This window comes from Xenopus laevis, chromosome 5L, assembly GCF_017654675.1.
Source record: "Xenopus laevis strain J_2021 chromosome 5L, Xenopus_laevis_v10.1, whole genome shotgun sequence".
NCBI classification, from domain to species: Eukaryota; Metazoa; Chordata; class Amphibia; order Anura; family Pipidae; genus Xenopus; species Xenopus laevis.
Window position 1 is genome coordinate 110,807,535 of NC_054379.1, and position 60,948 is coordinate 110,868,482.

At 37.2% G+C, this 60,948-nt stretch overlaps 1 protein-coding gene across 5 annotated transcripts; it reads left to right on the forward strand.

The window, feature by feature from the left end:
* The first annotated feature begins 10,575 nt into the window (after window positions 1-10,575).
* tp63.L (tumor protein p63 L homeolog) lies at window positions 10,576-53,758 on the forward strand. 5 transcript variants are annotated; one of them, XM_018261617.2, is made up of 14 exons: window positions 10,576-10,776; window positions 18,594-18,848; window positions 36,698-36,884; window positions 37,431-37,546; window positions 38,506-38,615; window positions 38,717-38,841; window positions 39,207-39,289; window positions 39,628-39,752; window positions 40,371-40,544; window positions 48,130-48,287; window positions 48,443-48,587; window positions 49,569-49,644; window positions 50,490-50,583; window positions 51,171-51,308. In XM_018261617.2, the coding sequence occupies exons 1-13, from the start codon at window positions 10,735-10,737 to the stop codon at window positions 50,565-50,567; spliced, it is 1,674 nt and encodes a 557-aa protein (XP_018117106.1). In that variant the 5' UTR covers window positions 10,576-10,734; the 3' UTR covers window positions 50,568-50,583; window positions 51,171-51,308.
* Window positions 53,759-60,948: the final 7,190 nt, after the last annotated feature.

Genomic DNA, 60,948 nt, shown 5'->3' on the forward strand with positions numbered 1-60,948 from the left:
CCTCTGTGCTTCAGTGGCTGCAACCAAAAAAATTTATATTTTCAGCATTTATATGGCATAATTTTTCTGGCAACTGTGCTTCAGTGGCTGCGTCCAAAAAAACTGGGCAAACAATGTCTACAAGGTCAACGTATGGCGAAAAATGACTATTTTCAGCATTTATATGGCATATTTTTTCTGGCAACTGTGCTTCAGTGGCTGCGTCCAAAAAAACTGGGCAAACAATGCCTACAAGGTCAACGTATGGCAGTTGTTTAAAGAGAACAGTAGATTACTAGCCAGCAAAGCTACCTAAGCTAAAATGTCCCTCAAATCCCTGCAGACTTCTGTCCCTCCAATACAGAGCAGTATCAAGCAGATTACTAGCCAGCAAACTTACTATCATCTGTCCCTGAAATCACTAACAGCTCTCCCCCTACACTATCTCTTCCAAGCACACACAGGCAGATTTTTCAGATACATTTTTGCCCTTGATCCCCCTCTGGCATGCCACTGTCCAGGTCGTTGCACCCTTTAAACAACTTTAAAATCATTTTTCTGGCCAGAAATGTCTTTTCTAGATGTTAAAGTTCGCCTTCCCATTGAAGTCTATGGGGTTCGCGAACCGTTCGCGAACCGCTCGCGTTTTTGCGCAAGTTCGCGAATATGTTCGCGAACTTTTTTTCCGACGTTCGCTACATCCCTACATACCTGTACAAACAATAACTGAGTTGGTTAATTAAATGGTATTTATTAAATTGCAATCCAGGGTCTGTAAATTACATATTCACACTGATATGCGTTATACTATTTTGCTTTTGGTTAAAACAGCTATTTGCCATGCAGTTATTTTCTCATCTCATTGATCTTGTACTAAAATAATGTCCCCAAACAAGAAAGAAGAAAGCACATTAAGGACCAGACTAACCTTTACAGTCATTGTCAAAACTTTTTTAGTTCAATCTGAAGATTCAATATTTGGTCAAGGTCCCTCTTAGTTCATGATATTAGTAAATGGAAAGGAAAATAATGATGTATAATTCATTTATTCATAGCATTAAAAAATGTCTGGGGCAGCAAATACCCATCAAATACTTATACTTCTATATGCATTTCTCTGCTCGTACTGCCTGACATTGAAATAAATGGTAACTGTCTGTCACCAGCGATGACTTTCATTCTCATTGGTTGCTACTGAATTCAATGGCAGGCGTCATGAGCAATCACTATCCTATTATAAACTCTTCCAACAGAAATAAGCTGGTGATGCAAACTCCACTCGTGCCATAAGTCTAAGTGGTCAAAAATGCTTTCAGAAAGTTATATTTTTAAACGTGACATTTTCTCCTCTCTCAGATGTACCATCATATAGACTAGAGACCTTATCAATGCATTGTGGATGTTCAGCTGCCTTCTTGTTTGTGGTCTCCGATCTCTAGGGTGGGGCTTTCCTTTTTAAAGAAAGTTTAAACGTCAGATAAGAAAACTGACCAGTGTTGGGTTTTCACTCTCCTGCCTCTTTCCTCCTCCTTTCTTTGTTATCTGTAACATGCACATCATTAACTCTCTAATTAGGCCTGAAGGCAGCTTGCAAGGATACAAAGCTCAGCTCTAACTGCTGAAAGAGACTGCATGTGCAGCTGTTTATAGAAGGTCAGAGGCTACACCTATTGTGACATTGGGTGGGTTCTGGCACACTTCTCTTTGGGTGGGGCAGAGGTTGACAAATATAGAGCACAGCTCTATGTCCCAAGGCTACATTAAAAAGCACTGATTCACTTCTGTTTGCAGCATTTAAACTGGAATCTTCAAAATTGCATATATTCCCTCATTTCAAATTCTGTTTACAATTAATTTTTATTTAAAAAAAAAATCTAATTATTAGGACTTTAGGGTGATCTAGCAGGACTGTACATGCAAAGATATTTGTGTAGTGTGGTCAAAATTAGTCAAATAACCCAACCAGACTTGGGCATATATTGCCAGTATCACCATATTATCAAAGGAATAGGAAAGCCATATTTGCATACGACAGTGTTTTTTGTTTAAAACAGGACTTTTATTTAAAATTAAATTATCTGGATGCCAAAGTGTCACTGCCATACCTTTATCAAGACATAAGTGATTGTGGGTGGGTTTTCACAAAGTAGCCTTGAGACTGATTGAACGATCTTCTTGCAGTTTTTGGGCTGCGGGGCCTAAAGAGCTGAGGAAAAGATTAACAGTATTTAACCAAACTTACTTCCATGCTACTCCAGCAACATTTTGGCAGAAAAATCCAGGGCTTAGAACCCGCAGTATTCAGGACAGCTGAATAGATGAAAAATAAAAACAATTTTGCAGTATACTGAATTTATTAGAAATACTGTATGACAGAGCAATCATTTGAAGAAATTACCCTTTTATTGTATTAAATCAAGACCTCTTCAGCCTGTCAGAAAACAGTTCCGTAGTGCAGCACTGGCTCTTTCTGAAAGCACATGACCAGGTAAAATGACCTCAGATAGCTGCCTACACAACTAAAAAAATACACTTGCCTTTATTGCCTGCTGTGGTATAGGGTAGTGATGGGCCAATTAATTGGTAGGCATGGATTCACAGGGAATCTCTGCGCTTCGGTGAAAATTTGCACGTATAAAAATTGGTGCACGCAGAAAAATTGTAGTATAGTGCACTATTGAGGCTGCATTGGCTACTGCTCACCACCACTCCTTAACTTGCCTGTCTGAATGATGATCAAGTTAGAGCCCTGCCATCATGTCACCCCTCCAACTCTTCATGATTTCAGCACTGATAAAAGGAATGCTGTATTTATGGGGGTGGGTCATTGCACTGTGTCTGGTGCAACTGTGTTAGATTCAATAAAATTAACACAACTGTACATGCATTTTGGCCTAATTTTGGCCTAGAATCAGGGCCGGGCCAAGTTAGACAAGCACCCTAGGCAAATCATCCTTGACAGGGCGGGGGTTGTTAACTAAACCTCAATTTATTTCTGGTGGGCTTTTGGGGTAAAAACTCGATTTTTTCTTGGAAAAAACCCCTTAATTTTCCAAGATTTATTATACCCCCGATCAGGTCCGGACTGAGAATTAAAATAGGCCCTGGCATTTCAGGTACACAGAGGCCCAAACAGCCCCCACCAGCCCAATAAATACTGACTTTCTATGGCACCTTATAGCCGCCCCTCTGGCATTTGCCAGAACCCACAGATTGCCAGTCCGGGCCTGCCCTTGATCCTGCAAAAAGCCAAATCTGAAAATCTGCTATCTCAGAACTGTTGAGGTCCTTTATAAGTCAAGGGGAGATGCACCTATCCCAATTTGAAGGTATTGTGGTTTGCACTGGGTTTAGCCCAATAATCCGATTAATTTGAGGTTTTCGGGCAAAAACCTGTAAAAATCATACGACTTGAGTTTTTGCATGATTTTATAGGGTTTTTCGATCAATTCAAGGCTTTTTTTTAAATAAATGAGGTCAAATGGGCATGGAAGTTTGGTCGTGTTTTTTATGAGATAAATTTGTGGTTTAGTAATTAACCCCCTGTGTGTCCATGCCCCCTCCGATGTGCAAGCGTGCATTCATACTCTTACTGATAAGCAGGAGGTAGGGGCTCTGAGAGCTAAGAAAATCGCTGCCGGCATATGAGATCTTCCAGGTTCTGAACCCAACCATTGCGCCCTAGGCAAGTGCCTTTTCTACCTATCCCTAGTTCCGGCCCTAAATAAAACCTTAATTTATAACTCAAATACAGCCCTATAGTAAAACATTCCTAAGTAAACTAGAAGATTCCCCCAGAAATGAGAGTACAAACTGTTTAAAAAAAATGGCTGGCATTTAACACTAATGAAATGCAAAAATTGTCTTTGATTGAAAATGTTAAAAGCACAGTTGAATTGATGAAAAAAATATATAAAAAGTCTTCACATGAAAACAATAGTTTTTGCATAGATAACAGTGTTGCAGTATACTGAATTCATACCATATGACAGAGCAATAATTTGATGCAATACCCCATGGGGCTGATTGATGAACTGAAGATGATACCAGGTGACTAATGATAAAAGAGCTTTATAGTTAGATAATAATCAGCTGAGGCAGTATGTAGCTGTAAGTGTTACATTCTGCACAACATTCTTTCACACTTGACCCTGTATGATTTGTCACCATCACAAAAATCCACCTGGTTTGTTGAGAACGTGTTGGCAGTGTTTCTGTATAGGCCCTTCCTAACTGCCTCTCTGACAGATATTTGGAAGAAAATACTTATGAGGCAGGTTTGAAACCCCCGTTGAATTAAAACTGTAATGGTGCATTGATGTGATGCTCTCACAGTGAGCCTACATAGCCCTCTCTTATGATCCAAATGTAAAGAGAAACAGCTCACTGAAATTATTAATAATATTAAATATTTATTGATATAACTTGTGTATGTTCCAGTTAGGCACCCAACAGTGTGGTGTGGCTCCTAAGTGGAACACACATAAGATATTTATTGAGTTTTGTCAAATAGTGTGATTGCTTGCCTTTTTCTGTGTCACTGATGAAGACCCCCACCTTTTTAGGGGGGGTTAAAACATGTTGGGTATTTATGTAAATAAACATTTTATATTTTTTCAGAATTTGAGTGCCCTGCTTCTCTTTACTTATGGACTGCTTGGGAATCTCACAGATGACCTCTGCAGATAGCCCATTATTATTACTAGTAAATGTATCAAGGTGTGCACCACTAACTATTATACTCTCTTACGGTCCAGTCCTTGGCCCTAGAGCCAAATGATCAGATCAGCCAGATTTGGCCCATCACGTAGGTGGTCAAACCAGGCAATGGTTTTGATGTAGGTCAGTGTTGGTCATATTAATTGGAGCTATGCAATATTTAGCATCAAAGCTGCCAAAAAGAGGTTCTTCATGCCTTCAATGTGAGCACTAATTTCAGCACTTTTCTCTGGGAAATCATCCCTTCAGACTAGAAGAAAAGAACTTTAATTGAAGCAACATAGGTGGTTGTTTACAGTGAGGTCAGTGAGGTTGTGCAATGCACTGCCGGGTGATGTTGTGATGGCTGATTCAGTTAATGCCTTTAAGAATGGCTTGGATGTTTTTTTGGACAGACATAATATCAAAGGCTATTGTGATACTAAACTCTACAGTTAGTATCAATATTGGTATATATAATTTATGTGGAAGTAGGGTTGGATGCTGGGTTTTCATTTGGTTGGATGTCCTTTTTTCAACCAAATTTAATTATGTAACTATGTTAGTATCTGAAGAAGCATTTTGTACCATTATATTGAACTCCAGACACTAAGGTGCAATATGGTGATGATGGTGCAATATGGTGATGACAAACAGTAGCCTATGCTTTGAATCTTGTTTATCAAAATATTTGTTTATTAAAACTTACAGAAAGAGAAGAAGTTAAGATGATCAGCTGAACCTTAACCAAAGAAGTATAGTATTTCCCTTCCATAGTGTAGGAGGGAAGCTCAGTGACATGCTCTAGCCCATTTGCCTCTGCTTTGGGGTTCAGAACTGCCCAATTGAGATCTGATTAGCAACTACCTATGACTTGCTGAAGTTTATTGATCTTCTTGCTTTACCTCAGCCCTAATGTGATGGAGGACCCACATGGGCACCTCCACAGAGAGACACCATACCTCGAGCCACCTACTGATCCATACTAGAATTACCTCTGTCTTGCATAGGGTTAATTCAATATGGTAGGTTACTACTATTTTGATTATGTTATACATGTAAAAATGGCACAAAGTTTGCTCTAATTAGATGATTGCAAACAATGTTTCATTGATTAGGCATATTACCCTTTATTGTTGTTCCTCAGAGCATTACTTTTAATTGGCCCATGCTGCTGGGGGTTTTAGGTATAGTGGTTGGTTCATTGAAGTCATGGGTCCCTGCTGTACCCCCATGATCTCTCAAAGTAGTTTGAGGTGATCATATTTACACCTTACAAACTGTATGATCCAAAAATAAATTAAGCTTCCATTGCACAAAATTCCATCACAGAAAATGTAATGTTCGTGTGCATTGGAGAAGGTTGGAGCTGAACTTTGCACATCAGCAGTCGTAAAGGCCCAATGTATCAGCCCCCTTCACAGATGTTGGTACCATATGTATTTGTGGCATTTTTAGCCTATGGGAACAATTTTTTTTTCGTGGCACTATCAGATATTATGGGACTTTTAAGTGCAGTAAGCTAAATGCATTGAGAGATGGTCCTGGTGCAGTTGTACTTGCAGTTCAATATGATTCACATGCAATTGCTCTGAAAATTCCAGTTTGTACAACCATACTGTGGGAACCCTGGAACTACCTCCTGGTTTGGAGGTGGAAGTAGCTTCAGAAATACTGCCACTGTAAGGAATTTGTGTATTCTCTCCATGTTTGCCTGGATTCCTTCTGGGTGTCTGGGTTTCTTCCCACATTTCAAAAACATACAGGCAGGCTAATAGACTCCTCCTATTTGCAATAGGGACCTTAGGGCAGTAAAGTACTGGGGCAGTAAATTATATATAATCTATTTTGTGCTATATAAAAAAAGAATGTATAGTGTATAGGTATTGGGAACTATTATACAGAACGCTTGGGTTTTCTGTTTCTGGATAAGGGGGTATTACTGTTATAAATAGAACCTTGCCTTTCTAAGCATAAAAAAAGTTCAGGCATTTTTTTTACTATTTTTTTACTATTGACATGGATTTGTAATTTTATTATCACAGTATAGTCTTATTATTACAAAGGAAAAACAATCTAGTCAAAAAATAAAATAAAAATTGTTTGTTGAAATAACCACATTTTAGGGTCTTCTGGATAAAGGTTTATGAACAATACATCCTATACCTTTAATGGATGCATTATTTCCTTTTGTTGCAGATAAAACATGAGGGGTTTTGTTGGGGAATTACCAATAATAAAAGATTTTGCTATGAGCTAATGGGTATGCAAATATATTTCAGATCTTGTGTTTCATGATCCAAAAGTGAATGTTTGGTTATAAGCCTAGCCTCCTCACTGACCAGGGAGATAGCAAGCTGTACACAAATGTGGCACTAGATGTGGGAAATGGTCCCAGTCATTGTGCCTCGGGCAGGAAAATACACATTGAAGGCTCCTGTAAGTAACTCTCATGGATATTTGTGTTTGTGTTTGTTCTCACATTATGAGCATCACACACCCTTTCAGATACGCTGTTCCCCTATTATTTATATGTTATCTGTTTTTTGGGCCTCAGGCAAAAAGGTGGATCTTTAAGGTCAGTCCCTTCCACTGAGGAATGAATAGTTAGCGTCCTGGCTATCTGAGTGACATAGATCAGACACAGCACCACAGAGAAATGCACCTCCATAGAGGTGTCTAGTGACCATTTATTCTGTGTATAGATATATATATATATATATATATATATATATATATATATATATATATATATATATATATATATATATATATATATATATATATATATATATATATATATACTGCCATCTCAAAATGTGCAGATCTCTATTATAGATAGAACCCTTCAGTTTATAACATCAACATTAAGAAAGAATGGTGTGCTAACACTTTAGTTTCAGTATCTTATGTCTATTTTATGTCATCGGCTCTTCATCTGAGATCATCAGTCTGTAATGCATAGGTGCAAACCTTTAGCACTGCCTGCACAGAACAATTAGGCTTGGCAGATCAATGAACTGTGGTGCATACATGTAAGCTATAAGTACAGGTATGGGACCTGTTATCCAGAATGCTCGGGACCTAGGGCTTTCCGGATAACCGATCTTTCTGTAATTTGACTTTATAACTTGTCTCCTAGAAAATCATGTAAACATTAAATAAACCCATAGGCTGGTTTTGCTTCTAATAAGAATTAATTATATCTTCGTTTGGATCAAATACAAGCTACTGTTTTATTATTAAAGAGAAAAAATTTAAAATTTGGATAAAATGGAGCCTATGGGAGATGGCCTTTTGGTTATTGGGAACTTTCTGGATAACGGGTTTCCGGATAATGGATTCTTTACCTGTATATGAATTGCTCTATACATATGTATACATTGCATACTGTGCAGTATTGCATTTATACATGGAACTGTCATGTTGCATTGGAGACTGACTGGTTGCTTCTCTCATTAGCAAAACGTCATATTTTTTAGTTTCTCTTTAAAGCTGTGATCTCAGTCTCAAAGTGATCAGCACATTTTTTAGCTTGAGCAGCTGAGTTTCGGTTGCCCCAGGCTTTAGCCTGGGAGACTATTATAGTGAGTACCCAAGACAGCCCCCTCAGTGAATGCCCAGTCAGGATTTGCATTCTCGCACTCCTTAGTTCCACAAGTTGTTTGTTGTAAATAAAGATCCCTATGTGTCCTGATGCTAGAGCTTTTGAAGTCAGCTCAGCTGTGATATCCCTGTGTTTGTTGTCTTGTGAAATGCATAAATCACCTAAAGGGAACACATATTTACCACTTTCTCCTGCGTATCTCTGTTTTCCCTGTATTTGTTCATCACTGTTGACAACTTGAACGTTTTCCAGCTTTCCACATTTTATAAGTACAGTATGTAATTTCGCACCTGAGCTCATCATAAAAATGTGTACCGAAAAGTGTGTAATCAGCATATTTTCTGCTTTGCAAGATTTTTTTTCCTCCAGATTTGTCCAAAGCACATCTCTTTATATAAGGAGATAAAGATAAAATACTGATGCAGAAATGATACACAATGCAAGGCTTGAATGCAGACTTTTACTACAATACAACTCTAATGAATATACATAAACTGCTGTATTACTTATTGCTACACAAGTTGGCACACATACATGCATTTGAGCATTGATAACAGTCTGGATATAATAGGGACTTTTATGCATCTGTCATTGCACTCCCATCTTAGATCCAAGTCATCTAGCTATGTCTGTATATTTCAGAGCGGTTTAAGCCTTCCTCACAAAAGCTTTTCACATACTGACAAAACAGTCCAATAAAAGTGGGTGATTTTTTTTTTTTATAAAGTTTTCTTTGCTCTGACTAGTCTCCCCTTCCCTAAATGAAATGAAAAGCTAGAACATCGGCCTACATGGGGCAAGAAGGCCAGCATGAATTACTTGTTGCAGTAATACTCATTGTTCTGAACACATACATAATGCATCAAAAATGTTGGATAAGGAAAATCAGTTGTGCAAGCAAGTTGTATGATTCCACAGGGATACGCACTACACTTACACATACACTGGAGTTTGGTAAGAGGAAGTTGTAGTTCTGGGTAACCACATAGTTCCAGGTAACTGCATAGCCCCTGATTGATTTGGGGTAGGGGAGAACTCATTTTGCTGTAATGCTTCTACAGTTCTGAGCAGATATAAAGTGTGCAATGGATTATGCATATTTGGAAAGCTCTTGCCTAGAAAGCTGTAAATTAAGGGAGTCCATTTTAAGCAAACAATTAAAAAAAAGTTCAACCTTAATTCCCTTTGCTCTGTAATAATTAAACTGTACCTTGAACTTAATTTTTACCGAAATAGCTTAAATCCATATTGGCGGCTTCAAAAACTCAGTTTAGAAGCACATTTATCAATGGGTGAAAAATCCCATAGGAATAAATTGAACATGGGTGAGTTTTCATTTACCAAACTCTAAACTCACATAATTGATAAATCTGCCCCTTGACGTTTAAAGGATTTTAAGGAGATGTAAGGTACGGAGATTGAAATTACAGAAAGATCTTTTATCCATAAACCCCAGGTCCCAAGCATTTTGGATAATAGATCCCATACCTGTATTTATATTTACCTGATGCTTCATAATTTCTGTCCTGTTAAGCTTTCATATGATTTAACAGACTTTTCTAGGTTTTCAATAATTTACTTTGGAAATTTTGGGAAGATTTAGTCCAGCAAGACATAAGGACAGGTATCTGCTTGCTTTTCCTTAATTCAATTCAAATACCAGTGGGTAGCAAAATAAAATGGCTACTAGGGTAATTATTATAATATTAAAGACCAGCACCATAAATGCGTGGCTTATTCTGGATATAGTGACAGATAATATACATAAAAAGGTCCAACATCCTTCCAATTTTGCACATGTCCCTATTTGCAGTTTGCATTATTATGTAGTGATAAGGTTGTCTACATTAAATTAAAATTACAGCCGCTTTGCATTAAATCCTTTGTCAATATCCTTTATTAATATTGCATATGTACCACTCAGTAGACTAGCATTCTAATGCACGGTGCATATATTATTCCCAGTTAAGGTGTACAATATCATTTAAGCCATGGATGTGTTACAGTCACTTCAGTAATTGCAAAAAAACTGAAAGCCATAATGTGAGTCCCATGCCTCTTTGCCTCTTTGTAATTCAAGTTGCACACCAATGTGCTATATACAGAAGCCCCTCTGCCTTTTTCTATGTCTGTCTTTTGTAAAAAGTGGTAAGGAATTTTAACTACCTAATGAGGTGGGTGAGGCTACTGAGATCAGGGGCCAGGTGGAACCTTTGACAGAATGGGTAGGTAAAAAGGAAATCACTCCGCCCCTTCATGCCTAAATCCAGGTGTGTATATAAACTGAGTTATTCCATGAATGATGTGATAGACAGGAAAACTGAGAAACTTCATGATTAGTGTTGTCTCTTTATTACAAGCCGTGTCTCATTGGGGTCTTACAGGGGGGTGCACAGAAAATCCTGGAGCCAGAAAAGAGGACAGCATCTCTGATTAACCTCACTGCAAAGATGTTGTATCTGGAAAACAATGCTCAGGCTCAGTATAGTGAGGTAAGCGTTAATTCTCTTTCCAAAAGTTTTGAGAGTCAAACTGAACTATTGGTAGCAAGAAATTGGGGTCACCTTCCTAAAAACAGCGGAAGTAAAATACTTAAATATCCAAGAAGCAAATACTGTATAACCATTTAAACCATTTACTTTGTAACGCGCATATAAGATGTATGATCATATTAATAGTATCTGTATTTGTTTCCAGGTGCATGAATTTGGCAATTCTTCTTGATGTATGATGTTCAGTGTCTCCTTTTATATGTCATGTAGCAGCAGATGTGTTTGAGTAAAAACTCTTCTAGGAAACATCACTGCATCTTTAGTTGTAGATTAGCATAGCCTATTGCAAGTACATGCCTGCAGCTGGTACATTTATATAAAGTGATGAACATTACATAGCTTTTCAATAAAATTAGTTTTTGTGGATATTATTTAAATAGCTATCTTGTGTCTAAAAAATCCTGCAGACTCTTTATTGTCATTCGTCGGAACAGCCAAGTTTTTCACCATCACACATAAGAATGTGAAGCTTTCAGTGGTCAGAAAGCTTTTAAGGAGATGTTGTTACCTGAGAAGGTTTGTCACCTGAGGAGTTTATTTTCTTAGCTGTGTAAAGCAAACAATTGCCTTTCTGAGCAAAAAAACATTTGATAAGAACATTATCAGACAAATCTGTTCCTTGACTTACTGTATGTTTTATTCCTTTGGAACATATCCAAACATTTATATAAAGTTATTACTGTTGACTTTATTAGTTCAGTAAGAAGATGGGAAAAAGATTAGATGTAGAGGTCAGTTTTTTTTTGTACTGTGAGCCAAACTCTAGATTCTATTTACACAGCTACTGGTTGTCCCTATGGTCTGCAAATAGCACTAGAAATGGGTTCTATCACTTACAATACGATGGCAGCACTTCAATAATTCCATGTAATCAATATGGCAACCATTGCCTGCTCAATATAGGTTACATTTCTGTGCATTTACTGTAAATATGCTGCCTGTGCCTTTCATCAGATCACCAGAAGGCCAGGCTTCAGTTCCCATACATTAACCAAATCATGCTAAATGTTATGGCATCTGTTTATCATGGTGTAAAATGTAAACTTCATATTATTTCACCACATTTATTCGCTGGACAATTGACCTGTTCCTTAATAAAAGGTGTATAGGAATGTATAAAAAGTTTTTGAAGAAATGGCAGTGAAATGGCAAAAAATGTATTTATGGAAATGATTCTAAACTAAAAACAATTTAAAAAAGGAGAACATGGAAAATATTGTGAACAAATTTGACAAAATGTTGCTGAAACAGGCAATTTACAGTTCCGTGGATTGGCAAAATATATCTAGTAACAGACTTTGTGACATTTGTACAATGCCAATGTGCTGTAAAGTCTTGTTTTTGGGAGGGAAAAAAAGAAACAGGCAAAGTTGGAGAAAAAAGTAGAGGAGAAAATGATGAAAATTGTGTTTTTGTACTTTTATAAATAGGCCCCTATATGTATATATTTTATTAGATATAGAATCTATTTCCTACATGAATAAATTGGATTGCTTTACATATGTTGAATCATATGTTAAATCATTTGAAAGTTACAATACAGGCGTAAAAAAATCTTCCATGTTTTTCTGAAAGTATGGTCCAAAGTTGCTACACAGTAACTTCAGACAAGCTGCCATGGCCCCACTGTTGGTGTCATTAAAGTCTATGAATATTTTATATACTCTGGTATGGCAGCACCTACTGATGGTCTTTCTGTAGAATAACCTATTCCTATTTTCTGAACACTTATAATAGGTATATAAATACACTGTAGAAATGGAAGGCCTTTGCCTTCCTGCAAAACAGTATTAAACTCTGTAGCCAAATTCATCATACATATTGTACTGTACACAAAGTGACCCATGACAGGGGTTCACAATAAACATTAACAGACAGTCCTTCTCTTTGTATTGTAAATAGAATCTGGGGATGTGGGACTTTTTATTTCAACCTTATTCATGCAGTATTTTTGGAGTATTGGAGAAAGACTCTTGCTTGTACCAGGGACAGGTACCATAAATGGAGCAGTAAAGCTTAAAACCACAGAATGAAGCTGCAGAAAAATATTAGCCTCGCACAATAAGAACCTCTCCTGTTTTATAAATGATATTTTTCCATGATTTCAATAAGAAGTGCCAACACTAAATGAATTGAGAGTTGGACCTTACTCACTTATACTATTGTATTCCTTATTGTGCCTCGTGGGACTCATCCAAGGTTAACAATAGACCATTCATGCATAAAACTGCAGTGCTGTTTATCACAAGTTGCCGGCTTAATCACTCTGGAGTGTCGCAAGGAACGTGCTCCTTGTTTGCAAACTTGCTCTTGATTGCTGAACAAACAGGTTATGGTTAGTCAAAAGGTGGCAACTATCAACCAAAGTAAAAACATACACCCAGAACTGTGCTCCCATATCTCACTTGACAAGTAGGGCACTTCCCATTGTTGTACAGTTGTTATAATACCGTGTAGGGGTGCTGCAAGTGAGGTCAGGGGTGTCACAAGTCTTCCAATGCCAACTGCGGTGCTATAGCTTGCATTAGGCCTGTTTTAGTTTAAAGCCACAGGCAAAGAATGGAATGGATGTGTAGCAAATGTGTGGTCCTCGCTGTATAATTTCCCTGGCTAATAATACCTACAGGGTGGAGGCTGGGAGTTATACAACACAAATGGGGGTTCATTATTAGTTTAACATCTGTCCATAGGTGGTAGATTTTTGAAGGCTTAATACTGCAAGGCATGGCAACAGAAGGGCTAATGGCATACCTTCAGCAAACACCCCTAGTATTACTAATCATTCCAAATCCTATGCAACCTACTACTCGCACTGTTGTATTATTCTTTTTATATAATAGTATGATCCTGGGGAACTCTTAGCACTGTTTGCCATAGCACTCCAACTATTATTAAAATATTTTTATTTAACAGATTTTGGGCACAGAACATGATTTGTGTCCAAAATCTAAATAAAGACATTTTAATAGATATTTGTCAATGACCAAAAACCTAAATTCAGATCTACAGTCTTTACTTTGTCAAATCTATATTACTACTTTGTTGCCTGAGGTGCTATGTCATCTGATGACTAGCCTGCAGCTATGAGGAGCTGTTCCAGACTACTCCTCTGTGCAGTCAAATAGTATGCCTTACACATATGCAATAGAAAAGTACATAGTGATTTCCCCTCATGACTGATAATTTTTGAGGCAAAATCGCATAGTCACAAATGTTTCCCTGTTTGGGCAAAGAGGGGCTGGGTATTGAAACAGTTGAAGAACAAACACTGGATAATCTAATCTTATTATTAATACTATAGCACACTTTTTGGTATCTTAATGGCAGGCTCAATGGCCAAAAGAATGGATAGGGAATGGCTAAATGCTGTTGTTCCAAAGTGGCAGATTGTTGTAAGTGGCAGATAGTAGTAAAGTTGGAGCTACGGCTCCATTCATTTTCTTATCTGCACCAACCCGCAAGGTGCATCATTAATTGAAATTATTATTTTGGAAAATTCAAAGGGGAACTATCGCGAAAATGAAACGTTTATATATGCTTCCTCACAGTGAAGTAAGAAACATTCTAAATACAATCAATTGAATATTCTACATTGTTTCTGAAATAATAAAGTTTATATTCACGGTTCCTCTTTCAGCATCTGTTTCAATTCCTTCTGTCTTCATGCAGCAGTTGAGTGTCAGAGGAATGATCCAATGTATCTTATAGGGGGGCTCCCTTTCCTAGCAGATATATCTAGCTCACTTTAATAACTGATTCCAGTACAAACAAAATCTAAAAAATAATTGCCTTTTGCAAAAAATCTGCATGTAGAGGGACAGGATTTCAGGGGATTTTAACAGAGTGATATATTCCAGGTGCGAGTGCACTCTGATTTAGTGTTTTATATTTTGTTTTCCAATGTAGTGTCTACTGGTAAGACTTGTTTAAAAAAGTAGCAGTACCTTTGTGTATAATATAAGATGCCTCTATAGTGGCAAAGCAATGCTTTAATTGTCACATCCTGCCATTTGTTTCCCCCCAGCACATTGTCAGGTTGCTGTTTATCCACTAAGCTTTGGCTTTAATGTCTTCTAGAGCAGATCCTGGGGGAGATTATGTATGTGGGAGGGTGTCTCAGGGTGAATTCATCTGCAGCTTTCAAAGAGTTTCCTTTTAATTCTTTGGCCAGTTATGGGAAATGCTTGTAAAGCCAAATTGCAGGTGGGACATGCCTGGAAAGCTTTCATCTCATTTCTCCTTTTTATTTTGTATCTTGTTTGCTTTTCATGATGCTTCATTGCAGTGCTGTAAAAGTCCTAAATATAAGTACATTCATAATGCTGTGGAGCATTTCAGCGGAAGCAAGGAAACAATGTTTTCCATTTTTAGCTGTCTGAATGTAATGCTGTAAACACCATTTTTCTAAATGGCAAATGGCACCTTAAATTATACCTGGGGACCATCAACAATGAATATAAAATGTCTGTGGGTGTGATGAGTGATCGACAACACAGCTTTAAAAAAAAAAAAAAAATGTCACCAGTGTTAAAGGTGACTTGTTGCTTCATTGTTGTTTAAGTTAAAACTTTCAGTTGTGCCCTACAGGGACATTTCTGTGCTATGGAATGTGTATGAAAGTCTGGTCTTTGCCCTTTAAATTCCACCCTTCGGGGCAGAGATCTGCACCACAACCACATTCACAACAGATAACAACTGGCTCTGCCTGTAAATTGATCTGATCAGCTTTCTGCTGGGAATGTTTTGGCAGCATACATGTCTGCTTTAAGTAATGGGGTATATTTTAGTTGGCCTATCTTTCATTTTATAACCATTTACAATGATGATTTCATTCGGTACTATTATCGATTTATTTATGGTAACTAAATCTTTTAAAAATGAAAAAGCTTAGATGAACATCATTCTTTTTGGTATCGTTTACATACTAAGAGGCAAATAATTAAAGTTAAAAAAACATAAGTTATAAATAAACCTTCCTGGTTATTGGCTTTTTTAACTCACATTATATCTCCTTTAATAAGTGGGTGCAGCTGTGCACCTGTACACTATTTAAGCATTTTTCAGTAGATGATGGGTTACTGAGATCCAGACAGACAGACAGTCTGTTTGTTCTGTTATAAGATCTTTTGCTCTTGAATTTGCTCACCTTTTTCAGACTTCCTCCCCCCAATACTCTGTCTGTCTTGTTGACATTTCTTTTGTTCAGCAAGCAACGTGAGAGCGTCTGATGCTGGCCTTCTCTCACTGGGCATCAGTTTTGTCTGGTATAGAGGCGTTCCAGCCAACCTGTTACAAACACTATGAAATCTAATAGCCAGGAATTTCTTCTAGGAATCTTCTAAATTTTTGAGCTTTTGAATTTTCCTTCTTCACAGTACAGAGCACTGGGATGATTGTTAATTTTGCCACCATTTATGTGATCTATGGAATTTCAGCAACGCAGATATTGTTTTTGTATCAGTATCCAGGGCTGGCATCAGGGTACTATTCATATTGATAAGAATAGTCAAAGACTTGCTTACCTGACCACAGTTAATAAAGAAAATTAAAGCTTGTCCTGCCATAAAAATTGTGTTATTGCCGTGCTTATAAAGTAAAATGGCACTTGACTCATGGCACTTGTAAACCATAGCCACTAATAGGCAATTAGCTGTTAATGATCAAGTGGCAGTTAATATAATGTAATGAATGAAAGTAGGTTGCTAAACTGACAAAATATTGGACCCATTATATTAGGCCCTAATATAATTATATTAGGCCCAAATATTGGCCCTAATATAATAAAAAAAATAGACTTCAATAGAGTTTTCACAGTGAATTGCATCTCAAATTGAATCTCTTAAATAGAAATAAATCTTTTGAATTGCATAAATCTTTTTCTCACTGAATTGAATTTGACCCTGTTTCACTTTTTATGTATGAGGGTGCAGTACCATCATACAGTAGCTAAAGGGGGGTTCATAGAAACGATTACACAAGTCGAAGAATAAACAGTTATTGCAGGGTATAAGATTCTATGCCCTCAAATGCCTCTCTGTGCTTTGGGAAGTTTATTGCATGCCCCACTAGGGACATGAAGAACATATGAATCATGCCTCATCTGAATGCGGATTCACTTTTATTGTCAGGCAATTCAAGCTTTTAATCTACAGTAAAGCTTAACTTAAATATTTTGTACATGTTGTACTCTGTGGAATAATAATACCTTTTAAATCAAGTAGACAACTAATCTCTTCCCCGGTGACAAAGGGAGCTTTGGCAGAGAAAGGCTGCAGAGAAGCTAGAAGATCATGTCATGTTTGAGATTCAATTTTAGATGCAATTCAATTCAGAAAAAATGATCTCACTGTTTATCATGTGAAAACTCTATTGAAGTCTATGGGAAAAAATGGAACTGCTTCTCCTTAAATTGAATCTCGACCATGAGTTTTCACTTGATAAATCGAGGGAGAACTTTTTCTCACTGAATTGAATCTGGACTATTGTGTTTTTAATTTTCAAAATCACATCTAGGAGCACAGAATTCTCACATCATGCAATATTAAATTATATATTTGCACTGGTGTTAGTTGTGAAATAAACATGATTTTCCTTTTTGAGTGCAGTCGTGAACAGGAAAAATCAAAGTCTAGCACTGCAGAGGCCTGTTCTTCAGGTTTGCTTTGTAGTTGATTTATTAATTATGGCTTTCGTTTTTATCCCATGCTTTGTAAAAACACTGCAGCTGACTTGCTTATGTGTATACTAAACACAATGCATAGCTTTTCAGATAGTTAGGAAGATGTGTGCAGTGGTCGCATGGACCACTCATTTAGTTGGAATCTTCCATTGCTGGAGAAGTACAAATGTCAGACACAAAGGACTATATATAGTGAATAAAGTACCCCCTCTTGTAAAATATAAGGATATTATAAGTTAGCGAAGAGTTTCATGACCATATAAAAACTGTGTTTTTATACAGGTCATGGAACTCCAAAGTAACTGCTAATATCCTCATATTTTGCAACTGGGGGTACTTTATTTATTATAATACACAAATTTCAGTGAGTCATGTGACAGAAATGACATCAGAACTCACCGTTTATAACTGATGACATCAGAACTCACTGTTTATAAGGATATCATTTACAAGATATTCATGGCTTTTGTGTATTATAATATTATATACATGAATAATGTAGGCTGGAGTTTTAAGTGTTGTGACATCTTTAATTTGATTTGAGTTGGGATAATTGAGATATCTTAATTTCAGAATTATTATTCTGCTCAGCAAATAAATGTAATCCATATCCGAAAGTTTTCCAAGAAATGTTTCATATTTCCCTGAAGCCAGTGCAATGGAATAAGCTTTACAATTAATCCGAAATTATTTTTATCTGAAGCATTTTTCTTTCAAAAATGATTCTAAACAGCAGGAAAATATTTATATATTGTACAAAATATTGCATATATGTTGCATAAATGCACATTGTGATCTCAAAGCTGTATAATTTACTCTAGTTTGTATTGTGAGCTACTTAATTTATGCAAAATGTGGCAGTGTAATAACAGGTTTAATTTTTGCTCCAGGTCTAGTAACCCATAGCAACAAGATGTTTAGATTCAAACAGCAGGCCAATTAAAACACCTAGTGATTGATTAGTGTTTTTTTTTTTACTAGACTGGGATCAAGATCTGCACTTTATAATAAATTACTCTATATTATCTTCTACCAGTAATTCGATTTTTTTTAAATCTTCCTCTTTTGTATTTTACAGCCGCAATATACTAACTTGGGGCTCCTGAATAGTATGGAACAGCAGATCCAGAATGGTTCCTCTTCAACAAGTCCTTATGCCAATGACCATGCTCAAAACAGTGTCACCGCACCATCACCATATGCCCAGCCAAGCTCTACCTTTGATGCTCTTTCCCCTTCTCCAGCCATCCCATCTAACACCGATTATCCTGGACCTCACAGCTTTGACGTATCATTTCAGCAGTCCAGCACAGCAAAGTCAGCCACCTGGACGGTAAGCAGAACGAGAAAGTTTTATTCATGCAATTTGCAGTTGATGTCAACTTTAAACTTCTACTGTATTTCAAATGCAATTAAGCATACGTTTCAATATTTTAATTTCTTCTTTAATTAAAGAAGGTGAATTATCGCCGTAAAAGAACATTATTATGCTTCTTCAGCTTCTGCACAAGACTTGAGAAAAAGTGCCTTGTCCTTACAGAGCTTGGGATTTTGGATTTTATTTGAAATGTTTATGTATATTTGAATATATTTATTTATATAGCACTTCATGTGTACAAAGCACTTTATAATTCTCTGTTCACATTGATGTAACCATTTTGAACTGAACTTGGATTCCAATTCAGATTTAGTAGGGGCATTAGTACACCTGCCATTTTTATTGTTTAACATTATAGGTAGATTGGTTTAAGTAACCCCTTCACACCCTCTAAGCACTGCATTTTATTGCCCAGTGATCCTTTGCGTTTGTATTCTCCTTTAACCACAGAATTTAGTTTATTTTTGTTAATTTAGTGCATTATGATCTCAGAATATTTCTAATATAATAGCTTATTTTGTCATTTTACTTTACATTAAACTACTTCCTTGTGTTCTATTTGCCTAACTATTTTTCTTGCAATATTGTAAGACATTAGGGCTCATTTGCTAACATATGTGCTACATTGCACAATTGCAAGTGCAATTTCTTTAAATTAGTTTAGGAAATGAAAGTCTCGTTGTTGAAATCCGCCACTGGTGCATTTTAACATCTGACTTAGTAACTCAGTCTGTTTGACTTTTTTTCCCCCGCTATGCACAATAACACATACAGCCCAATTAATGTGATTAAAGTATATATATCATATATATTAATGCAGACTTGCCATTGCAGGCAAGTAGACCTTCTGAAGGGCTTGCATTTTGATAGTACAGGTATGGGACCTGTAATCCAGAATGCTCAGGACCTGAGGTTTTCCAGATAACAGATCTTTCTGTGATTTCTATCTTCATACCTTAAGTCTACTAGAAAATCATTTAAACATTAAATAAACCCAATAGGCTTCCAATAAGGATTTATTCTATCTTAGTTTGGATCAAGGTTTTATTATTACAGAGAAAAAGGAAATCATTTTCAAAAATTTTTATTATTTGGATAGAATGGGGTCTATGGGAGACGGCCATTCCGTAATTCTGAGTTTTCTGGGAAATGGGTTTTCGAGATAATGGACCCTATACCTGTACTACAATGCAGTGAAATTTGGACAAACATGTAATCAGTGCTGAATGATTTATTTTGCTCTGTATTGTGAGATCCTGCCACCCCAGAAATTCCCATGTACTACATTTACATCTCCTCCCCACTGTTATTAGTGACACATCTGTGAAATTGCTACACCTCGAATTGTTCTGCTTTCACAGATTAAAGCCACCCGCCCTCTGTATAGAGGTTAAACTTCTTCCACTTTTTATTTATCTTAAAACATGTCTTATAATCAGATGTGAGTAGCTCAACCTGTTCGCCATGGATGGATCCTAAATATGTGATGTAATTTGTCATTTGTGAGTGAGTAATAGATTAAAAGCGATGCAGTAAGACACCATGCTGTCTTGCAAATTTTGGAGCTACATATTTAAAATGAGTCTCTGTCTTGCAGTTAATGTGCTTGACTAGAGCTTTCTTTAACTTGAACATGGTTTTTTTATATTTTGGGTTCAAAAACCTGTTCTTGTACAACTTTTGGTCAGGGCTCCTCTTACCGATGAACATGGCTACAAATATTAAAAACATTGTGATAGAGGTAATTTCTAAGAATATTTAATCCAACAAATTGATGTCCATTCTAAATGTCACCCTAATGGGATTTAAAGGATAAGTAAAGCATAACTAAAGAAATAGGCTAGACATGTTATACATTAAGTTTTGAGCTTCTGTACCAGCCCAAGGCAACCACAATGCTTTAGCAGTAAAGATCTGTGTCTCCAAAGATGCCCCAGTAGCTCCCCATCTTTTTTTCTGCTGATTAACTGCACATGCTCTGTGCTGTTGTCACTTACTGATCTTAGGGGATGACTCAAATATACAGTAAACATAGAACAGAAATGTCACAATATAAAGCTGATTAGAAATTAATACAGATAATTACTGTGTGGCAGCACAGAAACCAGTGCAATTAGCATCAGCTTATATTACAGGCCAACCTCGTTTTCTGCTTGATAATTTGCGTGAACCCCTAAGCTTAGCTTCTTAACAGCTGCTCAGAGCCCACTGAGCATGTATCACAGACAATTTCCAAGATGGTGACCCCCTGTGACAAGTTTGAAGTCCTGGATCATTGCTGCTACTGAGAAGATGGAACTTTAGGCTGGTGCAATAAGTGCAGTATATAAAATATATAATTTTGGCCATATTCATTTTTAAGGGTTAGTTTTTCTTTAAGGCCAAGCTTCCAGGAGAGCAAATATATTCTGCCTAAATCTCAACCTAATTGATTTTCAGTATATAAATCAACAAAAATGATAGTCAAAGTGTTCAGTCCATGCAACTTTCACTAGGAATTGGTGCACAACCCAAATATATCAAATGAAGGGATGTCTAATTGTTCCCTTGTCAAGCCATAAATATAAAATACTTAATTATCATGTCAATTTACCTTGCATGCTGCAATCAATCAAATTACCTTGTATGCTGCATCAACTGCATACTCCAAAATATATCACCTGTTCCTTGTATTTCCTGGATGTTTTTTTTTTTAGTAAAGAAAATAACATGGCTGGTAATAAATTAACAAGGGTTCACCATCTTGGAAACTGTTACCACTTTGTGATCTACATTCAGTAAACTTACTTGCTACATTAAAGTAGTAATTGTTATTCATAACAAAAAAAAACAAGAGCCAGTCACTTTTCTATTGAAACTTTTCTATGGAAATCACCTCTGGATGACTGCATTGGGTCATAGACATAGTGCTTGCACTGCAAGTGGTTTGATCATTGGTCTCGCGGCTCCGCCTGAGTTGCCCCCACCCTAATCAGGAAATTATCCACTTGGGGATTTTGTCAAACAAGCAAATCTTCCCATGCATTAATTCATACCACATGATCATAGTGAAAAGCAGAGGAACAGAAGAAACGTTTGATAGGTGGAGGTGTAGCAGTAGATTAATCCACAAGACAATACTGCTGATAAATAATCCATGAAGGCTCACAGAGTTTGGCTACATCACTAAATTTTGAGGCGCTCGTGTAATCCTATGTTCACTGATTATTATAACAAGCTATATACATAGGGAGATGCAATTTTTTCCAGCAGAGAGTATAATGGGAAATTACTGCCAGGTTTTTCTCAGGTCTGTCACTCAGCTTTTTGCAGACACTCAGCAGTGATAAGGGCCCTGAACTTCAGAAAGTAGTCCATCTGGCGGCAGCTTATCTTTCCCAACCTCAATCCTCAAATTCTAGCATAAAAGAATAATTTGTATTTGTTTGCTTTTAACCAGTCTATTGAACTTAAACCTAAATGACAATTTATAGAAAAAAGCGATTTCCAATACTTATTAAGGGTGACCGTGACTAGATGACACCATCTTGTACCAGACTGTAGAGTCAGTCTTGTATTGCTCCCTAAAATCCTTTTTTTTTAAATTTTTTAGTGATATTCTTGGATGAAACCATGCATAGCTTAATTTTCTGCCTATCTGGTTAGTCCATGTGTCTACTTGGCCTGCCCAAATTGATAGCAAAATGATATGCATTATCAACACATAAGAGCAACTCAATCTATGCACCAATGGGCCTTATCAGTCAACCTGGTATCATCAAAAACTATTTTTTTTTTTAACATGTCCCGGATCTTTACTGGTAGTGAACCATTTTCAGGGGATTTTTACAGAAAAGCTGTTGATATAAAACAAGCTGAGTGTTCATTAAATATAATTGCCATGTACTCACACATACCCCACCCTATTTCATGAGAGCAAATGCAATAGAAGCCTGGATTAAATTTGCTTTCAGCGTATAAAAATTAATTCACCGTGTGAAGAGGTACAATAAGCACATTCCAGTGCCTGTGGCAGTCTTACTAGATTCAGCCTCAGAAGAATCCAGCCAAGTAAAGAGTGCAGACATAACAAAAAATATGCAGTGCTGCTCCAGCATCTGCTAAAAGTCCCAATTTAGTGGATTACATGAAGTAATAGAAGGAAGGATTTAGGAGGGTTTCAATCCCTCTCAATACATGAGTAAGAAAATAAGGAACACTTTATTTTGTCTATTTCAGAACTAAATAAGAAGTAGTTTCCCCCCCCTTCTTTCATGTCAATTCAGAAGCAAAAATTGTCCATGGCATACAGGTGATTAGAAATGGAGGCCCATGCATTTACCTTGCCATATAACTCCAGTCCATGGTCCAATTGGCAGAGCAATTTATAGGCTGTAACTCATGATACTGCCTAATGAATGACAGGCACAAACAAAAATATGTACATAAGCATTCTTTCCTTCTGTAATGTGTATGGATAGTCTGCAACAGAGCCGGGCCAACGCAGCCAGTTGCCCTAGGCAACCTGGCCGGCCATGGCGCAGGCTTAGTGCGTGCTCAATTGCGCATGCGTGAAACTACGCACCAGCGATCGTGCGCAGCGATCATGTGCAGAAGCGCATTCAAACTAAACTTACCAGCGGCAGTCAGGGAGACACGGGACCGGACATGGGGTAGGCGACAGAGCAGGTATGTGCCTGGTGCCCCCTCAGCTTTGCACCCTAGGCACGTGCCTACTCTGCCTACCCCTGTTCCGGCCCTGGTGACAATTATGTTCTGCTCACCCTCCAGCTTTTTTGGACGACAAGACCCAGCATGCTCAGGGAAAAGTTGGGCTACCTTGTCTTTCCTGATAATACCAACCCTGTGTACAGTCATTTGGGGCAGTTTAAACATTTAACTTGGGTCCAAATCACATTACATGCTAAATTGCACCATTATGAGCATTAAACTCACAGGCCAAATAATCATATGCAAGCGAAGCATTGTGGGCATGCCTTTCCAGATCAGCCAGTCTTTCCTCTTTCAATCAGTGAACTCCTATATGATTATATCACATGCAAATCATTAATGTCACTCACAGTGATCTTGTAATGGAGGCCATTCCCCAAGATGCTCACTGGGTTTGAGGGAATCCCTGAGTGCTTAAAGGCCCCCATACACGGGCCGATAAAAGCTGCCGATAACAGACTGAGTCGGCAGCTTATTGGTCTGATGGGCGTCTCCAATCGATATCTGTCTGAAAGTTGGTCAGGTGCCGATCGGGCAGGGTAAAATATCCCGTCGGATCGTGACCGCGTCTGTTCGTTGATGCGGTCCCACAATCCAACCACCCGTATTGCCTCCATTCTGATCCGATTGTTGGGTCCTAGGGCCCATGATTGGATCAGCTCGATATCGCCCACCTAAATGTGGGCATATCGGGGAGAGATCTCCTTGTCTATGGCCATTTTAAGACAAGGTTGATATACAGACCTATGATATACTGGGGCACTTTTACTAAAGAGCGAATTGCAGAGCAAAATGAAGACAGAGATGTAACTTCATTGTATTATTTCACCAGTCAGAAACTGGCGACATAGATTCTGGTGAAAAGGGTAACAAATTGAAATTTTCACACTTTGATAAATTAGCGGATTCGCTGGTGTCGTGTATTGCTCTTCTTTTAGTAAATAGGTGATGTTGCTGCAAATTGTCTTTTTAGCGAAAATTCATAAGAAAAACACAATTCACTCTTTAGTAAATGTGCCCCACTGATGTAGTTGCACGAAGTCTGGCAGAGACTCCGAAGCAAAATAAGTAATTGTGCTCCACTGTGTTCTGCGATTTGTGTGGACAAATGAAAAATTGTAATTACTTTATGGCTGATCACGTTTCCTTGTGTGCATACACTAAGCCTATTGACCCACAACTAGTGTAAACATTTCATAATCTCTAGAGTGTAAAACTCAATCAACTGTAGCACGCATTTCTAAGGCAAGTGTATGTCAGCTCTTCATACAGCCTGCAAGGTTTTGGGTTCCTGCAGTGAGGAATTTTATTCCATTATTAATAGAGCCACTCCTTAGTTCAGCTACAGGCGAAGAAGAAATGATGTGTTTTAGAGATGAATGTTCTTGTACAAGACAAGACGTAGCTTGCAGGAGAACATCTGCAGCTAGCCCATTCTGTATAAGATGGGGCCAAGACTTGTTTATATCCTGAAGCTTGTCATAGCATGTTTAAAGCAACAGAAATGTCTGAATTTACAGAAACAAAAAGAAAAAATAATACATTGCCTATTGATATACAGGTATAAATATGTGTTAAAAACCACCATTCATTTATGACACATCCAGCTGATCCAGTTGTACTTATTTATTTTTTTTGGACATATAAGTAAGATTGGTTATTTTATCTTCTACTACATAAAGATGAACTATGGGATATTTAGACAACTGATACCACAAAGGGTCATTTATCAAGGAAATGCAAGGCAAAATAGAGGTGCAGATGAGATATTTTCCTCCTGGTTTTTTTTTATAAACTTTTTTTAAGCATATTAGGTTTTTATTTTGCTTCTATTGTTCCAGTTTAGTTAATAGGAATGTCTTGGGCTTGGTACTCAATATTGTTCTCCCAGCTCTCTTTGCCTAAGGAACATGCCAGCCCACTCATTTGCTTTTGATTTGGTCCCTTTTGCTGTCTAGACAGAATTAGAGAAGCAGAACAGGGAGTTTAAAAAGCTGTCACCTGATTGCTATGGAAGTGGATTGCCACCAAACCATTCTTTCATATTTGCTCTGCTGAGCCCCCCTCCCAATGCTTGAGGTGTCACACAAGGAATTGTCCTTTATATTTTTCCCTCACTGGAAATGTTTTATTTAACAGCTATAAGGATGTACTCAAGAGAAATAAAGGCAGGACCACACCCACTATGGTGATTGGCATGTGATAGATCTTGAAATTCTAGGGGCGGTAAACATTTAAATGAACTTCAAGACCTATAGGTCACACAGCTTCACTATACTGTGTCTCATTACATGGTTGCTAATTGGAGATTTTGTGTGTTTTGACTGCTGCACTTTTCTGCTAGGTCTAAATATAATAATGCATAAGCAATATCTAAAGACACTTTGCCGTTCCTCTTCATTTATTATACTTTTATACTTATATATTAATGCTTTAATTAAGTCTGAAATATTTAATACTATCTTGATGCAAGAGGGTGTGAGTCCAAAAAAAGAAAAAGAATTTTTAAATGCAATTTGTCTTTAATACTCAAGGTGTCATTTCAAGGTGAATTGACTCTTTAAAACTGCTCAGACTGTACCTTGATGATATAATCGTTTAAAATGGATTTGCTCTTCTGCAAGTGAAGTCCATAGACAGTATACAAACACATTGACCCTATTACTGCTGCTTTGTGTGACATAGAACATCAGTAGAGACTGAGACCCACAAAAGAAAATGCTAAAAGTGCACACTGTGTGCATATCCTTTATACTGTATATCTTAGATAAAACCCACTACAATTATTTCATAAACCTGATCTGGTAACTAGATGCTACTGAAAATATTAAAATGTGGTGCCTGTCAGGGTGTGGCATGTAGTGTGTTACATGTACAGAATACTAATCATAAGTAGGCATGGGTGTGGGCACACACTTTCACTCCAGTTCAGAATTAAGCACATGGAGATACGCAAGACCCTAGCTGCTAATTTTTGGAAGCCCTGAAAATCTTTTTATATCTGTACAAAGTAAAGCTTATGCCGCTTCTTCTACATTAGGGTCTATTGTACCACTGTGGACATCTGTTAAGTGCCACGTAAGTGACTGTGGCAACACGTAAAACACATGCAAAAACAAATACTGTACATTTGCACCTAAGTTAAATAAACTGGATGTACAGCAATATGCTCTCCCCCAGTATTATTATATCAGAACATGAAGGCAGTGCAACCAGCTTTTCATTATTACACACATATTGTAGATTGTAGCCCTGCAGGCTCCCGCCATTCACCTGCCTGACCTTCATCACAGCCCCCAGCATCTTCTGTACGAATTGTTAATCCCTTGTATTTGCAATATCTTCTGATCAAGCTGCACTATACACAGGCATCGGATACTAATGATGGAAAATATGAACTAAATACTGTAGTAGTCCTGCATCATAAATTCAAAAAACAGTGGCGTTTGGAAATTGAATAATTGTTCCCTGTGGATCATGTTTTTTTCCTAAATGTGTTGTATGTACCTATACAGATATATATGTGTGTATAATGTATGTGAGTATGCATGTGAATGTTTGCAGATGAGACAGGTTTTGGAAGTTTGAAGGCATGACGATGCTTGTAAAATATGCAGCAGACAAGACCAGAGGCGCCGCAAAGCTTGATTACAGTACAGAGCGCAGTTGAGACTTGCTTTTCCACTGTGCCCTGCAGCATTATGTAGAAATGGGGACGCTACAACTCGTTCCAAAATTCAACTTGATCAGACCTGCCCTGTCTTATGTTGGGAAAAAAAAATGTTTGAAGTAAACAGGGAAATTACTCACCTTAATGATCTGTTTTACCGGCAATGATAATACTGTGATACAATCGATTTCATATGGTGATAAATTATATCATGTAATATAGTGATGGCTTGATTCGCCCCCACAAAATGTGCAAGGTCATAGCTATGGGGAATTCCTTACTGGCACATACACTTATGCAAACTCCATATTTTATCACTTTACCCTTCCTGGTTCCCTTCATCTTTTCTTCCCAATCTATTTAAAAGAAGGAACCCAGAGATGTACTTAGTGGTGTGTGCAATGAGAGCAACTTCCCAAGACCCTGTGGTCCAAAAAAAACAACTGTTTTAGGTGGGAAGAGTGAGAGGGAGCATGATAGTGACAATAAAACCTGGCAACTTTTTATCAGTATTTCCCCAAATATCATCATTGAGGTGCAGTTAAAGTGCAGTTCCCAAGGTGTTCTAGGATATAGTTCAGCATCAACTGGAAAGCCATACGTTGAATATAAAACAGCACAGCTCCAAAATGGCTGTTTTAGCACCAGACCTGGTTATAAATAAAGATGGCTCACAATAAGACCATCTTTTCTCAATATAATTAGGGTGCAGGAGACATTAAATATATGTCACATGTTGCGTGTTATAAAAATACAAGTCGGTTTCTTCATAGGTTTAGATTATACTCACACATTAAAAAGATGGGGAAAGCAACCCATTTTTTCAGGGTTATTCTTTCCTACCTATATAATATATACCTAGAGTACATTACATACCTGGCATCATTTAAAGTATGTATTTGCATTGCCCGTGATTGCTTATTAGTCTCTTCCCATAATGCTTTATTTTGCTGCCGTTTTTGGAAGTTGAAACATATGGCCTTAAGGCACAGAATCTTACCTGGACATAGAGCAATGGAAAGCTGTTTGTTTGTTTTTTAATAATCCAAGGTTCTGTAAATACCAAAGACTTAAATGTTCTTTCTGTAATGCCTTTTGCATTCCTATCTAAGTCAATAGTGTTTTAAAAGGAAATGACCTATAATCCACTGATTGCATTATAAGACTTCTGTTAGTAGACTCTCGTGGAATGCTGTAACACCTTTATTACTATAATACCTGCCCTAGGTATTGGGAGATTGTTCATTAAAACTACAACATTTTCCATGATATTAACAATTTCTAATTGTTATAATTTTCTAAATAGTTTTGAATGCGATTATTATACCAATTAAGACACTACATTACTGTGTGTATCTTAATCCTGCAAAAAAACATATATTTCAATGCTGCTTCAGTGGTTGCTGGACTCCAGCGAAGTCTAACAACATTAGTGAGCTATAGGCTGGATAGTTCTATTTCAGAAGAAGAAGCCTCACAAACCAGTTCAGCCAGTCACTGAAAATCAGGGACAAATGGGATCCTTTGCATTATGGGCCTCCTTTATATATGAATGCACAGCTTTTTAGTTAATGTTTCTGACACTGACTATAATATTACAATCACGCCATAGGGATTTTCAACATGCCAGGGTTCAGTGCCCCCATGTCATTAATTGATATCACATACACTTTATACATTATATAAACTAAATCACTAGGATCTGTTTGTGGCAGCTGCTTCATTAAAGTGACTATTATCCTGTACGGTTATATTGGCTCCTACAACTCATTATAGCCATACATCTTCAATTTACACCTACTAATTCTGTACTCTCAAATCAACACTAATTTTGAATTGTACCAAGTCTTCGTTTGGCTCAGTGTTGCTGTGTTTATGGCAAATTACAAGGTGGCTGTATACCACTTTTTTAGCTCTCTGTTTAGCTTCATTTTTTGGAAATTAAAATTCCTATTCTTATGGCACTGAAAGAAATCCGTGCAGTTTTTGCCAGTGCAAAATCACCCTAAGGTGATAAATGTTGGTAATACAGAGTATTTCAAATGTAAAATATATAGTGTATTTTTGCCTTGTGTGTTTTTGCATTTTTATGTGTTTAGTGAATCAGTACTTTTTTACTTTCTTGTTTTTTTGCTGAAGAACTGTGAAACTATCTTTTTCCCAAGGTTATATGGTTGGGTATTTTGGGAGTAGTATTTTTCCCACACATCTGCTCTTTAAGAAACCTATCATTATCCTCAACCTGTACTCACCAAGAAATTGATGGGCAGCGAATGCAGTGGGTGCTAAATGCATGTCTGACAGTGATGTTTGAGGCAATCCAGACAATACTGACTCATTTTCACACACCAGACTTAGAACAACTCTACCCCAAAGCCAACCATTATAAGAAGGACCAGAACACTAACAATAGCATACTACAAGTCGCTTTTATGGAGAGTCTGTAAAATAATTACATATATCATGAGAATTTTCTTTAAACTTAGTGACCCATATTTAAAAGAGATTAGAATGACTTTTAAGATAAAATATATTGAAATTAACAGTTCTTGCTCTATTGATAGATAGTGTAAGGATTTGATTTAATAACTGCTATATCCTATAAAATGTTACACGGTATTTTGCCTAAACATTAAACATTTATTTGACAGCAACATTTAATTATCAATAAACTGCAAAGTTAAAATTTATTTAGACACATTTTACTGTTATGTCTCCAAAATTAATAGCTGCTTTTGGAGGTGCATTCATGTAAATTGCTAATGACATATTATATAGTAGTGTACACAAAGTGCCAAGGAGAAGCTTCTATTGCTTCAAATTCTGCTCTGACGATTTATGCATAATGATACCACATATATATTATATAACTCTTATAAGGGTAAGTTCGCACTGGGAGATCCGGGGAGATTGGGGTGAATTTGACCCGTTTCGTTTCGCCAAAAATTAGCCTCAGGCAAAATGTCGCTGACACCCATTAAAGTCTGTGGTCGACAAAATGTTTTTGACACGTGGCAAATCTTTTTTTTTTCCCGCATGACCCAATACAAGTCTATGGGCATAATTTCTGCAGCGAAACAAGGAGAAATAATTCTCCCATCCCTATTAATCACCTCTTATTTGGGGCGACTAATCCCCCTAACTGCTTCCCCCTGTCTTCCGCCTGCTAGAATGAAAAAATGGCAGCAGCATGGCACTCGCGGCGCTTTGTTTTCCAAAGTCGCCCAAAGTTGCCTCACGAGGAAACTTCGAGCGACTTCGGAAAACGAAGTGCCGCAAGTGCCATGCCACGGGTGTTTTTTCATCCTAGGAGGCGGAAGACAGGGGGAAGCAGTTCGGGGGGATTAGTCGCCCCAAAGAAGAGGTGACTAGTCGCCGGGCGACTAAATCTCCCCGAATCTCCCAGTGTGACCTTACCCTAATACACAAAGATGATCCTGTAAATGATATCCTTATAATGATGATGCAGCCGTTATAATGCAATGCAAGTTGTGGCTATTTGAGGGAACAATCAAATAAGTATAAAGTAATAAGGATTACACTGTTTGTTAGGTTGGCCTGTCGTTTTACTGTTAAGTGGCAACATAACTGCAAAATGAATTGTAATTGTCACTCCCTGATTTCAAGAGAATGCCATTTATATTGTTACTATCCCCTTTAGTCATGTGACAGCTCAAATGAGTTCTACTGTAAAGTTAACTGTATACTGTGTATTCTCATCATTATTTTCCTTGCATATTCTCACCAATTCTATTCCTTTCACCATCTCACTGCACACATTTTAGTCACTAGTGTGTGTGTGTGTGTGCGTGCGCGCGCGCACCTTATATTATTTCTTCTCTTCTAAATTGTTCTCTACTCCTGTCCATTACTGAATCTCCTATGGCGTATACATCGTACATCACTGTTTTATATCAGATCTTTTTCTTTATTACAATATAATATACACGCTTGTTCAACAAAAAGGTGCAAGATATTTCAATATCATCTGCGCCCACAGCATGAACTGAATAAGATATTAATGCTCATTATGTTACATATATGTATTCTGAATTAAAACTGGCCAGACAGTGGCAATTTCCCCATGTAATCTGATTGGCTCCCTTTGTTAGAGCAAAACATAATTTAGTCAGCTGATCCGACTGCATAGGAGGCAGGTGGGAGATGTATCACCTCTAAATTCAGGTTTGGTTGATTTTCTCCCCTACCCAGTCTTTATGTATGTAAGTAACCTTATTTTCAAGTCAGAGAGTTCAGCTGTGGGATCACACAACTGTCACAACTGTCCCCTGAGGGAACCACACTGGGCCATTGTCAGCAAGTTAGTAGAAAACAAATTGTTTAGCTACTGTATATCAGTCCTCCTGTAGAAAAACAGCAGCATGCTTAAATCTTTCTCTATCTCCCCATGCAAGAAAGGGGTAATGAATATGTTTTTATGTGTGACAACAAAGAGTGCAATGAACTATTTGGAAGAGTGTAGTAATTCCCAGTACCATAACATCTGGTCAGATATGCAGTGGTATCCTATAATGGTATATTCGTTTTATGTCGTCTTTATGTTTTTTCTGTAATAACTAAGTGTCTCCCAAGAGATTATTCTTGTAAAGTTTCCCTTGTCTCTGTTTGTTTAGCTAGTTGGCAGTGATGTGACATGCTGAGCCCCTTGTATTATGGAGAAGGAGTGGGGTGCTTTCTGGCTTCTTGGGAGACGCACATTCCTCCTGCTTAATGGACTGGATGGGCTGCCTTTTAAAAGAGGGTTTTTTTTTTCCTTTCTTATTTCTGTCCCTTTATGTAGCCTAGAGGCATAAATGGAAAAGAAGCTAAAGAAATACGCAGTTCCCTCCCTTCAACCTTTTTTTCCTTTTAATTTCTATGTAAACTGAACTATGTTTGACTAGGGGTGGTTGTCAGTTTTTCTTATTATTCTGCCTTTTCATTTATTCTAGGGCAGCGTGGCTGGAACGTGTCCCAGAGCCTCAGGGTGGGGCAAAACCCCCAGGGCATCCAGCCAGGCAGGAGGTGTTGCAATTACAGGCACACGACAGCCCCCTCCCTTTCTCTTACTCTGGTACTTGGGTGCACAAGAGAACATGGCACTTTAGATGGAGTTTTTGACCTCAGCTCCTATAATATATTAAGCAGATATACTGTAGATGTAGCACTTTCAGCAGTGATACCTATACAGACATGACAGAAGAACTGTATTTCTGTAAGAACATTCTAAAAATGTTATTATTTTAACAATAGAGTGTAACTCAATAAAAGCTTGACTGTTACTTCCATTGCCCCAGTTTTCAAGAATAATGCTTAACATTTTAGTGATAAATAAACCAGGTTTAAGCAGACTGGTCAATTGCACCATTCTCTAACTGTCTCGTGATTTAACTTTGCAAGGACACTACCTTGTACATCTGCCTCCATATAAAATTGCTCCACTAAATATCAAGGTCAGTAATCTATGAGATTTTAGTTGGGGAGATGTATTAAGCATTATATTTCAACACCAGTTATTACATGGATGATTCAAGACAAGGTAGACTATGAAATGAAATAAAGAGTGCACCAAGTACATTAAAGTAAGCTTAGCTTTCAGCACAGTTGATTTCCATGGAACACGCTGTGCTAAAATATCTGCAGAGCAGACAACAGCAGTTTACGTTTGTTCAAACCATGGCTTGGGGTTATGGTATTTCATTCTTTCAGCTGAGCTAAGTGTATTATGTAGAGCAGAGAGCTGGATTGCATGAGCATTTTGCCTGCAGGGGCCACAGAATGAGTGGGACACACAGAACAGGGTGGGGCCAGTCTACAATCTTGAAGGCATTTTGGGAGTGGGACCTCACCTGGCTGATGTCAACACCTCTGGGTGCGGCCAGGTTGCCAGGATGGAATGTGCCGCTCCCAGCACTGGCTGCCCAGGTAATTAATCTCTTTTGAGTGACAGGTGGCAGCAGGCAGCTTATAAAAGTGAAGTGGAATTGAATAGAACAAGATGTTAAACCATACAAACACCTCACCATCCTTATCGTAGTTACATTGTAGCACTTCCATGGTCCTGTATTTATGTATCTCAAGTGATGAATGTAGGTAGAATTATCAGTGCCACAATCCAAGCATATATACCACTTACTTCGTTTAAAACGCACTATACAACCGTTAATAGCTTTAGTTTAGATTGTATTTACTGTGATTATTAATCAAGCTTCAATCTAACTCTCTATATACTGTCTACAATTGGATGACCTTGAGTCTGAACATCTTCCTCTCCTAACCTTTCTTTTAATTAACATTTTCAGGTATTTTATTTTAAATGGTCAGGAGTAAAAGTTAAGTTTTATTCTCATCCTAGTGGGATCTCAGACTGAGACAGTGGCAGTGCAAGCTATGGGACATACTTTTTCTTTTTTTGATCTATATAACATGTTACCCAGCACCCCAAGAATTTGTGCTTATATCTCAATCAATGGAAGGTGCTACCTATTACTCCTCTGACATTTGTAGTACTTTGTCAGCTTGTCCCACATTGAAAAATGGGCTCAGAGCAGAGTAAACTTCACCTAATATGACTGCAACTGCCCATGTAATACAAAAAAAGTATATTCTATTCTATTCTAGCCAGGAATCCTTTTTATCTGCATGCTTGCATACTGCTGTAAAGTCAAATTGTGCATTCTCATTCACACATCATTTAATGTGGCCAACTCCTCATTCAAAATTAGTAAAGTTGATAAAGAAAAAGGCATGTGAAGTTGTGAAGTTTCTTCATGACACTGTGAATGACTTGAGCAGGCTTTTTGACAATTCTTATTGAACGTATGATACAGCACACACCTGTATTATATCCTTATAATAATTATATGCTTAACACATTTGTATTTTGTTTATGTTCTGATTATCTTAATTTTTATGCATTTTGACATCTAAAACATATTGAATGTTCCTTTTCACCCTTACTTGCTGACTTCATAATAACATGTTTTAAACTGCTTGACCATCAATAATAATGCACTGCCAAATGAAATTTATAAGGCAGAAAGGTCTTGTCCAAGGTGTTGTTGAATTACATCTCCTTCAATAAGTGCAATAAAAATATATCCTTGTTATAATCCTTATACTTTACTGTTATCAGTGAAGAGTCCAGATTTCTTTTGCCCATGTCCAGTGCTGTCCCACTGCTGCTCCCCCACCCTCCCAACTCCACCACTACTGCTTTTATACGTACGGCTCAGTATCAGTCTACTCAGCCACGGTGACTTCTAATATCGTTATAAATTATAGTAGTATGTTATCTTCTATATATTCATAATTCCCTGACTAGCTAATCTACTATATATTTGCAAGACCAGGAAGACCAGCTTTTATTCACCTTCCATATCCGCCTTTGTGCACAAACGTTTTTAAATGAATAAGGCTAATGGAAATATATACAAAGACAGGTGTCTGGTGTTGGAGATTGGCATGCAGGCTCATTGTAATGGGCATTCATAAACCAAGATGCCAAGAGTCTGTAATACAGTATGTCAACTAAGGCAGGTGGTCAGGGGAGTATCATATACACTGGAATGTTCTTTCTAAACATGTTGTTATTAAAGTGTCTGAGTCTACTGTTGTTCTTCTAAGTCACCTACCCGAAGACTGCTTATTTAAACATGACATTATTAAGGAACCAGAAAAAGGGAGTTGAATGGTGATTGCAGGCTTGGTAACTCGACACTCTATTGAGGTAACAGAAATACTGGATATCGCTTGCAAAATATCATTCCCCGGGCTACATATTTTTTTTCAACTATTTGTTCTTTCTACAACACAATGCAGTTGGATAGGAGCTGGTTATGGTATTTGTGTGTCGTTTTTGTTTGTTTTGTGTGAGACCAGGTGTAGCACAACCTTCTTTGGAATGACTGAGTGGACTAATTATTTCTCACAGGGTCTATTAACCCTCTGGGGTTAAGCTGAACTTCATAGTTTTCTACACATGGGGGGTTATTTACTAAACTCCGAATGCAAAAATCCCGAAAAATTATAAAATCGAATTTTTAAAAAATCACAAATTTTTCAGCATTTATTAAACCCCGAGGATGCAAAAGTCCAAATTAGAAAATCCGGCATCTCAGACCTGTCGAAGTCAATGGGAGAAGTCCCAATGATTTTTTGATGTGCGCTGGGTTTCGTGCAATACCCCGGGGTTTTCCGACAAAAAAGCATGAGAGTTTTTGGGTGAAATTTTTTCCCGCAAAGCAGATTTTCGGGAAAATGTAATAACAAATAAGTGTAAAAAAACCCGAGCGGATTTGATTAGAGTTTGTTGCAGAAAATGTTGAGATAAAATCGTACTTTGATAAATAACCCCAATAATCTCTTTTATATTTTATATTTGAGGCAGAGAATATCTGGGAATTGGAAATATTGTGCATTCCATGTTTCTGTCAGTTTTTATCCATTAACAAATATAGTTAAATTTTGTACATACAAAGCAGACAGCCTGGAACACCTCTTTTAATCCTTTTGGTGCCAGAAACATCTCTTGAATTTTTTTATGCAGACCTGATCTCAAGAGCATAACCTAGTCTTTTATGGTAGACTACTTTTTCCAAAAAAATCACTGATAGGGAACAATGAAATGTACTTTCCACTCTAAGTCACTATTTCATTAGTTAAAAAAGTATCTTATGCCATGTCTCTTGCCATATTCTGAGCAGGAGAGTAGAGGTTAATAGAAGCTATGTATTTTATTTACATTTTTATTCTTTCAACATTTTAAGCTGTCCATTACGGGTTCTTTTTTTTTTAATTTCACAATGCATAAAAGGTAAAAACGAAATAAAAGGTGTTTCACAACTCGTAGTCTGAAAAAGAATTTATCTTTTGGCTGCATTTCCTGTATCCGCAGGCTATTTGAAACGATTGTGCTTTAATCCTTTGCCTGAGGCCACGTAGGTCTCATTGCACAATGTTTTCCAGTATATTTTAGAAGTGTTTGTGTCTGACATTTAAACTGCAGCTGTGACTGTTATACTGTTAATGTGTAGTGTATTCTTAACATATTTTCACATTAGTGCAAGAAACACAATCATTAATTGCTTTTTCTCTCTCATTATATTTACATTATGGAGGTTATTTTATATGTATACACATACACTTGGTTATAAGAAGGTTGCTTTACATTTAACGGTATTTGAAAGTATATACATATATAAACTCTATTAGCTACTAATGGAGTCTAGGCAGTAACATGGAGCTACCTCTGCAGCAAAACTGCAATTGGGCCAGTTCAGGCTAGAGGCTATTTGTATTAACTGTGTATAATGTATTTATATACACGGTTTCTCTGCATATTGTTTGGCTTTGTTTTTAAATTATGTTTTTTGTTGTTGCTAGATGATTATTCAGACTTCTAACTATGTATCTCCATTTTCAGTATTCCACAGATCTAAAGAAGCTCTACTGTCAGATTGCCAAAACATGCCCAATCCAAATCAAAGTAATGACGCCTCCACCACAAGGAGCTGTAGTTCGAGCCATGCCTGTATACAAGAAAGCAGAACATGTCACAGAGGTTGTGAAGCGTTGTCCGAATCATGAGCTGAGCCGAGAATTTAATGAGGGTACGGGCAGGATTTTTAAGTCTAAAAATATATAACCTTATCTTTCTGTCCTTGAGATTTCCTATATTTTTCTTTTGTTGGCTGTTATCAAAACATCTGGTTTCTTTCTCTAGAGTAGAACAGGGCCAGGCATTGTAACCAAGAATTTCTGCATGTTGTGCAATGCACAATCATAAGTGAGGAACATAACTGATATAGGACTGATACATGGAATGGACTTAAAATCCAAGAGCATGGTACAGTACATGAAGAAATGTACTTTTCTCAAACCAAGAAGCCTAGTTATAGAAACAAGTCATTTTTATTTGGATTGATTCATCTCTGTAATAATAAGACAGCACCGTGTACTTGAACTTAAGTAATCAACCACAAAAACCATGTTGACGAATAGAGTATTACAGATCACAAACCTATAGAAAGGACACCTTACCCTACCAATCCGCAGTAAATAATTGCACCGTTTAACGTGATAACATAATATTAAAGTAACCGACTGAACCTTTTTTATGTGGGCTTATCTCTGTGTTTCTTTTCATTTTTGTTCAGGACAAATTGCTCCCCCAAGTCATCTGATCAGAGTGGAGGGAAATAACCATGCCCAATATGTGGAAGATCCAATTACTGGAAGACAAAGTGTTCTGGTACCATATGAACCCCCACAGGTGAGTTTATGTTATGGAATACTTGCATTTCACATTTTCACATCATCCTATGATACTTTTAACTGCCTACTAACTGTTTATTATATATATTATATATATCATGTATTAAATACACTTTATGCTGAAGAATTCCAAACTGGCCTTAGATAATGGAATACTTGACTTCAGTTTTCTTAATGTCTCTCATATTTTAAGATACATACCTTAAGGGGTCTGGTTTTTGTTTTCTGGGAAAACTCGAATTTTTGGGGGAAAAAAACTCAAATTTTTAGAGATTTAGTATACCTCAAAGCTTCTAAAAATCAGAATCTGAAAATAATACAGCTAAAACCATGTACAAGTCAATGGCAGCTGTCCATTTTACAATTTGAAGAGGTTGTGTTTGAAATATTTTATTTGGTTTTCACAATAAACCATAAAAATCAATATGATAACAAATAATATGCAGAATAAGAAGACTAATACAATGACATATTATACAGAATGTATAACTTACAATGAAGTAATATGTAAAATAAAATAGAAACTAACAAGAACTAACTATTACTAACTAAGCCAGTGCACACACTGAAGAGGTTGTTATCTGCTCTGGGTCTCGTACGATAATCTAAAAAATTCAGGGTTTTCAGACGACAACTCGAAAAGTAATTAGTAATGGGCGAATTTGTCCCGTTTCGCCATGAATTTTGTGAATTTCCAGGGAAATTCTCGAAATGACGATTTTGATGCAGGCGTCAAAATGGTCGCCGGCGTTAAAGTAAATGGGCAATGGGCATTAAAGTCAAACGGGCAAATTCACTGCAAATTCATGCCTGCTGAATAAATTCAGCCATTACTACTCAAAAATCTTGAGTTGAACTTTTGCGAGGAAAGAAAGACACAAATGTTTGAGCATTTCTCTTATATTTAAATCCAGCATACAATTTTTTTGATAAATAAAACCAAAATCTTTTCGACAGGTGGGTACGGAATTCACAACAGTCTTATACAACTTTATGTGCAACAGCAGCTGTGTTGGAGGGATGAATCGGAGACCTATACTCATCATAGTTACACTTGAAACAAGAGAGTGAGTATCCTGCTTTTTCCAGTTATGTGTCACTGTAATATTTTGTTGATGACTGCAAAAGTAGAAAGCTAATGAAAATACACTGCTGATTCTCCTTTCAGTGGTCAGGTGCTGGGTCGGAGGTGTTTTGAGGCTCGTATATGCGCTTGCCCAGGCAGAGACCGCAAGGCAGATGAGGATAGCATCAGAAAACAGCAAGTTTCAGATGGTACAAAGAACGGAGAAGGTATGCTTATTTATAAAGAACTGAGACTGGCAAAACACTGTCTTTAAAAAAAGAGTTATACTAAGATGAGAATGGAAGCTCTCCAAGATTGAAACCTTTTTTGTTTTCAATTAAGTTAATTAACTAAAGAACTGAAACAGCTGAAGAGCTTACCATGTATACACACACAACGTTTGTGTTTGTGCTTATATATAGTAGAGAACTTAGATTGTAAGCTGTAGGGCAGGGGCTATTGCGGCTAGTGAATCATCCCTGTAACATTGGGGCTGTATAAATAAAGGATTCTGATAATATTTATCATAAATATCCAGTTAACTAAAAAGGTAAGGGGATAGAATTGTAATTATTTTCATTTGTTTTCCCAGCTTTTCGACAAAGTACGCATGGCATTCAGGTGACTTCAATTAAAAAACGTCGATCTCCAGATGATGAAGTTCTGTACTTGCCAGTAAGTTCCATATAATTTTAAGCTAAAAATATTATTTTGCTGCTGCATATAAACACAGTACTCTTCACTTATAATTTGCTTGAATGCAAACTAGTATTTATTGAGCCCCACAGTAAACTGTTTTTAATCCCCACAATCCTAAAATGTTTAAACACATTTATTGAAACTGCACATCAGTCAGGACCCCCAAAATTTACTGGCCTCATTTACTCCGATATTTTTCTTCCATGTCCATCTGTAGATGTAATTTATTTGTTGTTATTTTAAAGTTGTCATGTTTTCATACTGAAGATTTTACTTCTTCATTTAAGCTTGCTCCCCACATTTTCCATGTATAGGTAAAAGGCAGAGAAATTTATGAAATGTTGCTAAAGATCAAAGAATCATTGGAGCTCATGCAATTCATTCCCCAACACACAATTGAGAGCTACAGGCAGCAGCAACAGCATTTGATATCGAAGCAGTGAGTATAATCATTCATTTTTTCCTGTTAAACTAAGAGGAAGTGTTGAAAAGGAAGATTTGGGGGGGGGTTTTTTGCATGTGCACCCCAATAATGATGTCATTGCATTGGTTTGAAACTAATATCAGAATAAGCATGCATGTTCTTTTTGTTTGTTGCATTTTTTCAAAATTTCTAAATGTTAAGTGGTAGGATATAAACTTGTACCCCCAAATACTAGGCTAAAGATTTCTAGTTAGAAGGCAGGTGCTTAGAATGTATTGTTTAATTTCCAGAAAACTGTGGTAACACAGAAACATTAATCTATTCTCTTAAAACTGACCCTAAAAAGGGATCTTTAGTATTAGTTCTTATGATTTTGGTTGTTGTAAAGCGAAAAGCAGTCATGAAACTATTTTCAATGGGATTAAACGTAATAGTGAATATGAGCAGAAAGCCAATTCTTTAAAGGGAAAGTATCACTGGAAAACAAATGTCAGTAACAAAGAGTGATTCCCAGAATTTGTGCCAAATGATCTCAGTGATGCTTTCTCGTTAAAAAAGAGAGGACCCTGGGTTAGCATTATTTCTTTCATTCTTGGCATTAAAACTTTTAATACGTGACATTAAATTGCTCAGGGACAGAAGCCTACAGAGCAACATGAATGGCCCACGAAACACAGGGAGGAGTGACACTTTCTCCATACAACATTGGCAAAAAAGAATGCAGAACAGCCCAAACTACATGGAACAAACTTTAAAGCATTCTCCAATAGATCAAGATCTCAGAGATGAAACTTACCTAAATGAACGGTACCCACTTCCATACCATCTTTTAACTCCTCTTAGAGAATAGAGTGCAAGTGGCCCATGTAAGCCTTGTTACTCCTGCTGGACACTGCAATATATTTTATGAGCTGATGAATTCTTTAGTAAAGATGGAATATTTAATCTTTCTGGGCAGCACTGCCAGTGTCTTCACCACCTGCAGACATATGTTTTGAAATAATTTATATATTTTTATAATGTCTAAAACTAAGCCATAAAAATGCAGGGGGAAACTTTGTATTTGTTTATACATTGGGTAAAATAGAGACTGTGATTGGCCTCCCTTATTGCTTTGCATTTTCCCCATAACGTGTTATTGTGTACAGAAAGTCTTTTTTCAGAAGGTGGGCTAAGGTGGTTTTGCCAGGGGATGCCATCTGAACAATATACATATTTCTTTGGCAAAAAAATGTGATGAGATATTTCTAAATAACGAAATAAAATAATAGTGTAAACAATGGGTTGTGTGAAAATGAACAGCCATTAATATACTGTTTTGGGAAGTTAAACTATCGTGTATAGAGTGTGCAGCTTAGCTTATTTTATATTTCCTTATCAATATAACACAAGATTGTAGTTAGGGGGTGGGCAGTTAAATTGATTGCTAAGAGGAGAAGCAGGCCTGTGCAGTTTTGGGTTGCCAGATGCCACAATAGTGTGTCCACACTAAAAAATGGATCCTTTTTATAAGGAATTAATGATTGCCTGAATGTATCATTCTATGTGTAGTTATCTTAAGTTTCCCTTAATGGGTCTAACTGCTACCAAAAAAACCCTACAAAATAGCATAGATCATGAGCATCACCATGGTTAGATTTTGGTCATCAAGCCAATGTCCTTGGAAGCCTTAGTCAGACCCTAAACTGTTGTGGTGCCATATAACACTCAATCCAGCTAATCTGGGGCTTGTCCATGACTAGAATTGAAGATCGGCAGTTTATCTTCTACCAAACACAAATGAGTGTCACAGAGTCAACACAGTCTCCAGCTATTATTTTGCTTGCAAGTCTGATAAATTCATATACATATATTCTTGGAGTTATGCAGCATATAGATTCTTAGGTTTATGGAGCTCTTAAATGAAGTCTCTTTAACTAAAATTAAAATATATATTGTGATTAAATTAAAGAAATTAGTTGTTTTAGATTATTAAAGTATCAGGATTATTTTTCTATCAAGTACTGTTTTTTTACAAACATCCAACACATTTTATTTCAAAGCCAGATTATTTTTCAAGGAGAGAATGGTGGAACATACCTTTACAGTTCACAGAAACTATTCAAGCACTTAGTTATGATTCACTTCTACTGCATGAAACTACAAGGGATTTAAGATTCAGGAATACTAGCCTTTAGCTGAAAATGTTCTTTTCGCTCTTAAAACCCTTGATTTTCCAGTTTAATCCTTCTTCACTGTTAGTGGCCTTGTATCTACCAGTTGCTCTTGAGTTAATTTCAGACCCCACCAATTCTAGTCATTCTTCTTAAAATGAGCAGGACATCGGGAATACTACATGTAGTAGTGTCTATCTGTTAAGATTGCACTACACACTTCTTTTTTTACTGCTGATGAGAAAAAACAAAGTCTATAGTGTGCACTTTACTAAATGTTACAATATATTACACGGTTTGATGCGTGTTTAAAATCACTACTGGTTTGGTTGAACAAGAGTGTAACTGAGAACTTGGATTGTAGGTATTAATTATATTTTACAATACAAGTTGGTAGAAAGACCTCATGTTATACCAAAATGAAACATTTTTTGACCCTAGCAAGACAATCATAGTGTAGGTAAAAATGACACAGGAGTTCCCAAACATTTGAGCAATCAGAAGAAAATCAAAGTGCAGGACAAATCCACAGCAGTATTCTTTGACTGCAAAAATGTATTGGGAACGTGAAGATAACATTTGAGCATACTGCAGTAATTTTAGACTTAATCCAAGGGATTCACATCACCGTGCATGGGGGAGGCATTGTAATTTTAATGCACATCATCTAATGCTGACAGTTCTTTCAAAGGTGTCAGTGGACTGCATATTTTCTTTCGCTATCTTTCTTTCATGTCTCTCATGTTGCATGTCTGATTTCCTCTAATGTTCTTCCCTTTGTTTTTTACTCTAACCCCCGCACCTCTGTGATCACAGTGTGGCTGCTCAGATTTCAGCTCACCCACAACGATAGCAAAGCCAGCATCTTGCAATGTACCATTAAGGTGTTTGAGGTTAAAATACTCCAGGAAGTCTGCCATTATATGAAAGTCTGTAGACTGGTTAGTGGTTTGTATGTATGTGGCATTTAAAGGAAGGAGTGCAACATCAATTACAATTTATTGGAAAAGCTTCATGCAGTTACAGGGCTTTAGATATTTATATCTATTGTATGCATATTGAATTTTTAAACATGAACAATCTCCTATGGCAATTGCAACAGTTCTGTGGGTTATTGTGTCTAGAGCAGTTTCCTATTCTGTTCAAAAGAATATGACATCATAAGTTTATTTCCCAAAAAATACTGGTTTCTGCCAAAAAAATAGGAAAAAAGCAAATTCAAATATCTCTCAGCTTTTTAAATGATATAGATAGATGATAGATAGATGATAGATAGATAGATGATAGATAGATAGATAGATAGATAGATAGATGATAGATAGATAGATGATAGATAGATAGATAGATAGATAGATAGATAGATAGATAGATAGATAGATAGATAGATGATTAATAATGCATGTCACGTGGTGACATAAGTTAAAAGCATGACCCTGAAGGACAACTCATGGAATACAAAGTAGTAGGCAGTATGCAACATATGAATTGGTACAAGAACCAAAAATAAGTATGCATGAGAGAGATAGCTCATAAGTAGGTTAAGAGAAGAAAAATACAATAACTATTACTGTATTATAATATAAAATATATTTTCCAGTCATCTGAATGGCGGGTTTGGATGATATTATGCTTGGCTTGCACTTCATTTTCACTCCAGGCATTAGGATTGTTTTGTTACAGAAGATATATCAAGATGGAAAAGTAGAGGAAGCATTAGATTTCACTTTGAGCATGAGGCTTGTCCTGTATTCACTGAATTGGCTCCGATTTCAGGAAATTACAGAGCTGGCACGTGTTGTAGTTCCAACATTGAAAGCCTTTGTTTTTGGATCTTTGTGGTACACTTGCTCCCTCACGTCCAATTTCCCAGAAAGGCACGATTGTATGATTGTTTGCTCTGCGGGTGCCAATTATCTACTATAACTAAGTGACAGTAAGGTCAGTGACTACACATAGCAAAGCAACTAAATTGTGATACAGGGTGGTTTTAATGAGCATCAGATCATAAAGGATTTGCAGACTCCAGAAAGAGCTGAATATGTCCAGTTATCAGAAATGATAAGGACAAACAAATGAGAAAGTATTTAATCAATACATAACCTTTGTTACCCTCTCTGAAAGCCACACTCTGATCAAAAAGGCGCCCTTGAACTGCATCTTTTATGGTCTTCATCTCTTCTTCTTTTCTTCTCTGGTTTATTTTTCCGCAGTCTCCTAACGACCTGCTTCGGGGAGGAACTCATGGAACCCAAGGGAGATCTTCTGAAAGACAAAGATACCTTCTTAAAACATTCCACAATCCCCAGCCATTCAATGTATCCATAAACACTATGCCACTTTTAGACTGTGCCACTTTGATCAACTTTGATGGACGCCATTTTAAAGCTTTGTGAGGCCTCATCAATGCTTTAGCTGTGGCATGCTAGGAAATGCTAGCATTTATCTAGAGATGTTGGTGCCTTGTAAAGCACCTGCATTTCCAAACAATGTCCACAAAGGTCCATAAAAGCCACCATGCTGCAATATTGCTTGTTTTGTGTGCAACTGCCACTGGCTCCATCTTCAAGCCATGCTCCAAGCCTTTTTTTTTTGCTGTTTTTTGTTAAAAGTTGAAAAGATACCTCAAATTTTTACATAGTGGCTGCAGGCAAAGCAGAAGTGCATCAATCAATCGCAACCACATTTTCTCTGACAATATTAATTGATGAAAAAAGTTTGAGGATTGATATGTTGTTTTACTGCTATATATCTATATATATATATATATATATATATATATATATATGTAGCATTTCCTGAAGGGACTCAAGCATGGATCTGTTGTTTTGATACAATCCAGTGCCTTTTTGCTTCTCATCAATATTTGGAACATTTCTGTGATTTCTGTTTTTGTGTTGGGGCAATTGCTATGCTGGTTTTGAGCTGGACTCAGTGTTAACATATTTTTTTAAGAAATGTTATGATGCATATTGAAATGATGTTACAAATATCAGTCACTGGAGAAACAAATCCGGTAGCTGAGGCTTACAAAATGCTGGTCATGTGAGAATGTAAAGATTCATTATATAGTAGTTGGCTGCTGGACAGATGTAAATGAAATACTTTTTCTATGTGCATTGCTTTGGCTTAGTCTATTTAATGTGTTGTTGGGTATTTTATGCCATTGAACCCGTTAATATCCCTTTGGTTACTGCAGTTTATTAGGATATATGTACTGCATAATGTCATCATCCGTTACTATAAACTTTTATAGACCCCCTCCCCTCAAATACTAAGGGTCTAAGTGACATTAAAAAAATAATAAAAAACAATATAATACTAAATGCCAAGACAGTACTTAAATGCAAGCAGTATACTAGATATAAGTTGAAAAGACACATATATAATGAGGCTGTAGGTATATTTCTGACAATTTGTATAGGTAAGAAATCCATTATCCAAATCTATAGATACCCATTATCTAGAAATCTCCAAATTACAGGAAAGACATCTCCCATAAACTCCATTTTAAGCATATAATTCTGATTTCCTTACATGCATGTCTATATTTGCCAAAACACCCATACTGAATACATTTAATGGTAAAATGATTTTTAGCAGACTTAAGATATGGTAAGATCCATATACCTATAATTATACATATGCTAGGGCTTCTATTCATTATTTCAGTTGTCATAGCCATGGAGTGAAGGACAGTGTGGAAGAAATTGCACAAACAGCTTCATATGAAAAGTATATTCTGTATATATTGGCGAATAAAAAATACAAGGGTTAGCAATTAGCCCAGTCACTGATAATCACTGATATCCTGAGTAGACGTTATAGACACTGACTGCTCTTAGACATAATCACTGGTAAACATTAAGGAGACTTTGCTTTTAATCTATTACATTAGCAATAAAATAATGCCTTTCTATATACTAACCCACAGTTTTAGCCACCAGCAATGGCTGGTTTTGAGTTTTCCTTTTAGTTTCAAATCAGTCAGAAAGGAATTTAGAATCAGTTGGGTATTTACCTTAGAAAAATGTTGTCATGCTAAATATACAAATGTGGAGTCTGCCAATTTGCCTGGGGATTCCCCTGGCCCCCTCCTGAAGTGCTTGTTTCGAGTGGCTGCATGTTCAACTGACAATAAATATTTATATAAGTTTATATCTTATTTGTGTTCCTGTTCATTTCTTATTGTGTTTCCTTGTTGGTGGGGCTCGTTCTGCGGTGATAACAAAGTTGGAAAACTATGTCCATTACAAGATAGTGAGAGCAAGGAGGGCATGTGCCTTTTGTCTTGTTCAGCTTTTAGGTTTATATCTTCCCAATGATTTCCTATTCATAGGTGGTGTCACAGGGTTGTATATTCACCCCTCCTGCCATTGCAGTAGATGATAAACAATAATTCTAGGGATGCTTGTTATGTGACATTTCCAAGCTCATTAATTATTACTTGGAACTGGGGAAAAGTACAAAGTGTTACAGAGAAAAGGTTAAGTGTGAGGCCCAAAAAGAGGCAGATGTCTAAACCATCCACTTTCCATGGTGCCCTAGGGGACTGCCGACCCCTCATTACTTTCTAAATTCTTCTGCGGGAAAATAACAATAAATAACTTTTCCACATGTGTTTTCCACATCTTTCAGTGAATGAAACATTAAAAAACAAGCAAATATTCAATATCCTCCTTCTCTGTAAAACGAAATCGTTTACACGTGAGAGGTATCGCCATGAATGGCAATATAAATACAAAGTCAGAATCTGTTTATTAATCAATGAATTGATTAATTCATCTTAAAATGCAGATCTTAATATAATTAGAAAACAGAGGGGAAGTTAAACGTACACTGGAAGAATGATGTTGCTTAAAATGATTATTATTGGCAGGAGAAATTGCTGGTGAAAAGTTTAAAAACCTCAAATCAACTCCTGCAGTATCTAGCATGTGCATTGTTCTTTTAAAAAGAGACAAAACATTTAAAAAAAACCCAGACCAAGGTTTTAAATGGACAATACATAAATCACAGACAAATCCTTCCACAATATATTCCTGGCTTTTCAGAGCTGCTGTCAACAGCAGAGTTCAACGTACCATTTTATTTCTTTCCCCATAATCAAAACACCAGTAAAGTGAGTCTGGAATCTGAGGGGTGTAATTTAAGCTTTTGGCCCTGCAGTGATTCAGGTAAACAAGCCTGAGGGTACACGCTCATCACCTCCTCCACTTGGCTTTCTGCCTTATTCCTTGAGGGTAGTGTGTGATCTTATCTGGTCACATACCTGCCCAGAAGATGTGTGAAATGATACGGGAATCATAGAGGAAAGGTGCTGAGTACAATAACGCGTGGGTGTGTGTTTGTGAGAGTGGTATATATATATATATATATATACCAGTCTGTATATTATTGTATGTGTGTATGTATATATATATATATATATATATATATATATATATATATATATATATATATATATATATATATATATGTTTATGTGTGTGAATGTATTAATACATAAAGTGCATTGTACAACTGGGGTTTTTTTGTAACATTTTTTACCCTGCTAACTTTTTCTAAGAGGAGTAAGGAAACCTTTTTTTTTTTTAGCAGATGATTTATTTCATATCTCCTTGTGCCCAATATATTATCAGGCCTTCCCTGGATAACAACACATCTTATATAAAAGAATGGATTCATATATAGAATTCTCTGTGATGTAAGCAAAGCTGTTATTTTAGTGTGGCGGTCAAATTTGACTAAGTGGAAAAAATACACAAATAAAAAATAAAGCAAGGGGGTCCAGTCCATTGGCATTCCAGCTGGGACTTTAGAAAGTAAATTTATTTCTCAGCTGAAACGAACATTTACACTTAAAATGTCAAACTTGTGTTCTTTAAGCAGCTGTAAACTCCCTGTCTCATAACCAGCTCTGGAATAGACGGTGAATTTAATATCTTTGCTCTATTGGGATACATAAAACTAGAGGCATTCTGCAAAATGAAAGCAGTTATTAAGACAAATCACAAAACTCTATATAATTGACATCTCATCACATTTCTTTAATGTAACTGTTTTAGGTACATATATTTTCCACGAACACATCAAGGGTTATCTATGAAATCTGTATGAGTTGAGTTAAATGCAGTTGCTGTCCCATTATATAATGTATTTGCCTTGTAGATTATTATAACAAAAATCTTTAAATAAGATAAACTTGCCTAATCATCCATTCTCTTATTGTATCATTGTAGATCTTCATTGCCAGTGCAGTCTTCCTTTGGGTCTGTGTCCCCACCTCTCGGCAAGATGAACAGCATGAACAAGCTGCCCTCCGTCAGTCAGCTAATGAATCCACAGCAGAGGAATTCGCTCACCCCAAATGCCATGTCTGATGGAATGGGTGCAAATAGTAAGTAGTGCACTTAGATAACTAGCAACACACAGCACTTCACAGAATAAAGCCTTGGGCAATTTTATGATATAGAAACATATTCAATTAAAGGAAAATGGGCAGCTCTGGAAACCTTGGTTTGAGTTTTAATATTGATTTGTTTCCATTTCTAGTTCCAATGATGAGCACCCACATGCCAATGACCAATGATCTTAATGGACTCAGCCCCTCTCAAACACTGCCTCCAACATTATCCTTGCCATCCACATCACATTGCACTCCTCCTCCTCCATACCCCTCTGACTGCAGCATTGCCAGGTAACTATCCAGTGGGTGCCAAACTTTCTCTGATTTAACAATGTCTCCTTTTAAATTCTGTGAAATGAATTTGTGTCCCATGGGAGTGTTAGGGGAAAGGAAATATAATTCTAAAACTATTTTATTGCCTAAATCAAAGTGAGACATTATTTAGTAGAATCCACCATTCTAAATGATAGATTTTGCAAGATATCTCCATTATTTAGGAGAATCCACCATTCTAAATTATAAGTTTTGCAAGATATCTCCATTATTTAATAGAATCCACCATTCTAAATTATAGGTTTTGCAAGATATCTCCATTATTTAATAGAATCCACCATTCTAAATTATAGGTTTTGCAAGATATCTCAGTCATCACATGCAACTGTGGCAACTCTAGTCATTTGCATTTGTGCAACTGACTGAGAACAACAGCTGTGTCAGGTTAATATAGAGAAAGTGGTATGTGGATTTCTGTGAAACCATAATACCATGGTTACCACCATGAACATCCCCATCAACAAATCTATGCTTTGAGAAGACTCTAGGATGCATTCTGTTACCAGGTCATTGCTTATATGCTGATTTACCAGACAAATGAACACAAAAGAAAACAGTTTCTAGCACCTGCAACAATTTATATGTTGGGTTCTGTCAATTCATGGAAACATTTCTGAAATATTTGTTCCAAAGACTTGTAATTGTAGTAGTGTTGGTGTCCGTTCAGCTGAGCAGGGTTGTCTTTTTTTAATGATTAGAATTGCCTGCTGAATCTTTCAATACTCTCCACCAGGGATCTTCAAATCGTGGCCCTGCTGTTGTTGCTGAATTGTGGGTGGGTACTGGGAGATGAAAACCAACAACAGACAGAGAGCCTTTGAATATCCCTGATATACACATAAAACATATAAGCATATTACTAGTTGCCAAAAGAGAATAAAGTAGTTAACATGCATTGACAATGAATAGTAAGGGGCTGTATTTTGCACCCCTTTACAGTCACCTGGGCTTGGATTCAACCCCCTCCCCTAATCAATTTGTGCATGCGTATGGACAAGTAAAAGAAAGACGTGAGGTGAGATAACACTGGTTTTACCTCTACAACCACAGTCCTTTACTCAGTCTGTTTTTGGGAATGCTAGGGGTTATTACAGGATCTTAAATCTTGGGATAGCACCAGTAATGGGAATCTGATAAACTCCTACTTCTTTCCCTGCCATTCAAGCTAATCTACCAATTAGCATTTTGAATATTTAAAAGTCATTACATTTGTCAGAATATCAGACCCAGTAACACGTATTTCTCTATGCTTATTTTTGGGCCATCAATTAATAGCTTGAAGCTGTCAATTATATAGATACAGTACACTTCCAAATTACATTACTCTATGACAGGTATGGGATCTATTATCTGGAAATTCGTTACCCAGAAGCTCTGAATTATGGAAAAGCCATCTCCCATAGTTTCAATTTTATCCAAATAATACCAAATTTAAAAAATGATTTCCAATTTCTCCATAATAATAAAACAGCACCTTGTACTTGATACAAACAATGATATAATTAAACCTTATTGGAAGCAAAACCAGCCTATTGGGTTACTGTAATGCTTTTATGATTTTCTAGTAGCATCCATATGAAGATCAAAATTATGGAAAGATTTGTTATCTGGAAAACCCCAGGTCCAGAGCATTCTGGATAATAGATCCCATACCTGTTCCTGTAATAGTGGGATAAAGTGCTACAACAACGTCCTCCAAGTAGTAAAAGGTTTAAAACACATAATACTAATTAGCATTATCATTATCAGCCATCTTGCTGACTTTTGGAGTGCTGTCTATCTGTCACTACTGTTATAGGGGTTTATTTAATATGACTTAAATTATTGTTGTATTAACCCTTTCATTTTCTCTCTGTTTAGTTTTTTAGCGAGATTGGGATGTTCATCTTGTCTGGATTACTTCACTACCCAGGGCCTGAACACCATTTATCAGATTGAAAATTACTCCATTGAGGTGAGAAGAGCAACATGCTCCTACTCTAGAACCTACTCAGCCAACTTTTTTAGCCTACCTTGCCCCTCCATTGCCCTGTGCTATACTCAGGTCTTTACAAAAAGAAGATGGTAGTTTTCATTGGCTTCTTTATTCTATTTGGAATTACTTTTCTATATACAGTAGGTTCATTGTTTCTTCAACTAAGTATCCTTATATTATGGGTGTCATATAAGGATGGTCATTGTAACAGGACAACACAGAAATTTGCCGAACACAAAAGGCTAGTGTAGCGGGAATATCCCCTGCATGTTTATTTAGTCATGTGATGTAACATTTCGGGGGCGTGCCCCTTCCTCAGACATGCAGAAGCACTCCCCCGAAACGTTACATCACATGACTAAATAAACGTGCAGGGGATATCCCCGCTACACTAGCCTTTTGTGTTCGGCAAATTTCTGTGTTGATATTATTGGGAGAGCTGCCGACCCCTCCAGCCAACACTAGGCAATTATCACCAGGAGAGAACCTAGGGGAAATAGGAATTTTTTGCTGCATTGTAACAGGCCAACACATCAAGTAACCCATCCATTTTTCTACCTTACAAGGACTTAGCATCCCTGAAGATCCCAGATCAGTTTCGGCATGCAATCTGGAAAGGTCTCATGGAGCACCGGCAGATCCATGACTTTACGTCCCCTTCTCACTTGCTTCGCAGCACTAGCAGTGCGTCCACAGTAAGCGTAGGCTCCAATGAGCCCCGCGGGGAAAGAGTCATTGATGCTGTACGATTCACATTAAGGCAAACCATCTCGTTCCCCCCAAGAGATGACTGGAATGACTTCAATTTCGACTTGGACACCCGCAGAAATAAGCATCAACGTATTAAGGAAGAGGGTGAATGAACATCTCATGTCTCTCTCTCTCTCTCTTTATATATATATATATATTAACTAAATGCATAAAGTAGGTGACCTTCACTGAAGTAGATTGAGGTGACCCACTATTATATGATGAATAGACCATAGTACTAAATGAGAATGCAATTGCTTGGTATTTTGGCTATTCTCTAAGCTACTCTCCATTCAGTTTGTTTGAGCCAAATCCAAAAGAACTATTTCTGTACAGGTGTGCCCATTAAAACAGCCCAGAACTGAGTAGTCAATACATTACAGCAGGATTGTCCTTTGCAGTGGGTAGCTTGAATAAAATACAGAGAATATTTGTGTAGGTGCATATCCGAGAGCACTTGAATTTTGTATGTTTATGGTTTTAATGAGTGATAAGTGCCCTACAACCCAGAAAGCACTTTAACAGTCCTACAAAGACGTCTTTTCAAGTGTTTCTCACCTGCCTTCCTGCCATTAGTCAGATGTGATACCTTTTCATTTTACAACTGCACAGGAAGTAATTTCTGTATTGAGAAAAACCACAAATGGGATGTATTAACCCGCTGGAGTATAGTCTACTGACACATTTCATCATTGGCGCTGTCTCTGCTGGAAAGTCCATGGCTTAGCAGTGCCCACATTGTGGGGCTTCCTAAGGAGCATAGCTTGTAGAACTATTTGGGTAACATTTGGGGAAATGCTTGTTATCTTTGCTAGATTCTCTTTGAATCCCCATATAGAGGAGTTAGTGAGGATACCACAATATTGTAATATGTCTGTAAACTTGCTACTAGCCAACGGGAGCCCTGACCAATTGTTGGTCAACAAAGAGGGTCTTAAACCCAAAGAGCTTGAATTTCAGATACATATAGGGCAGCAGGGGTAGAATGGCAAATTTCAACTTAATGCCCCACTTGCTGGTTCGAGGCCGTTTACCCCTGCACTAGGCACAGATAATAAAATTTATGGATAGCTATTTAGCCAAGCATGTCTATAGGATGCTCTCATATGTTTCAGTAACTTCATTTTACTTCATTCTCTTTGAGACCCTTACTGTGACTGCTAGTGGAAAGTGGCACATTGTACAGATCCTTCTGTTTAAATGCTAAATAGCAAAATGTAACTGCCTATTGTAGCCGCTTGAAGTTCTTTTTCATTATGATTAAGTTTGTCATTTTAGAAAGCCAAATCTTGTTTATTTACACAATGACTACACTGCCAACCACTTCAAAGGGAATCCCTCAGTTCTATACTTCTACAAATTGTACAGTGTATAAATATATAAATATATATTATATGTATAATTATGATTCTGATATATTGTTTTGGATTTATTTTGAATTAAAAACATTTTTTTTGGGGGGGGGATAGCAGGTTATCCAATATCAAAAAACAAATATGCAATGTAAATGCTAGGTGGCAAAGCAGTAAAACTGATTCCATATGTCCTAGATTTCAAAAATCTCACTGCCTGTAAAAGCTAAATTGTTTGTGTCCCTTGCAGGTCTATTCATAGGAGAATTGTATGTAAATCATCACTGCCGTATCAAGGGATATCTACTTTATTTCATGCATGGCCCATCAGGGGGGGTTTATATACATCCCTCCAGCAGCCCTCTTGCTACAGCTGAATTGCTCCTTGGAGGAATGCTGGAAGTGGCAGTTGAGCAATGGCTGGAGGGCTGAAGGTTGGAAATCACAACTAATGATTATTTATCCTTAATTTTTGGATTTGGATTTTGAATATTGAATCCCCCAATATGCAGCCTAATACCAAACCTAATCTGAACGCTCTTCAAATTTGAAAAACATTTACAAGTTGCATAACTTGTGAACACAAATTGTATTGGTCATTTTTCATGACTTTAAGGGTTTGGATTTTAATTCAGATACACATGTAGGAGTTGGACAAAGCCAAATCCATCAAAAGTGTTGGGATTTAGACAAACCCTGCATTCCTCATTTTTATTTGTATTTTTAGCATTGCTGACGCCAAGTGTTCTTTTTGCCCTAAACTGTATTTAAACCAACCCTTGCTGGTCTGCAGTGAAATGTCTCTTAAGACTGTACTTGTATTTCATTCATTATGTATAAGCTGTCTATATGCTGTGAAATATAGACTTTCTGTTCTATTAATCATGCTTTTCCTGCATACTGATTTTAATTTTCTACGAAAAACTGGAAATATAAAAACAATCCGCACTGGCAGCAACCAGAGGTAATTAACTATTTGTAATGTACATATTTGTTTTGTATGTTGTCAGGAAATACAATTTATTCCAGAAAAATAAAATAAATATAAAGAAGAATATTGTGACAAATGTTGTTATTTCCATCTATAAACCGTGTCTACCTTTGGTGTAGTGTGTGGTGCTCTGGGAGAAAAATGATCAGACTTTACAAAATGAAATAAACCAAAATGCCATGTATGTTTGCTTCTATAAAGGAGATATACAGTACATGTAAAGTTTACCAAAGGTATGTCACCATGCGGTCCCAACACGAAAAACCCCAGTCCAAAGGTTGCCAAAAATTGGAAAACTCAAAGTAGGTGAAGAAGATCCGCAATTAATAAATGCAGTAGCAAGGTAATAGTAAAATTGAAAAAGTATGGATCAGGACATGTATAGCCTAACACGTTTCATGCCAAATGGGCACTTAGTTAGGCAAAATGGTATTTTTTGGTTTATTTAATGTCTAAATAAATTTTAGGTAGACTTAAGGGGTTATTTATTAAAGGGATTCTGTCATGATTTTTGAGTTTTATGCTGTAGTTTTTATATATAAATGACACTGTTTACACTGCATATAATTCACTTTACCATATAAAATTTCATTCCTGAACCAGCAAAGGTAATGGTCATGTGCTTTCAGAAAGAGCCAGCACTTCATGATGGAACTGCTTTCTGGCAGGCTGTTGTTTCTCCTACTCAATGTAAATGAATGTGTTGCAGTGGGACCTGGATTTTTACTATTGAGTATTGTTCTTAGATCTACCAGGGAACTGTTATCTTGTGCTAGGGAACTGTTATCTGGTTACCTTCCTATTTTTCTGTTGTTTGGCTGCTGGGGGGGGGGAGTAGAGCAGTAAAGAGTGACTGAAGTTTATCAGAGCACAAGTCACTTGGGGCAGCTGGGAAACTGCAAATATGTCTAGCGACTCTAGCCCCATGTCAGATATCAAATTTAAATATTAAATATATAAATCTTTTTGCTCTTTTGAAAAACGGATTTCAGTGCAGAATTCTGCTGGAGTAGCACTATTAACTGTTTTGAAAAAATTAGTAACTGGTTAGCGCAGACGCACACTCTCCACTGCCCTTTCTGGTTGATCGCACGGTGCTCAGTAATGTAGGCTTCGGCTACCTCCCTGGATTCAAAAAGAACAAATTTACAGGCACACAAGGCAAACCTTGTGTGCCGTTAAATTTGTTCTTGTTCACGACAGTATCCATTTAAAGTCTGAAAAGTTCAAGTTTTTTTTACTATAAAATCAGAATTTTTAGTGGGGGGAAAAAAATCAAATTTTTCAAGATTTATTATAACCCGAGGATGGAAAAAGTCTGAGTCCGGAAATCCGGCATCTCAGACCTGCCAAGGTTGTATATAAGTGAATGGGAGAGGTCCCTATCCTAAGTTTCTGTGGTCTTCACTGGAATTAGCCCCAAAATCCATTTATTTCTGGCTTTAGAGAGAAAAATCCTGAAAAATTCTGGCTTTTCGAAATAAAGACACAAAAAATTTTACGATTCAGGTTTTTGATGGTTTTATCAAGTTTTTCCACAATCCGATTAAATCCTGTTTTTAATAATATATAAAGTTAAATCATGGATTCTAGTTTGGTCGGACTTTTAAAAACAGATAAATTGGCATTTTTGACAAATAAGCCCCCTAATATATGGAGATCTAATTACAGAAAGATCCCTTATCTGGAAAATCCCAGATCCTGAGCATTTTGGATAATATATATCATACCTGTAATATTAAATATACTTATGGCCAATTATGAAATGTCATGACTCTCAAGAATAAATTATTTTCACATTATAATAATTATTATGAATTCACTAAAACTACATTTACAGGTATAAGTATCATTCTTCCACAGTGCAATCACTAATTGTAACTATGTTCAAAAAACTGACTTTACTCCTCTTTTACTATACAGTTTCTGTCTTTGTTTCATATAATGCCTTATATGGACAATTTTGTACATATTTGGTGAAAATTCTGGTGATAATCTTTAGTAAACCTTGCAAGACAATTTACGTAGTATGAAAGCTGTAATAGGCACTTTAGTAAACCTGCTCTTTTTTCTGGCGCAGGTCATTATTGCTGCTTAGAGCACCTTAATAGCAGATGCCTAAGCCATGGTTTTTGGTGAAGTGGGTAAGACAGGGAATAGTGGGATGACTAATCACAGCCAATGTAGTGAGTAACTGCCAGTGTCAATATACAGTAGTTAAGAAGTACAACTTGGGTACTTGGCATGTACCTAAAGGTATGGGACCTGTTATCCAGAATGCTCGGGACCTGGGGCTTTCCGGATAACAGATCTTTCTGTAATTTGGATCTTCATACCTTGTCTACTAGAGAATCATGTAAACATTAAATAAATCCAATAGGATGGTTTTGCTTCCAATAAGGATTAATTATATCTTCGTTTGGATCAAGTGCAAGGTGCTATTTTATTATTACAGTGAAAAAGGAAATTATTTTAAGAAATGTGGATTATTTGGATAAAATGGAGTCTATGGGAGACAAGCATCCCATAATTTGGAGCTTTCTGGATAACGGGTTTCCAGATAATGTATCCCAGACCTGTACTGCCAATACTACAATACATTATACTAGCTGACTTAGTATACACACGCCACCAGATTTTACATCCAAAATGCATTGTGCCTAAACTGTGTAAATCAGTTTGTCAAGTATTTATTTTAATACTGATGCTCAGGAAACCCTGTGTGGGAAATACTGTGAAGTAATAAAAAGATAAATGGCAAATGTATTCCCACTTTTCCCACACTCATTGCTAAACAATCACCTTAGCATTTATAGGGGTGCGGTGTGTATTTCAAAGCATTGCTCTCGATACCCCTGCACCTGTGTCCAAAAGGTGCTTTTAATGTCGTAATTATATACCCTTCCCCCTATGATCTGCTGTTACATTTTGTTTATACTCATCATCAACTTAAATATTTTGTTTTAAGAACTCAAGATATATATTTAACCCTTGTGTAAGTGTGGCCATACATGGGCAGATTTTAGATACCAATTCAGGTCCTTTAGATTGTTTCAGCAGCTTATCTGCCCATGTGTGGGGCCCTCCCATGCGTCACCCAACTGATATCTCTTGTCAGATATTGATTGTAATCCAATTGTTTTTCCCTAGACCCAACGATCAAATTAACCCCTGATATTGACATTTGTTTGGTGACCAAATTTTTTTTTGGGCAAATTAATGATGCAATTAAGCGAAAAAATCTACCAATGGCGTAATGTGGAATTTTGCTGCAAGTCTATGCATGGTGAAAAATTTTGCTCATCGCTAATCAGCCTGGACAAATATTCTGGTTGATAATATGTAGACATGCTGTATATTTAGAACTAAACCTAGTCATCATGGTTTAAAAGGGTCAGATTTCATTGTCCCCCCAAGCCAAAGAAAGTGGATTGTCACCCAGATGATAAAACTATAGTATATGTATGTGATGAATAAAGATATGGATGGCCATACATGCATACATGTGATCACACTTGGTTTATAACAGTAGTATAGCTGTTAGACCCTGCATTTCATTTGGTTGTTCAAGACATTTGTGCTTTCAGGAAGTGGCGTAACTATAGAGGAAGCCGACCTCGGGGTTGAGGAGGCCAGGGGAAAAGGGGGGCTCTCTTGCCTGGAAACTTGTGGGGCCCCTGCAACAAGAAGATGTTCACACACAAGAGCGTACGCACGTCAATGAGTCCAGATGAGGGTCCACACCAGTGTGCTCATGCCACTGCATGGGTTGGGTAAGTTGCTGCATGTGCCGGGCCCCTCTGAAGTTTATTCACGGGGGGCCAGGTTGGTATGCCGCTGCTTTCAGGTATAGTTGCCACCTCCACCCCTACATGCCTTCTGCATGGCAAACCAACAGGTAATAAAGCATCAGTCAGGGTTCCAAATAGCCATTAATATACATCTTAATGAACTAGTCTTTAGCCATCCAGGACAGGGATTTCTTGTACCTGCTTTGAAATGATTGGGGTGGTAAGTGTACCTGCAGGGAGCTCCACATCTACCAATAACTGTCAATCATTTTCAGGTGACACATGTCCAGATTTGCCAGTCATTGCTACATGTGATCACCATCTGCTGTTAATGTTACAGTATGCGTTTCCAGTTGGATTATGTGCATTTTAGCTATACTTTATCTTTCTGCATTTTTCATCTATTACTGCCATCTAGTGGTACAGTTAGGAGTGAGCTGCATTACAGCAGTACAAAATGTACCTGATTTCTTCTCAAAAGCTTTGTCAAACACAGTAACCTCCACTCCCTGAGTGTGTGGATCTTCACTGCAGTTCAAACGTCTAAACCCAGAGCATTAACAGTTGATTATGCAGACTTTCCAGTCGGGAAAGAGGGTGAGGCTAAGATTTAATAGCTCAGAACCTCACATCAGCCTATTGTGTTACAAGCTTACTATATTTGCAACACCCCGGCCTCAGGCTGAGTTCACTTTAGTTCACTATAAAATAAAGCTACCATTTTCCTATAGCAAAGGATAATATCTAACTCCCATCTTGCCACTCAAAGTCCCAAGCAAAGCTTTATGTAGATTGGATGTCTGTGTGCTGGTCAGGGCCAGAACAAGGGTAGGCAGAGTAGGCACCCACCTAGGACGCAATCAATGGAGGGCACACTTTTAAGGGGAATTTTCTTTTTTTTTAAAACCAGGTTAGATTGGCCTTTAATAGTTTTGCAATCACCTACATATTATAATAGCTGCTGAAGAGTCTCTGGCAAAACAAGTTTTACAGAAATGTCAACCACAGGCTACTTTATCGGAGTAATATCTTCTTAACTACAGGTTGCCTCCTTAAAACTTGCTCTTTTAAAGAGGCTTTCCAACTCGGAATGGCATTACCACTCCCGTCAAGCAATGTTCCCTCTAATTCTTTCTTGGCTTTCTCAGAAATTCTTCTGTGTGCACATTTAAAAGTTGTGTGTGCATTTCTTAAAAACTGTGTGCTCAGGTCAGAATAAATGCAAAGTTTAGTTTTCACTCACAATTTGTGTATGCACGCACAAGCACACAGCTTAGAGGTAACATTGCTGCCAAGTGTCCTACAAATTGTTCAACAGTCGCACTTAAGTAGGTAAGAGTTTCATACACTTGTACTGGAAGGCTTGAATATCATCAAAATGTGAAGCTGAGAAGTGACCTTCCCCAATTTTTTACATGATAATCTTACAGCCATGTTACATCTAGTTTGTTATGTCCCAGGGTGTGACTTACACCCATTCTGCCATTTCCAAGTCTATTTGTGATACCATAGGGCATGGCCATGACTCCGCTTGCTTTTTTTCTCCCATCAGCCAATCATAATTAGAGACACAGAGCCTGGCAGGAGACACAACATAATATTTGTAGGTGATGGGGTTGTGTTAATCTCATGTTATTCTCTAGCAGGGGCAAAAACAGGCTGAAATTGATGCATTGTATTAATGACTATGGCAACTTGCACACTCTGGGCTGGGATGTTAGAAACATTGTATGACCTCCATTCAATATATGGTTGGGAACACACAATCTCCTGACTATCTCCGGAATTTATTACCTTTCAGTGCAAACACAGGAGCTGATACAAACATATACACCACATAGTCTGGCCTTGCTTAGCATCCCTCCAAACTGTCCTGATCTGCGCAGGAAAGTCCTGATTTTAACAGCTCAGTCCACAGTCCTGGTTTCTTACTGAAATATACTGCATTTCTCTCTGATCTCCTGCACTGAGGACAGAAAAAACTCTCAACACCTGCACTTAGATATAATTGTAACTAATAGGATAATCAAGTATCGTGGGTGACTTGCAGCTTAAAGGGAAATGTCACCTTCATAAGCAAAACTGAAATAACACATAAAATACAGCCCTAAAACTGCCAGAAATGTATTCAACATGCCAAGTTTTGTAAAACAAATGTGATATTTAGACGGTATGATCACAAAAAAAACTTTTTATCCCTCTTTCCATTCTTCAAATGTTAGGAGGTAGGAATAGAACTGCTTCTATTTCTAGCCTAAACAAAAACAGGTTGGTGTAATGGGTTTGACTGTAATCACACTACTAAAGTTGTACGCACAAAAAACTTTCAGAAAATCCTTACCATATATTAGAGATAAGCAACGTGTGACCTCCAGCTAATCTAGAGCCTCTCCCCACACTGTTTTTCCCTAAATGTTTTTAAGCATAAAAGCACAATAAAAATATTTATAAAGTATATATATATATATATATACATACAGTAAGTCTTTCAGCGTGGGTGCTAACTACTTCACTGCAAGCTACTGCCAGGGTCAACAGCGACCTAGGCTCTACAGTTTGGCTACAGGCAAATCTGATGCACATCCATTATTATTAAACCCATATCTTGGCCATATCCATTTAATGAAAGCCCCAACAAACTTTGACTTCAGGTTTAGTATTCCCAAATATGACAATATTAGCAGGCCAATGTATCGTTTGCAGTATTTTTCCTAAGCCGCAAATGTTCTGTATCAATTTGTTCTGTATTGTAAAAGAAAAAAATCAAATATTTCAAACTAGTATTCCCATAAGTAAGCCTGAGGAATTGCCAGGGGTACATTTTTATAGTTTGAAACTGCACAGTCATACCCTGCTGTTTAGTAAACCAACCCCTAAATCATTCAGATAAGATTTGACACTCTGCAACCTTATTTTTAAAAAAATATATTTGTGAGAACAAAACCAGTAAGCAGTTCTGAGCAGAATACTCTCCCGGGCATAAACTGGTTTCTATGCATTGTTAAGCAGTGTAAGTATCCATCTAACCTATCTGTAACCTTGATATAATGATAAGAAAGATCATTATCAAGTGTGAGGGACATACTGGATGGACCGGATCGCTGGATGGGGAATAATTAGTTTATTTGAGTCTATGTGAAAGAAGATGAAAGCAGGGGAATACATAGGAAAGTAAACACTTCATCCAAATCCAATTGCCAAGTTTCTAAGAATTGGCTATTCTATAACATACTAAGTGTAGGGACACACTGGGCGATTTGGGGAGATTTAGTCGCCTGGCGACTAATCGCCGCGACTTTCCACGACCAATCTTCCCCGAATGCCTCCCCTCGCTCTGCGCCTGACTAAAATTAAAAATCGCCTGCGCTAATCACACGCGGCGATTCGTTTTCCGAAGTCGCCCGAAGTTTCCTCGTGAGGCAACTTCGGGCGATTTCGGAAAACGAATCGCCGCGTGTGA

Excerpts from the sequence above, each read along its gene's own strand:
- tp63.L (XM_018261615.2), top strand. The coding sequence starts at position 10,735 with ATGTTGTATCTGGAAAACAATGCTCAGGCTCAGTATAGTGAG. Across the intron at positions 38,842-39,206 it reads TGGTACAAAGAACGGAGAAG|CTTTTCGACAAAGTACGCAT; the intron begins GTATGCTTATTT and ends TTGTTTTCCCAG. Across the intron at positions 40,545-48,129 it reads GAAACTTACCTAAATGAACG|ATCTTCATTGCCAGTGCAGT; the intron begins GTACCCACTTCC and ends GTATCATTGTAG.